The sequence below is a fragment of the Onychomys torridus genome, chromosome 4, assembly GCF_903995425.1.
Source record: "Onychomys torridus chromosome 4, mOncTor1.1, whole genome shotgun sequence".
In the NCBI taxonomy this organism is placed as follows: domain Eukaryota; kingdom Metazoa; phylum Chordata; class Mammalia; order Rodentia; family Cricetidae; genus Onychomys; species Onychomys torridus.
In genome coordinates, this window is record NC_050446.1 from 29,364,394 (window position 1) to 29,415,857 (window position 51,464).

The 51,464-nt window shown below is 42.0% G+C and overlaps 1 protein-coding gene and 1 pseudogene across 1 annotated transcript; one reads left to right on the forward strand and one right to left on the reverse strand.

The window, feature by feature from the left end:
- Window positions 1-20,851: 20,851 nt before the first annotated feature.
- Window positions 20,852-30,478, reverse strand: Rbm43 (RNA binding motif protein 43). The gene is made up of 4 exons (XM_036185185.1): window positions 30,119-30,478; window positions 26,418-26,607; window positions 23,497-23,576; window positions 20,852-22,519 (listed from the first exon to the last, which is right to left on the reverse strand). The coding sequence occupies exons 1-4, from the start codon at window positions 30,401-30,403 to the stop codon at window positions 21,755-21,757; spliced, it is 1,320 nt and encodes a 439-aa protein (XP_036041078.1). The 5' UTR covers window positions 30,404-30,478; the 3' UTR covers window positions 20,852-21,754.
- A 2,629-nt stretch (window positions 30,479-33,107) lies between these two features.
- Window positions 33,108-36,031, forward strand: LOC118581742 (annotated as a pseudogene).
- Window positions 36,032-51,464: the final 15,433 nt, after the last annotated feature.

Here is a 51,464-nt window from a genome sequence, read left to right on the forward strand (position 1 = left end):
GACTTAAAGAGCCATCCAACCCAATGCTGTGAGGTTTTGTGCCAAGCCCCACACATACACACATGCCTGTGAAAGATTTTGATGCAACCCCTGATATGAGGTAGCCACATCAGGCTTCCCCTTGCAGAATGACAGGCTTCACCTGCAGCTTCATGCAGGTCAGACCTGAGTCCCTGACACTCCCTAGAGAACTGTACTTTCTTCTGGCTACCAACATGTACTTTTCCTAGTCCCACACTAGAAGATGATATGCTCTGCCCTGAATGTGTTAGAGGAAATAAAAGATAGTGAAAAGAGTAATTACCCTAGAAAAGATTTTAAAATGCACATTGTATGACACTAGACTATGTTCCAAAACGTGCTGCTTTAAAGTATGTCCAAGTATTATTTTGATCTGATATGATTGAGATAAAGCCAAGAAAAGCTTTCCTCCTTTCCTCTGGCAGTTTAAAAAAAAAAAAAAAGGAACAAATAGGGCATCCATTTGGGGTAGTCTCTCCTTCCATCTCTATCTACTTGCAAGAACAGTGGAGAGCCCACAACTAGATAAATTGTGTCCCAACCATCCTTAGTGTTTCCTGATGCCTCCAGTTGGACTTGCTATCTAGCAAAGTCACAATGATTATTTTTAAGGATTTATTATCTTAGAAGAATTTTTCAAGTTTATTTTATTGCAGGGGATGTATGTAGGCCTACTATGTGTGTGCAGTGTCGGGGGAAGGCATTGAACCCGTAGGTACTAGAGTTACAGATAGTTGTGGGCTACTGAATGGGTGCTGGACATAAAATCTGAGTCCCCACAAAAACATCAAGTGTTCTTCATCACTGAGCCATCTCTCCAGGCTGATTTAGGAGATTTTTAAGTGATTTCAGGTTTCAGAAAACCATGCAAAGAGTGCAATACTCACATATTGTCCTATCCTCAGGGTTCCTCTATTACTAAAATCTTACATTACTGTGGTACATTTTTAAACTAAATTTTTTAATTAATTGATTCTGCTAGTGGGGATTCAGAAGGAAATAGGAAATACAGTGGAAAAAATACATGTTCTCAAATAATACCTAAATTGTCACAAAGAGAACCTTGGTGGATAGACATTAAAGGCACCACCCATGTGGCTCACACAGAAGTTGGAAGTGTGTTATTGGGAGTTATAGGTGAAAAGATCCTTTTATGTAATCTCAGAAAGTTTTCAGTGACCTGTGTCCTTCAGTTGTATAGAGAAAAACCTTAAGCAATCAACGGGGATATGAACTTGAGATTCCAAAATGTTGAAGGTGTAACCTGTGTCTTACTTTTTATAGTAAAATGCAAGAGGAAAAAGGTGGACAGCCAGAAGAACTGCTGAATGGGAGAGAAGCCAGCCATTGATGACTTGGCCTGCCTTTGTTGACTTGGGGCCTCCACCCATTCTGATCTTTAAAAGAGACACAAAAATTAGGAGACTCATGCCACTGTGATCTGAAAAGAAAGCTGCGGACATGGGTGAAGGATTGTCTGCTCGTGTGCTTCAAGAAAAATACACAGGTCAGAACAAACGCTCAGCCACAGGAGGATTCTTTGAAGACATTACTCCTATGACTCCTGGGTCCACTCAACCTCTCAGTGGAAGTCAGGAAATACTTCGGAGGAGCCCTTCCATCTAATGAAGTAAATCCTCATAACAAACATGGGAGGCTCAAACAGTTCATGTGGAAGCTGCAGAGACAGCCAGCTTGGAATAATGGAAGTGTTACAGTTGGATCGAAAATGACCCCCAGAGCCTATCTACTGTAGACTGACCTCCTGTGACACTATTGGGACTCAGGGGAACTTTCAAGAAATGAGGATGGGAACTGGTGGGAAGTCTTTGGTCACAAGAAGCCTTCCCCTTGGAGAGGATTGTGGGACATTGGTCTCTCTCTTTTTTTTTTTTTTTCTTTCTTCCTGGCCTCTGTGAGCCGAGCAGCTTGTTCCCATGATGGATTCTCCACCACAATTGCTGCTTTACCACAGACCCAAAAGCATCAGAACCACCCTCAGAGTCAAACCTCCAACCCTCCAACCCTGCAGGCCAAAGTAAAACTCGTGGGGTTTGTTGTTGTTGTTGTTGTTGTTGTTGTTTGTCTGTTTCATTTTTATCAGCCCATCATCTCAGGCACTTGTTACAGGGAACCAACATGGGTCCTGAAAGCAAAAAGTGGAGGAGGGTTTTAAGACTTCAAAATTCCTCCATGCACAAAACAGACTTCCAAAAGTGCTCACCTGCAAATGCATGCTATTATTCACGAAGAATAAATCATTCTATAGAGAAAGCCTTAAGGGCAGAGCCGGAGCGACAAAACGTGGTGTGCTTTTCCCGGCTGAGAAATCTGATGTTGCTATCCCAGCTGGGTTTTGACCTTGCTCAGTGCAAAGCAGTAGCTTCATTCCTCCTGTGACTCGCCTCCTGACCTGGGATGCACTCTATCCGGTGCCAGCGCCAGCACTGTGGGGGAGGAGCAGACAAGTGCTTCTTGCATGTCATAGGTCCATTGATGGGGACGAGTCTCGCCTCAGAATGGCCTGTATTGGCCACAGCCATCAAGAGCTCTTGAGATCAAAATTGATGACATTTTAGATTTTTGGGTTGAGACTTTCAGAGATAAATAGGATGGAATGAATATATCCTGTACGAGGAAGGGAAATAAATCTTTGGTGGTCAGAAGTGAACTGTGGTAGGTTGAATAATAAATGGCTCTAAGAGAATCCACACCTTAGTCTAAGAAGGCTCCAAGAGAATCCACACCTTAGTCTAGGAAGGCTGTAAATAAACTACGTTATAAGGTAAAAGGACTTTACAGAGGTAAACGGGTCATGGGCCTTGTGATGAAGGAATTATCTGGATTATCTGAGGGTACCCAATGTAATCACAGGATTTATAGCTGTAATGGGAAACTTTTACAGGGACCCCAAAATGCACACTTTAAGACATCCTGGCTTGGGAGTTTTCTGTTAAGAAATGATGTAAGAACATGAGACATTTTCTTCACTGAACTTACTTTAACAGCAATAAAATGCGGTCAAGCACTCTGAGTGCCTATGATTAATTAAAAGATTGCATCTGGATATAGAGCGTGCACATGTGTGAGCCGGGGATTGCTCATGCTAGGCCAGGTCTTGGTACCTTTGCAACACCTTCCTGCTTCAAGAATAAAGCCAATTACAAAGCTTGACATCTCTGCCCAGGGACCTGGAACCTGACATCCACGAACAGAAAGGAACCAGCTGCAGTTTAGTCTGGAGTCACTGTCAAGGTACCCCAGAGAGAGAGAACAGCCATCCGCCATTATCTCTCTCCTGGCCATCAAGGCAGGAAGGGCTGAGGAAGGATGCATGGCTTTTTCTTACATTGCAGGAGTCGGACATGGCACAGTTTGGGTTTTCTTTCTATCCCGAGCAGAGGTCTTGACAATAAGCATCTGGAAGTTTATCCACTATAAACTGTTTGGGTTTCTTTCCCTGTTTCCTGAGGCCACGGTGACATGATACTGCAGGAATCCCTCCTTTCATCTGTTTCCTTTCCACTGACAGCTCATAAAGGATGGCCACACTGGGAACGAAGGCTCCACAGTTATTTCTTCAAATACCGGGGGAATTTCAGCTCCGCAGACCGCGGACTAGATGCCAGAGACCATTTCTCCTGAGTTGTGGCAGCTTTCGGTGCCTGGGGCTCCACCTGGATTCCCACACGGCCCCTTAAGGCCTGAGCTAATAGCTTAAGAAGTCTTAGGAGAAAGACTCAGTAACCAGGTGGAAAAAATAGATAAGAGGCTTTTCCTGCTTGTTGTCTTTTTGCTAATAATGATTTTTAAATGCTTGTCATGTATGGGTTTTATACAAAAGGCCAAATTTTCTTCGTGTATCTGTTATACATAATCTTGTTTAAGCAAAATGTGCATTGATCTGCTTTATAAATACTAACATGATGAAAAAAGAAAAAAGAAATGTGCCTGATACTCACTACAAAAGGTATAGAATCTGAATTAGAACAGAGGTCTGTCGAAGCCTCTCAGAGCCCACAACTTTCCTAGCTCCTTTTTGTGTGTATGGTACTGAGGATCAAACCCAGGCCCGTGTGCATGCTAGGCATGCACTGTACCAGTGGTCTATGCCCTAGACTTCTGCCCTTTCCTAATGCTTACCTAGTCTCTTTCTGTGCAGAAGGAAATGTTAAGTTTTTAATTACAATTATTCAATGTAATCATCCATTATTATTGTATTAACTGACAAACTGTTCTTCCTAATCCCTTTGAGCTCGTGACCTTCCTTGCAGCCAGAGCTCTAAAGGACACCAGATGTTTATGCTGTAAGTTGGTAGAGGGTTATGTGCTCTCTCTACCCATAGACGAGAAACCACACGCTTCATGGAGAGACAGTAGACTTCTCGACATTCCCTTAAGAAGAGGGCCTGTGTGGGCCCCTCTCTCTTGGGAACTGAACCCAAAAGCCCAGATGTGTCACAGGATTTGAAGGCCAGAAGTAATTATTCCCTTATTGGACCTGTGGAAGCGACAAGTATCCTAGAGTTCTCAAGGTTGTCCATGTCACACCTGTCATAGGAGAAGCCAATCAGAAATGGCCGAGCAATAGGGCTAAGAAAGTCCGAATATTGCTCCTACTTCAAAAGAGGTATGGGAATCCCGGGGAGAGGCAGACCAGGGAGCCCTGGCAGACTTTGGTCAGCCAATGTGGCTGTTGCTTGCAAGGACCCAAGAGAAGATCAAGAGGTCTTATGAGATTTTTGACCCAAGGTGGCAGACAAGGTCCATCAACAAACTCCCACCATCCCCTCCAAGCCCCGACTTCCACTCAGCAGTTCTGTTGTGGGAGAAAGTGAGATACGAAATCCAGACTCTCTTGGATTAAGTTTTTGATAGTCAAGTGAGTCTGACTTAAATGACTTTAATTTCTGACATCTAATAGAACAGAAGCTCAAACCAGAAATGAATAGGATTGAAGTATGGGGACAAAGTACTATTTTCTTGCATATCTGACTTTGTAACCTAAGAAATACAGATCACCTCTCTATGATAATAAATAAAAGCATAGATAAATATTGAAAGAACCAAGTACATTTTCATCTGTATTCTTTTTTGGCATGTGTGTGCACCTGTGTGTGCACATGTGTATGCCCACGTGTGCGTGTGTGTGTGTGTGTGTGTGTGTGTGTGTGCGTGTGTATACACCACACTGCATGTGTGGAGATCAGAGGACCACTTGTAGGAATTGATTCTTTCCTTCTACCCCATGAGTTCCAGGAATCAATCACATTGTGAGACTTGTCTGGAAACATCCCTGCTAGCTGACGCACCTCTCTGGGCTTTATCTTTACTTTTAGTAGAAATTGATAGAAACTCACCAAAGCATAACAAATGCTACAATGAACTCCTGTTCCAACAATTATCAAGATGTCATCCACCTACATCTTCTGTTGTCCACTACACACACACACACACACACACACACAGAGAGAGAGAGAGAGAGAGAGAGAGAGAGAGAGAGAGAGATGCACACACTTCGTCACTTTATTGTAGATGCTAGGCAACTCTCTACAACCGAGCTGCATCCCACCCTTATTGTGAAATATTTTATAATGAATTTTGGCATCAAGTAATTTCATGTAAACATTTTTGTCTTTAATAGTTAAGGAATTTTTAGCATTACCAAGATACCATTACCACACCTAATAAAACAAACAATAATGCTGTAATATAACTTTTATTCCTGATCAAATTTCCCTGGTTGTCTCACAAACATCATTTTAAAAATGATGTTTGCATTATGATTCAAGCAAGGTCCATAGATTGTCTTAAGTAATAGGTCTCTTAGGTCCATTTTAATGTGCAGTTGTAACTTTACCCTCTAAAATCTGTGGCTGTTAAATTTCTAATGCATGTGTAATCGTGCCTGCGGACTCAAGCTGATCCCTGAATTCATAGGTTGCCAGGCTGATGATATAAAAAGTGCTGTGTGCTGCAGGACAAAGAAAAATTCCTCACGAAGGAGTCTGGCGCCCTCTAGCGCTTTTTCAGATTGTAACTGCTTCTGAGTCTCGGCAATTTTGCAACAAAAAAAAATCAATCCTGGTGTAACTAGTTCCCACTCAGGGACATTTTAGCTGAGCTTTCCTTACAACAAACTACTCAGCAGTGAGTCTCTTTAATATTGAGAGATAACACAGAAATCCAAGTTCGGAGTCAAGAGCTAATTGCCCATTCCCTCACTTGGAGGATGTCACAGTCCATCACTCAGAATGACATCATCATTGTTTACGCGGGAGTGCCTGGGCCACTGTTTCCTAGACACCGCCACCACTGTGTTAATGTCTTTTACTTAAAAGTGCTGCTTCTTGGTGGTGATTACACTGGGGTTGGGTTGGGGAAGGTAAAAAAGGCCTACTCCAAAGTGAGGAAATCTTCCCAGCCTTTGTCGTGGCGCACCAAAAGAACAGAGGAGAGAGATGCTATGTGAAAGAAAAGCATATAAATGCTTATAAAAATTCTTAAGGCCAGACCACACCACCAGAAGACAGAATGAAAGAAGTGTAAACTTGTTTTAGAAATGATGTATTTTAAATGATGAGATGTTGAAGTTAACATGTCTTAGAGCACTAATTGATTGCATAGAATGTAAAACTGATATGAAAATAAAAAGAACATCAAACCCAGAAACATTTGTTTACCTTGGATAATTCTATATCTCTGAATATATAGAAATTTTGCATTTTTGCTACAGTTACATTAAAGCATACTTTTCTTTCTGTGTGTTTAAAAGTAATCATTTCTTTGAAAGGCCGAGGCAGGCTGATCTCTGTGAGTTCAAGGCCAGCCTGATCTACAATTTGAGTTCCAGGACAGCCAGTGCTACACAGAGAAACTCTGTCTCAAAAAACCAAAATCATCATCATCATCATCATCATCATCATCATCATCATCATCATGACTGTTTTAGTTTGCTTCTTGTTGGTGTAATAAACTTTGACCAAAACCACTTCAGGGAGGAAAGGGTTTATTTGGCTTGTACTTCTCTGTCACAGTCCATCATTGAGGGAAGTCGGGGCAGGAACTGAAACAGAGGCTAAGGAGGAATGACTTGCTGACTTGCTCCCCTTGGCTTACTTAGCCTGAATTTCTATATAGCCCAAGACCACCTGCCCAGGGATGACACCACCCACCCACTGTGGGCTGAAGCTTCCCACATCAGTATTAATCTGAAAAATGCCCCAGTAATGTGCCCACAAGCCAATCTGATGGAGGTAGTTTCTCAGTTGAGATTCTGTCTTCTAGATGACTCTAGTTTGTGTCATGTTAACATTAACCAACGAGCACAATTACTATGTCTTGAGCTATTTTTAAAAACCCATTTCTGGGTGTGGGGGAGGAGAAATTGAGGTAGGCATTTTAGTGAACACCTATAATCCCAACACTTGAAAGGCTAAGGCAAGAAGATCCTGAGTTTCAGGCCATCTTGGGCTACACATGGCAAAACTCTGTAAGAAGAAGAGAAAGCAGGGTGGTGGAAAAGGAGAGGAGGAGAAGGCAGAGGAGGAGGAGGCAAATAAGGAGAAGGAAGAGGGGGAGGAGGCAATGTAGTAAGAAGAACAGCAAAGGGTAAACATAGGGTAAGCATGGCTTCATCTCTAGACACCAGATGAACACACCCAAAGCCCCTTCCACAGGGGCTCAGCAATAACAACTTTTCAAGACTGGCCCCTTGAACCCATAAGACAAAGTCAAGTTGAGAACATTGTCACCTTTGAATCGTTCACCAAAAGTTAAGATTCAACACCCCCAATACAGTTTCAGTTCGGTGTGAATTCAGTCGCCAGCCCAGCACGGACGTGACTTGATGCTGTCCAGGCTGAATCACTTGGCACCTCCAGGAGCCCTGTGACTGTTTTCCATCTTCACGTTACTCTCCATCAGCTCAGATCTCCAGAAATGGCCTATCGTGGGACTGCTTTATTTTTCGATGGTGTGTTGAGGAGATGGGAGCAAAAACAGTAAATATTCTCACTACAGATCATTCCAAGGTCAGAATGAGAAATGTTCTGTGTCCGGATTGGGGATGGTAGATGTCTGCTGAGATGAGTGAGAACTGCAGATCACCCTCCTATCTTTTGTTACTCCTACTCAGAACATATCGGACACAGCACAGGGTTCCCTTGCCAAGGGAGTGCATAGCCAAATGAGAACAGCAATCGGGTCTAGAGGTCCCTGTGAGAACTAGTGGAGTCTGGCCCTTACACATGTCATTGCACAATGTCTTCTGACTCAGGCTCCCTGGCATTATGAACCCATCGTCTGTCTTTATGCCCTGTGCAGTCTCAGAAAACATTGAATTAGCAAATACTGAACCATCAGTCCTAGGAAAAAAGGACACAGGGTTAGATTCCTATTAGCCTCTAGTCACATTTTAAGAAACTAGGCAATACATAACCTTATTTTCTGGGGATTTTGTTTAAGGACATCTTATTACATAGCCTAATCCTGTCTCCTCCAGGTACCATAGTCTGGCCCACTTCCTGTGAGGATGGGAAAAAAAGGAGAGAGAGAGAGAGAGAGAGAGAGAGGAGAGGAGGGAGGGAGGGAGGGAGGGAGGGAGGGAGGGAGGGAAGGAAAGAAGGAGGAAGGAAGGAAAGAAGGAAGGAAGGAAGGAAGGAAGGAAGGAAGGAAGGAAGGAAGATATTTTTAAAGTCTCCTCTCTGAGGACAAGAAGATATGAAAAAAGCACCCAGGACAAGAGGATATGAAAAAAGCACCCAGGACAAGAAGATATGAAAAAAAAAAAAAGCACCCAGATCAAATCCTAGTGAGAATAGAAATGCTTCCCAAGCTACCCAGAATACCTGATAACAAGACCTATCTAGAACCCGTGATAACATGGCTGTTTACTTCTACTTCTTGAGTTGAGTCAGTCCAGTTGATGTGCCTTGTTCTGCTCTGTCAACAATGCTGTTCCATCCATCAGTGGCATGATGACTCAACTATACAGTGAGTATCATTAAAAAGACTTTTGGACCAGCAAGATGGCTCAGTGATAAAGGCATTTGTTGCACAAACCTGACTCCCAGAGTTCGATCCCCAGAATCCAGTGGAAGAAAAGAACTAACTCATTTGTGTGTGTGTGTGTGTGTGTGTGTGTGTGTGTGTGTGTGTGTGTGAGAGAGAGAGAGAGAGAGAGAGAGAGAGAGAATAATAAAAAGTAAAAGAGACTTCTTTCCATACCTTGCCTACAGCAATGAAAGGATGTACTGTGGCGCCCAGTGTTGGCAAGCGTTTCCACCTAAAATCTGAGAAAAAAGATTCTAAACAGAGCTAAAAACAGCTTCCTACTTGTCTTTCTCAAGTTAACGGCAGCCTGCCAGTTTGAGCTACTATGGCAGGTTCCTGGCATGTTCGTCTGACCTGCAGTATGGCGGGAATGAGGCATCTACAAGCAGCACTTTACTCTGCTGCATGGTGGATTTAGCCTTTGCTAGTTTAAAAAAAAAAAAAAAAAAAAAAAAAAAGTTTCTGGGCTATGCACTGCTTTGATAGAACTGCTTCTGATAGTTGATGGTACACATGGCTCCAGACTCAGAGCTGGCGGTAAACTGTACCACCACCATGTTGGGAAGCTGAGGTGGGCCGAGCCAGTAGCCACAGCGGCTTTTCTGTCTTACAAAGATGGATATTACACAGAGAATCTGGTTTATGCTTTGAGATTTTTAACTACAGAAAAAGATTTGATCGTAAAAGCTGTTGAGTTAAATAAATATGTAAATTTAAAGGTAACTTGACTTCAAAATTTGGATATAAGGATATGTTGCTTTGGAAAGGAGGCTCTACTTTTGTTTCCACAGAAAGCCAGAGGCTATGGATTTGTTCCACATTAAGATACATCAGGTTTGATCAGCCAAGACCACCTGAAAGGTCTCCAATGACACCATGGCCCACATCCAGAATGGTTTCAAGGCAACTGGCTCAGAGGTTTACCTTCACAGACTGCTCCATAATCCTAAAAATTTTCTTTCTGTCCCCATAAGATACAGCGCCCCCCTCCAGCAGGAAGTAGTTAAAAGAAACTATGCCCAAATTCCCAGCTGGCTTTGGAGATGGAATTGACTCACTCCTTCTCTAAACCCAGGCATATTGTTTAAAAAAAAAAAAAAAAAAAAGATTAAGAGATTCTTGTGTCCCAAATCAGAAGAGCCCTCTGGTGTGGGACAGAGAAAAACCAATATTTTTATTTAAAGCAGGTTGATTATAAATGTGATCTCTTTCTAAAGAAGAAAAGGGGGATATGATATAGATATAATAGGATGAAAGGGTAGATTAAGGAACTTACTTCTAAAGAGCAACAACTTGTTTAAAATGTTTTACATTGGTATAGATTTTAGTCTATTGATACAAACTTAAAGTTAATTTTGTTATACTGTGTGTATATCTCTACTCTTGTTTAAGGTATTATGTTTGTATAGCTCATTTCAAATTGTAATGGGTAATTAAAAATAGATTAATAATTAATCGTCTATGATAATCATACTCAAAGCCATGTTAGTTAAGACTTCTAGGTATACATAGTGATATTTCAGATATATAGGTAATCTTCAAATACTTCAAAGACCTACAGAATATGGCATTTAAAATATTTTTAAAATTTAGACTTTCTGGACAGTGAGACATGTCTGCTCCTGGCAACACTGATTTACTTCAGAGAGGAGGATGGGCATTAAAGACACTTCATATCTTATCTTCACCTTGGCAAAAATAGCCATTTGGACAAGAAACTGTTCTTGCCTGGACTGCTTGATTGACTAGACATGCAGGACCCATAGAAAAGTGACCGACCACTAAACTTTGCTTGACAAAATGGTCCTTCAGGTTCCTGCTTCGCAGAGGAAACTACCAGACATTCTACAGGACACTGAGAGAAGTGACTGAGAGTCTCTAGCCCTGTGGACTAAAGACAAATGCCCCAACTTTACAAAGGAACATTAGGTGACTGTCTAGGCTGCCAGCTGTCTCTGTCTACCCTGCAAGACTCCCGAAAGTTACTTGCATCTTTCTCCCATTTCTCAGGTAATAATATATCCTTCTGAGGTCTTTGATGTGGTTGAAGACTAGATAGTTATAATTTCCTCAGTTATGATAAAAGATAAGTTAAATATAAAAACCTTAGACTCACAAGTATAGGATAGGTAGAATATTTTGTTTAATTTTGCCAAAACAAATAGACTAGATATTATAACTATAATTCTTGCTTGATAATTGTTTTGTTACATGTAATCTTACTATGTAAAAGTTAAAACATTCCTTTAAAAAAAAAAAAAGAAAAGAAAAGGGGAAGTGCTGTGGATATCGCTCTGTATAAATAAAATGCTGTTTGGCCAGTGGCCAGGCAGGAAGTATAGGCGAGACAAGAGAAAAGAGAATTGTGGGAAGTGGAAGGCTGAGGAGAGACTGCCAGCCACCACCATGACAAGCAACATGTAAAGACACTGGTAAGCCACAAGCCACGTGGCAAAGTATAGATTAATAGAAATGGGTTAATTTAAGATGGAAGAAGTAGATAACAAGAAGCCTGCCACGGCCATACAGTTTGTAAGCAATATAAGTTTCTGTGTTTTTACTTGGTTGGGTCTGAGCGTCTATGGGCCTGGCGGGTGAGAGAGATTTGTCCTGACTGTGGGCCAGGCAAGAAAACTCTAACTACAGTACTGTATAATGATGCTGCCCCAGGTATGGGTGTTCCTTTACAAGGAAGTGATGGCTTGACCCTTGATCCATTCTTGATCATTGAGGATCAAGCACCAGCTCTTTCTACTACCTGACCTCCTTCATGTTTTAGTTTGACGCTTGTCAGGAACAGTAGTAGTGGAGATGGCCTCTCATAGCTCCCTGTATTAGTCAGCTTTCATTACTATAACAAAACACCTGAGAGAAACCAAGTTAGAGGAAGAAAGGTTTATTTTGGTTCATGGCTTCAGATGTTTCCATGCACAGTTGCTTGGCCCCATCACCTTCAGCTCATAGCAAAGCAAAGCAAAGCATCATGGCAGAGGGCATTGCAGAACAAAACTGTGGTTCTAAACTCCTAGTGACATCTGCTGAGTAGAAGAGGGTCACCCTGGGGTTGCTCCCATGTTCACCTGCTTGTCTCCAGTAGCCTGTCATTCTCATCGGGGCAGCTATGTCTGGTGACTGTCACTGCTCTGGTAGGTTCTATAAGTGAAGAAAGCAGACTCACACTAACTATATTCAATTGTATTCATTGTAATACCTAGGGAGCTGGCTCCCAGGGGCAGGCATCTTTATGACCAGAGAGTTCTCCTCTTGGGTACAGCTGTCTTCATTTATCACTAACGCCATGTTTCAGAGTGACCCGGTGTGCTAATGCTTCTCTGTAGGCCTGTTTGCAGGTGGTCACAAAGTGGCAAACAATTTGAGCCAATTGATGCTCTTGTTACAGTTGGACAAGACTGAAGGGAACTGTTTGTGTTTGCATGCCTAAAACTACATCAATAGGAAGGCTGAGGGAAGAGGATTGTGAGTTTGGGGCCAGTCTGGTCTACCTATAGCAAGAACTTGTCTCAAAGTAATAATTAATTTGTTAATTAATTGAAGAAAGGCTTTCTTGTTTTTGGAGCATTGAATGTTTTGCTGTTCTTTGGTTTATTATTTGTTTTAGTTTTGTTGCTTTTTGTTTGTTTGTTTGGTGTAGGTTTTTTGGTTTTTTTGTTTGTTTGTTGTTTTGTTTTGTTTTTTTGTTTTTTTTGTTTTTTTTAAGCAGTATCTCACTACATAGCCCTGGACAACCTAGAACACATGTAGACCAGGCTGGCATCAAACTCACAGATATCTGCCTGCATTGGTGTCCCAAGTGCTGAGATTAAAGGGGTGCATCACCATGCCCAGCAGGAAAGGCTGTCTTACAATGGTAAGTGTCTTAGTCACTGTTCTACTGCTATGAAGAGACACCATGCCACGACCAAGGCAACTCTTATAAAAGAAAGCATTAAGGTGAGGACTCGCTTACAGTTTCAGAGGGTTAGTGCATTATTATCATGGCCCTGAAGCAGTAGCTGAAAGTAGCTACATCCTGATCTGCAGGCTTTGAGGTTTTGTAAAAGCTCAAGATGCTGCCCACTGTCTCAGACCACTTACTGTTACCTTTGAGTCAAGATGTAAGTACTCCCAGCTCCTTCTCTAGCACCATGTCTGCCTGCATGCTACCTTGCTTACCACCATGACAATGATGAACTAACCATCTAAACTATAAGTGAGATAAAAGGGTAGATTTTTGCATCTACTCTGATGCAAAAAAACTATTAATCTCAAAATATTTTACATTGGTATGGATTTGGGTTTATTAATACAAATTTAAAGTTATTTTTGTTACACTGTATGTATTTTTCTACTCTTTTTTTTTTTTTTAATGGAGCTGAGGACCAAACCCAGGGCCTTGCACTTGCTAGGCAAGTGCTCTACCACTGAGCTAAATCCCCAACCCCTTATATTTTTCTACTCTTCTTTGGAGTATTGTGTTTATACAGCTCATTTAAAAATATAACACATAATTAAGAAATACAGGTTAGGGGCTGGAGAGATGGCTCAGAGGTTAAGAGAACTGGCTGCTCTTCCAGAAGTCCTGAGTTCAATTCCCAGCAACCACAACATGGCTCACAACCATCTATAATGAGATCTGGTGCCCTCTTCTGACCTGTAGGCATATATGCAGGCAAAACTCTGTATACATAACAAAGAAATACAGGTTAGTAGTTAGTCACCCATAACTATCAAACTTATAGTCATGTTAGGTATGTTTTCAAGGTCATACAGAGATATATTTTAGATAAATGATCTTCAAACACTTCAAAGACCTAGACAATATGATATTTAAAATATTTAATAACATAAGGCTTTTCTGGACAATGAGACATGTCTGCTCCTGGCAGCACCAATTTACTTCAAAGAAGTTGATGGGCATTGGAGAAACTTCATATGGAGTTTTGCTTTTTTTGTTGTTGTTTTTTTTGTTTGTTTGTTTTGTTTTTGAGACAGGGTTTCTCTGTGTAGCTTTGTGCCTTTCCTGGAACTCGCTTTGGAGATCAGGCTGGCCTCAAACTCACAGAGATCCACGTGACTCTGCCTCCCAAGTGCTGGGATTACAGGTGTGCGCCACCACCGCCCGGCTTGGAGTTTGCTTTCTTTGTGGCAAAAGCTAGCCATTTGGGCAGAGAAACTGCCCTTGCCTTAATTGCTGATAATATATTTGTCCAAACTGGACCAGCAGAAAGTGACTGCCAAACTTTGCCAAGACAAGGTTGGACAGTCCTTCAAAATTCCCTGCTTCTCAGAAATGTCTGTCATATATACTAGGCCTGTAGGCCAAAGATGGATGCCCCAATGTTACCAAAGAACTTTGGATGACTTTTCAGGCAGCCAGATGTCCCTATCATTAGGTAACATTATACCCTTCTGGGGTCCTTTGACAGAGTTAAAGACTAAATAACTAAACTTAAAGTCTCCCTTAGTTATGATGTAAGGTAAATTAGGTATAAAACTTTAGACTCAGAAAGATAAGATAGATAATAGAGTATTTTCTCTAAAGTTGCCAAATACAAATGGATCAGATATTGTAACTGTAATTCTTACTTGATAACTGTTTCTGTTGTGTATAATTTTACTATGTTAAAGTTAAAACCTTCCTTTTTAATTAGACAAAAAAAAAAAAAAGAGGAAGAACACTGTATACAACTCTAACAGTAACTTCTTTAAGGTAACCATCAGTTTTGTTTTAAGGACAAAGCCAAAGCTCAGCTCTTTCCAGGGATTAGAAGGTAGACTCATCTATTAACTTCAGACTAGAGAGAAGACTCTCCCTCCTCCTCTAGACATGGAGAAATTCAGGAAAGAATTTTGATATCTATCATCAAAATTATGTTATAATACAATGATTCCTGCTTCAGTTATGGCTCATGGGAAGGTGCAATATGCCATGGCAGTACAGTTGCTCAGAACTGGCAATGTTGTTTGGAACCTTTATGAAGTGGAACTTTGTTGTAGGAAGTACACCACTGGGGGAGGCCTTTGAGAGTTCATAGTCCCACCTCCCTTCCAGTTCACTCTCTGCTTCATGTTTGAGGTTGAAGATTTATCCCTCAGCTTCCTGCTCTGACCTCCTGCTGCCATGCCCTGGCCATTATGGACTCTTCCTCTGGAACCATATGCCAAAACAAATTCTTTCTTCCTTAAGTCACTTGTGGTCATGGTATTCTATCACAGCAACAGAAAATAAACTAATACACAAAACAGAACCATCCATGCTGTGCTCCTTAGTAACCAAACTCCTCCTTCATCTAAACACCATGAAACAATAACAAGACCCTAAGTATCATCATGCATGTGGCCCCCTGCAAATAGATAGAGGGACTGGATAGATGATAGATAGGGAGGGAGGTAGATAGATAGATCATTGTAATTTATTCTTTGAGGATTTCACACAATGTATTTTAATCATATTCAGCTCCCCTGCTTTCCCCCTTCAGCTCCTCCCAGATCTTACCCACGGCCCCTCCCAACTTCATGTCCCTTTTTAAAAACTAGCACACTGAATCCAAGTAGTGCTGCCTACATGTGCACGGGCATGGGGCCATACAGGGAAGCATGTCCAACCTGCCAGGAACCACACCCTGAAATAAACTGATTCTCCCTCCCCTAGAAACCATCAACTATTAACCACCTCGGTCAGGAGTAGGAACTCATGTGCCCCCTGCCCATCAGGGCTGGAATGTGGGCTGCCTTGATTTTGAGCAGGCAACCGCAGCTGCCATGAGCTCATAAGTGCAGAGGTCCTGTTGTGTCCAGAACACAGTTTTGCCCCAGTGTTCCCTACCTCTGGATCTTACTATCTTTCCACTGCCACTTCTACAGTATTAACTTAGCCTTGGCAGCAAGAGAGAAGGCCAAAAGAGCAACCGGTGAGTAATCTTCCTCTTACTGTGCGAGTGCACACGCACACCTTGGCTGATGCAGAAGGTGCTGCCATATTTGGGGTAGTCTTCCCACATCAGGTGAGTAATCTAGGCAATTCTTCATGTTACGATAGGGATTGTAATCCAGGTGATGTTTAATTTGTGAAAATTTGACACTAAAACCAACATCGCATCTTATGCGAGGAGCTTATGAATAAAGGTGCATGCAAACTGCAAAGATGAAAGGAAGCTTTACTCAAAAGTAAAGGATAATGCATAGAGCATGGGGCAAGGGGTGATCCAGGGACTGAATCCAAATGCTTGGCAATTTACAGAACACGGGAAGGAATATGTGAGATTTTCACTCTAAAAAGCAGTTCTCAGGGGAAGGGAGAAATGTATGTTCAATAATTACCCATCAGACGCAAGCTGTTCTCCACTGTCATACACAGGCCTGAAAATACTTAGCCATCATTTGAAACAGGTTTGTAGGAATGCCTCAGAAGATGCTTGTAGTAAATTATGTCCTGGACAGCTTTGCTTTAAGTTAGCATCTCAGCACTGACTAGATCTGTACTACAATGACTAGGCTCCTTTCTTCTTGTGCTGTATTTCATTTAAAATAACAAGGGGAAGCATATCCTGCCCTCTGCCTTTGCCAGAGTGATGGGAAATAAGGTAACTGTGGGACACTCTTGCCAACTAAATGGAACTTTAAGCCCAAATTAATCCTTTCTTCCATAAGTTGATTTTGGTCATGATGTTCTAGAGGAGTAACAGAAATGGTGGTTTTAGTGGGATACTTCTACATGCTGTAGAGGATTTTCTACAAATGCAAACATTTTAACATCTCAGGCACTAATGGGTAAACTATTCACAGACGTCATGGGTTCCTGACCAGCTCTTACAGATGACAACAACCAAATGCCAGAGACAGATTCAGCAAGTCTTCACAACTTTTGTCTCCTGTGAACCTGAGTCTAGAGACAGGTAAGTCCAGAGAACATGCCTGGTGCCTGACCACAGCAGTAGGCACTGACCAACCAGCTTGACAAGAACAGAAAGACAAGGATACCCTTTTACTCTCAATTGTCTTGCCAGGGAGAATTTTCTGCATTGGAGAAAATAATGCAAATAGGAAATACAGAGCTGTTCTAATAAGAAAGTAAAAAAAAAAATCAATATTAATATTGTATTGACAAGAGAGAACACACTACATGATTTAAAAAAAATACCCAGCAAATTCCTGGCCACTGAGCACAGGTTTATCAGACACTAAGGGCAGAGTCCTTTTCTCAGTTACTTTTTTGTTGCCAGAACAAAACAACATATCCAAGGCAACTTATAAAGAAACATCTAATTTAGTGCACGCAATTGCAGAGGTTAGAGACTATGACCAGAATGATGGGGAGCATGGCAGCAGGCAGACAGGCATGGCCCTGGGTTGGTAGTTAGCTCACATCCTTATCCAAAAGTAGAAGACAGAGAGCTGTCAGTCTTCAGTCTACCTTGGAATCCCTAAGAAAAAGGTTCTAACACAATTAAAGGAATGCATCAGAAACAGGAGAGATGAAATTGCCAGTGAGGAGAAGCAGGCAAAAAGCGAAAGCTTTCTTCTCCATGTCTTTTTCTGTGGGCTGCCACCAGGTGTGGCCAGATTTAGGGTGGGGTCTTCTGACCTCAAACAATACAATCAAATCCTCCACGGGTGTGCACAGCTGTTTTGGTTTTAGGTGATTCTAGATGTAGTTGAGTTGACAACCATAATCAGACATCACAGCCCTATGTAAATGCACATGGATTATAAAACTTGTTCAAGTGCTTCCTAAGTGTTTGCAGAATACTGAGTCTGTACCATGTGCTCTGATATACCCTGGGGAGAACAGAGTAAGAAAACTTGTAAGTAAAAACAAGGGCCCACACCCAAAACCATCTGCAAAGATGGGGGCTCTCACCAACTTTTTTTTTTTTTTTTAAAGAAAGTTGAGTCTACTCATTTCCTGTGTTGGTTGTGGCAAACTACCACAAACGATGACTTAAAACCAAGAGTCCTTCTCTCGTTGTCTGGAAGCTACAAGTCTAGAATCAGTATGTTCTCGGGGCCAGGGTATAGGCGGAAATTTCTGTCCCACAAGCCATTCCCAAGTAACCACACAGAGGCTTGATATTAATTATAAATGCTCAGCCAATAGCTCAGGTTAGTTACTAGCTAACCCTTACACTTAAATTAACCCATATTTCTTATCTATGCTTTGCCACATGACTTGGTACCTTTTCTCAATACAGCATGCCCATCTTGCTTCTCCTTGCCTCTACTAGAGACTCCCCACTCCCCGCTTTTTCTTCCCAGCATTCTCAATTTGGCTCTTACGCCTAACCTTATCCTGTCCAGCTACTGGCCAGTCAGCTTCTTTATTAAACCAATCACAGTGACATATAGTCACACAGTGTAAAGGAATATTCCACACCAGACAAATTCATCTTGCCATTCACAGCTCCAGGCGGCTCCTGGAAACCCTCGACTGGTGGGTAAACCACCCCTCTCTCTGCCTCTCTCAGCTTGCTCAGACTACTATAACAAATGTCAGCGACTAGGTCACTTACTAACAAAGACATCTGTGCACACTTCTGGAGGCTGGGGATCCGAAGTCAAAGGACTGGCCAATTCACTGTCTGGTGAGATTTGTAGCTGCTGGTCCCATGGGCCAGGAAGGCAGAGCAGTGAACGGGAGACTGTATTCAAGCAGCTTCCCTTACATCTCTTAGAACCTCGTGCCTCTTCCTCATCTCCTATTTTTCCCTTTTGGAATGAGGATGCTTTTCTTATTCCTTGCCCACCCTCTGATTTTGGAAGCACAAAACATCTTTGGTTTCCCAAATTCATAGCTAGAAAGGAATTTTGACACAACCCAATCACACAAATCTCACTGCTGTCAGATTTCGATGAGGTTGGAAGCATCTTAGATATTGGAGTTCAAAATCTCTGAAGCTGTTGAGATGGAATAAATGTGGCTTTGGGGGCATTTAGTTATCTTTCTGTTACTCTTCTAGAACATCATGACCGAAGTCACCTTATGGAAGAAAGGACTGATTTGGGCTTAAAGTTCCAGAGGGGAGTCTGTGCTGTCCAGAAGGCATGGCAGTGATAGAGCAAGCATGGGTCATGTGCTGGGAGTTGAGAGATACCTTCAACAAAAATCAGGTAGAAGGGAGAGAAAACTGGAAGCAGGGGAGGCTGTAAACTCTCAGTGTCCACCCCCAGTGACATACTTCCTCCAGCAGGCTCCAAGGCTCCACCACCTTCTCTAACAGTGCCATCAACTGAGGACATCATTTCTCATTTAAACCACATGGGTTTTGTTTTTTAATTGTGTGTGTATTTGGGAGGGGGGGTGTATGTGGTGTGTGGGGGGGGGGTGTGGGTGTGGGTGTATGTGTGTGGGTGTGGGTGTATGTGGTGTGTGTGTATGGTGTGGTGTGTGTGTGTGTGTGTGTGTGTGTGTGTGTGTGTGTGTGTGTTCATGTGTAATCATGTACCATGTGTCCCAGGGATCAAACTCTGGTCATCAGGCTGAACATCAGGTGCCTTTACCCTGAGAACCACCTCTCCCATCCTAGAATAAACATTTGGCTCTTGACAAGGACATAAATCCCTGGGGTCCAGGGTTGACTACTGGAGGCTGAATATTTGTACTTTTACGAACTCGCATGTTCAAATTCTAGTCCCAATGTGATATCATGGTTTGGTTGTAAAATACTCCCAGAAACCCCTATGTGGAAGGCATGGTCCCCAGCTGAGAGTGTGATAGACAGCTCCTAAGTGTGCTTTTGTCAACACAGCTCAGGTGATGAGCTCACAACTGAGTGAACTGCCAGGAGGTAGGAACTAGGTGGAGTCCATGGTGATGTTCTTTGAAGAGTGAAGAGTAGTGCTGTTCCTAGACCTCTCCTGTCTCCTCTGGCTTCCCAGCTGCCATGAGGCCAACATTCTAGTTCTGCCATCCCCTCCTCACAATGAGGGTGCCTTGGCACAAGCCCAGCTATGGGGTCAAGTAGCCATGGACTGAAATTGTGAGCCACAACCTATCTTCCCTTCCTGCGAATTTACTCAGGCATTTTGTCACAGCCACAGGAACCTAACACAGACGGTATTGAAGGCGGGGCCTTGAGGGGAGTGACTGAGGGTATTTGGAGAGGGGGCCTTGAGGGGAGTGACTGATGGTATTTGGAGGCGGGGCCTTAGGGCAGTGACTGAGGGTATTTGGAGGCGGGGCCTTAGGGCAGTGACTGAGTCATGAAGAAGAGCCCTCCTGACGGAATTAATGTTCTAAGAGACAGAGGATCTTTCTTGCTTTCTCCCAGGAATAGCGCCCTTATCATGGCCCAACCATGGCTGCACCCCGATCTTGACTCCAGTCTTGAGAACTGTGAAAAATGCCTATTGTTTAAATCATCCTGCAAAACCTTTTACAGCAGTCCGAACAAATGAAAGCATTCTTTCACTTGAATGATCGCATCCTCTGAGGCCCAAACCTTGTTCAGACTAACATAGTCTCATTTGTCAAGTTTAGGAATTGTTGCCTGTGTTTTGGTGTCAGAAATATCGTAAGGAAACAGAAATTATTTAAACATTCGGGATTTAGGTGGCAAAGGAAAATAAGGACAAAATAGATTTTTTTTGTATGCTCTACTGATAGTTAAAATAATCATTATCGTGTTTGTTCATTTAAGAGGAACAGATACAGTTCTATTATTTATTACACCAGGATGAGCTCTGCAGAGCTCCATTATGCAAAATTGCCTTACTCTGGGGCTAACTTCAAGGGAATCAGAGACCTGGAAACAAATCGCTACAGCTTTCCTTTCTTTGTCTTTATTACTGTGCTGTTCAAATAACAGTGTTTGAGGAGTAAGATCACAGATGCTCAGAATGCAGATGATCCTTGCTTGGCTTGATGATGGGTCAACTCACAATTTAATATTACTGTAAGCTTTACTTTATTATGGTGCAAAAGGAGTATATAGTCAGTACTTGAGACACTGAATCTTCCCCAGGCTAGTGATACACAATGCAATGCTCTCTAGCAATGCTGAGCAGCAACAGTGAGCTCCCACTGACAATCAGCCACAATTGTGCAGCAACCAGGGTCAGGAGTCATTTCTCTACCATAGACAGTGTAGCAAAGTTAGGATGTTGTGTGAGTTACATGGGTTAAAGGCACTTTTTTGACTCACCATGTTTTGAAATTACAATGGGTATCTGGATGGCACACTGTTGTAAAACAAGAATTGTCTACAATAGCAAGCATACAAATTTCTCCCAAGACTCCTTACAATTCTAACAGAACCACTACTTTCCCAAGTGATCCTAGGCAACATTCTAATGCTATGTGGAGTAAATACAAACCCTGAGGACTTAGCAACAGCATGGTATTCATACAAACCTCTGTCAGAGGAAAAACTTCTTTTCCTAATAATTTGGAGTTGCAGGAAAAGTGAGATTTCTTCCAAGTTTAGTGAGGTTTTGTTGTTATTACTGTCATTGTTGTTTTGTTTTTCAATTTGATTTAGGTACCATTTTTGTATTTAATGCCAGGCCCATTCCTTGTCAGCTGGATAACTCTGGATAAGTATTTTAATTTCCCTAAATCCTACCTTCTTCTCCTATAACATGAAGACAATGATTCACACAGTGAAATCTGGATGAAATGAGAGGCAAGCACAGTCACTTCTCAGTCTTGGGGAAAGCCACCATGACAACTGTGGCTGAGACCTCAAGTGACCTTTTGCCCTGCAGATTTCATGAGCTCTGTCTTAAACAGGAACGTGTCGGACGAAGGTCCTATAATGTTGATATGTGTGTGGTGAGGATTAATCAAAACTCTACGATATCTGTAACACAGCTGTTCACAAGCCTGCTTAATATTTCTTTTCTCACTCTCTCCCTTTCCTTCCAAAACCAGTGTCTCTTTTCTGAGCTCAAGGTGGAGCCCCTGGGCCCACTCCTCAATGAGCTCTTTCATATATCTGACACTGCTGGGGTGAGACCCATCATGAGCATCTTGTAGACAAATGGTGGTGACATCACCATCCACGCTCTCCTGACACAGGATATGGTATCTGTTCAGTGTTAGTTCATACAACTCACACTTGTGTTTCAGGTAAAGGAAAACATCTGTATCAAGCACAAGCATCCCTTGGCTTCTGGCAGACCCAGGGACAGAGGTCCCAAGTGCCACCGCAGAGGTCTCCCTTCCCGGTAGGACGCCTCCAGGGTTCTTCTGTCTGTTGCGATTTCTCCTCTCGCTGGCATCCTCCTTCCTGTTGCTTTCTGAAGCGGAGATGGCTTTTGCTATCAAAGCCTGTTTGAGCTTCAAGATAGCCAGAAATGAACCTCGCACGGAGATTTTCCCACTGGGGCTCAATGGGCTGAAGTTTAAAGTTGGGATTTTCTTTTTCAGGTCCATTACCAGGCTTTCTAGTACAGTTTGAGACCGAAAAACAGACAGATCAAGAATAGCCATCACATAGTTGAAGACCTAAAATGAGAAAGGGAAAAGTCAAAACAGCATGGCCTAGTGAGCAAGCAGCGGAGCACACAGGTTTCTGCCATCCTTCTCATCTGGGCAGCACTTGCTCTGAGTCAGGTCTTGGTGGGGGGGGGGGGAGGGACTTCCCAGCTTCCCACTCTAGGTCACTCCTTCAGAGAGCCTGGATTCACAGGCCACACCACACACCCCAAAAATGAAAGGCAAAAAAAAAAAAGCTGTTTGGAAACACAGTGCTTCTCAGAATCCATATATATATATATATATATATAGACACACACACACACACACACACACACACACACACAAACTATTGGCATATGCTCCACAGACAGACATCCCCAGAGTCAGGCCTGCCCTACCTCTCTCTCCCAGCTGAAATTTCAATAGCTGGCTATACCAGAAGCCCAGGTTCTCTAAAGAATATACATGGAAACTAATACTTTGGATTTTAACTTTCATTCTTATGCCCACCTTCCCTGCTCCTTCAAAGTTCCTTTTTAATATTAATCCTAATTGTCCCCCCGCATAAAACCTTTAACCCACCTATCATCCGCGACAACACAGAAGCTCACCGTCGCTGTAAAAGCATCATGGAGCCAGGCGTTGGTGGCGGACCGCCTTTAATCCCAGCACTCGGGAGGCAGAGCCAGGCGGATCTCTGTGAGTTTGAGGCCAGCCTGGTCTACAAAGTGAGTTCCAGGAAAGGCACAAAGCTACACAGAGAAACCCTATCTCGAAAAACCAAAAAAATAAAATACAATAAAGGCATCACGGGATGCACACATATGCTGAAATATAAAAACAACATTTCTAGAGGCAGCTTTTGCCTTTGAGAACTGAGAAGTTTCTACTTTTATTCCTAAGAAGTCGTGGGGCAAGAGCAATTTGTGTGTCTTTATACACCAAAGACTTCCCAGAAGAAATGGACCCAGGCCTCAAAACACACCCTAGGTCCCCACACTTACCTTTTCACTGAATGGAGAGACGGTGAGCTGCGGCTTTGAGGCCAGGGGCTGTTTCTTTTGTCTGATGACATTCTGTGCAACTATGGAAACATTAGCATCAAAAGTGTGTTTGTGGCCTAGCACACCAACAATTACCTTAATTTGCAAAAATGGAGACATTCCACTGTTGAGATGGTGAGGGTTTTGCTACATTTTTCTAGTAAACCTTCAAATAACTTTTCCCTTGTGCTTGAACACACTAAAGCTCACCATAAATGTGTTAATAGTTTCCTAGTCTTATTTTTTTTTTAAAGTACACGATTTTTTTTCTTTACTTTTTTTTTTTTTTTTAGGTTTACTGATGTATTATGTATACAGTGTTCTGCCTGCATGTATCCTTGCAGGCCAGAAGAGGGCACCAGATCTAATTGCAAGTGGTTGTGAGCCACCATGTGGTTGGTGGGAATCGAACTCAGGACCTCTGGAAGAGCAGTCTGGAAGAGTAGTCAGTGCTCTTAACCACTGAGCCATTTCTCCAGCCCTCCTAGTCTTATTTTTAACATACACTGCATATACATGAATAAAAAACAATAGCCCGAGTCAATGTTCCATGCTATCCACTCCAGTCAGAGGAGAACTGGAATTCCACAATGCTGAAGTCTTTCCCCTAACCCAATGCTAACCACCTCCCCCTTCTCTCAACATCAGCAAACCCAGACCTCAGTATCAGGCCTCTTTGCTGACTATAACCACCCTATAGGTAATCTCAACCTCTATGGCTTTAGACATCTCTACCTGTATCACTTCCAAACTTGTGCCCCCACTTTATCATCCTAATACATGTCCTTACAAGGAAAGCTCACTTCTTGTTTGTAATTTCCTGAACATACTAGAACATTGTCTTTTACATCTCCAAAAACAACATCCTTACCACTCATCTGCTCTGCTACAACCTCTCAATGGCAGCAGTGACTTGTAGATTCTACTCTCCACACTGTGCCACTGTTTCAGAACAGACAACTTTAATCCTCAGCCCTCTACTCAGAATATAATGGCTCCCACACCTAACCAGAATACAAGCCAGAACCCTCTCCTGGACTGCAGGCTACTCAGCACAAATGGTCCCAGCTCCCACTCCACCCACATCTCTTACTCTGTGCTGTGGGATAATCCTTTTTCTACTCTATGAATATGTATTACTTTCATTTGCTAATAAAAAGCTAATTGGCCAATAGCTATGCAGGAAGAGATTGAGCTCTAGAGCCAGACCAGGAGAATTCTGGGAGAGGATGGGCAGAGTCAGAGAGTCACGGCAAACACAGAGAAGCAAGAAGAGAATGTTGTACTGAGAAAAGGTACCAAGCCACATGGCTAAACATAGATAAGCATTATGGGTTAATTTAAGTGTAAGAGTTAGCTAGCAACAAGCCTGAGCTATCAGCCATGCATTTACAATTAATATAAGCCTCTGCATGGTACTTTAGGAAGCAACTACCAGGTATTTGGAAACAAGTGGTAGGGACAGGAAACATCCATTTATAACTCTGCCCATGCACATTCCATTCCTGCCACAATGGGCTCCTTCCTGTTGCTCCAAACATTCATCACGCTTCCCCTTCCCTCCTTACCACACTCCCCACCCCAACCTAGCCAGAATTTTTTTTTTTTTTTTTTTTTTTTGGTTTTTCAAGACAGAATTTCTCTGTGTAGCTTTGTGCCTTTCTGCCTTTCCTGGAACTCACTATCCTAGAATGTTCTTCCCCTTTATCCACATGAATCCATCCCCACCCTTTACTCCTTACCACTACCTCTTGCTTCATTCTGAGTTTTACTCAATTGTTACATAAACAGAGTATTTTAGATCTGGGAATATAGCTTGTGTATACATATACAGCACATATCTTGCAAGGATGAAACCTTGGGCACTATACCCAACATGCCTAATGGATGGCATGTGATGTGATATGATCCCCAACACACACACACACACACACACACACACACACACACACACACACACACACACACACATGCACACATGCATGCACATGTACACACAGTGTTTCCCCAACGAGATCTAGTAGTGCAAGCTTGTAATCCCAACTGTTAGGGAACTGAAGCCGGAGGACCTCAGTTCAAAGCAAGCCTGAGCAGCTTGGTAACATGATGAAATTCCACCTCCCCAAAAGGAAATAAAAAGGGGTCTAGAGAGATGGTGCAGCAGGAAAGAGTGTTTATTTCTCCAGAGGAATTGAGTTCAGTTCTCAGCATCCACATCCAGTAAGGTGGGAGGCAGAACGACTCAGTCCTACTTCAGGTCCAGGCCATAGTTCTCAGTTCAACTTTACCAGGAACAAAGCAGATTCCTTACTAGAATATCTGCTTGAGAGTGTGAGGGATGAGAAGCAGAGAGTAGAATTATATTCTTGTTGCCACCTGAATTTTACCAAAGAGATTATGTGTAGCCAATAATGGTGGTGCATGCCTTTAATCCCAGCACTCGGGAGGCAAAGGCAGGTGGATATCTGTGAGTTCCAGGACAGCCTGCTCTACAGAGTGAGTTCCAGGACAGCCAGAGCTACACAGAGAAATCCTGTCTCGGAAAAGAGAGAGAGAGAGATTATATGTAATTTAAGGGTTTTTTGTTTTTTGTTTTTTGGTTGTTTTTTTTTTTTTTGCATTTGTTCTATATCTGTTTCCGAAGGTATGTATACAGAAGCAAAATACTTTTTAAAGCCTCACAATTTTCCAGAAACTCACACTTTATCATGAGCCATTTTCATATATTTTTGTAAATAGGAGACTGGCCACTTTTCAGAGTAGAATAATTTTTTCAATGCTACTTCAAACTTGGCCAATTCCATGAATCATTTTAACAGTACGAAATTTTAATTTCACCAGCAAATGATTTCAAAGAATATAAAATTTTGGTTAAGAAATACCTTTCTTTTCTTTGAATATGACATATGCAACTCCTTTGGTTCTTGATGGATATATCACTTCTTCCACGTGTCCGCCCTCATCTCGGAAGTAACGCTTCACTAGCTGGTCTTTGGAAAGGCCAACTGGAAGACCAGAGACTACAATCGTTCTCTCAGAAACTGTGGGGTCCCTGATCTTCAATGCTGAAGCCTGCAGAAAAACAGTTAAATGCTGTTTCAGTGTGAGTCTGCTGAAAGGAACCATCACATCAGTGAGACACAATGGCCTTTCCACAAGGATGACTAGCAGGAGCATGTCTGCCTCATTTCACCCACCAATATAGACCTTAGGCAAATTTGAGAGTTATGTAGACCACTAATAATTAAAAAATAATAGTTAATTAGGCCCAAAATAATATAAAGTGTCACCAAAAGAAAAAGAGGGAGGGTTTTGCTTTTTTGAGATGAGGTCTTATTATGTAGTCTCAGTATAATGAGTCTTTTTTAATTATGAAAGCGTGGCCTATATCTTAGGCCTGTCCCACTAGCTCTTATAACTTAAACTAACCTGCTTTTATCAATCTAGGTTTTACCATGTGGCCTTCCACCTTCTTTCATTCTCTATGTACCTTCATGTCTCATTTGTTAATCCTCAGTCCATCTCAGGAGACCTTGTCTTCCCTCAGCTAATTACAACAGATTGTCTGAATTTTGCTGCTGTTAGCCTGGGCTAACCATGCACATCTTGGGAGAGGCTGATAGACTCACTTTCCTAACTCGGGGTAGGAGATAAATGAAGGAAATAAAAAAGGAAAAGAAATCTTGACCGTCACTAAAAACATTTCCCTTTATGTGGAAAAGGAAAATTACACAGGACATGAGACCAAAAGAGAGCAAAGGAAATTTTAGCACACAATTAAGGCCCTGCTGGCATAGTGTTTGTTCTTTAGAATGCACTACTGTTGAGTTTTAACTTTTAGACTAAATGTGATAAGTCTTCAAAATACCAAAAATTTTTAAATGACTCATAAACAAGGAAAATATCAAATGCTGTCAATGTAAGAATAAAGCCAGTACTAACAGAAACTAAGTGGGGAAAGACGACAGGATTACATTGCAAAGAATCGCGTGATGTTATATGCAGTTTAAGTGCCTTACGGAAGTTACAAAAACAGCCCCGAGAAAAATTTTAAGTGAAGTTCCAGTACAGCGTTCACAGTTGAAAAGTGGAGAAAGCAATCAGACCTTCCCCTTCACTTATTACAGCAGAATTCAGAACTTGACTAAGGTGATGGTGACGGCCCAGAGGACTCATATTCTCAGAATCCCTGGTTCATCCAGTTGCAGATACCAAACAGGATGGCACACGAGCCCTATCTAACGACATTGTGGTTTTAAGTTTTCGATGTATGCAAGAAGTTCTCAGCACATATACCTGATCACTTAAGCCACTAATAAAAACAGTATTAATTAAACATATATTCCACATCTGGCAATGTGTTGAGTACTTGAAGTGGCAAGCAGAAAAAAGAAAACTGTTGCCCTGAAATGCTGTTATCTCCAAAACATGCACTGTAGGGGGCTGGAAAAAAATGGCTCAGCATTTAAGAGTACTGTGAGCTGCTTTTCCAGAAGGCGTGGGTTCAATTTCCAGCACCAACATGGTGGTGTTCAATTTCCAACACCAATATGGTGGTTCACTATTGCCTGTAAACCCAGTTCAAAGGGATCTGACACCCTCTTCTGGCCTTTGAGGACATCAGGCATGCTTGTGGTGCACATACATACATGCAGGCAAACACACACACACAAAAATAAGTAAATAAATTAATTAATTAAATTTAAAAAATAAAAATGTACTGGGTACTCTTTCTGTCGTAGAGAAATTCTGACCATCACTTGAAATATTTCCCTTTATGTAGAAAAGGAACTTTATACATGACAGGAGACCAACAGGTCTTTACAATTGTGCCGAAGGTACTTCTAACACCTGCTTGAGGAGGCAGACACGTAAGTCATCCCAAAGGAGTTCAGTTTGCATGAAAGAGGGCTCTTTACTGTTCTACAGAAGGAAACAGAACACCTCATTTGAGAATACAGATCACCCCTAGTAAAATCCTAAAACTATAATAAATGCCACTCAGGATTAAGAAGCAAGACTAATTCTGGCTAACGTCCAAAAGAGGCTCCATGAGTGAAAGGCCTTGAAGGCTGGGGTAGAATTGGAATTGATGAGACAAAATATCAAGTAAAAGAAGACCACAAAGTGGTGTGTGTGTGTGTGTGGCGGGGGAGTGATCATTGCTCCGGCTTACAGCATACAAGACAAAGGAACACACACACACACACACACACACACACACACCACGGCACACACACACACACACCCGCGAAGATAAAGTTCTCAAAAATACAAAAAGTAAAAACTTACTGGCTGTTTGACAGGGAAGACACTTTAATGGGAATAAACAACTTGTCTAGAAGGTACAGTGAAAAGATGAAATACATCAGACTGAAGTGTTCCTCCCCTCTAGTCCCCAGAGGCTTAATGCAATTTTCCCAAGATTCCCTTAGGGGGCGGGGAGGAATGACCAAAGGGACTTTCAGATTTCCAGGGAAGCTGACTGACTTCCTGGCTTCCGTCTCTATGGCATTCTGTTCTGACAGCCCACACCAGCCTCTGTCGTAAATGGCTGGAGAACCATCATCTTTCCTGTGTTTATCAATATCAAAGAAAAACATCCGTGTAAGCTCGGGGAACATCCACACCTCATCAGCACGAATGCGTATCTTAATTCAAGTGTCTACGCAACCTTCATCTTTAGAATCAAAGGAGCTCCCTGCTCCAGGACTTCTGTAGACCTGGTTTTGCAAGACCTCACTGCATTCTGTTATCTTGTGAAGCACTTCGACAACGCCCTGTGTCCTCCCTAACTCACTTATGTCTGAGGACGTGTGGCTGCACGTCTTCTCCTGGGACCAGCTGTCAACAGAGAGTTATCAGTCTCCTCTGCGCACAGTAAAGAAGAAAAACGAGTATCCCAAAGAAAGATAATCCAGTTAAAGACTTTGAAACAAGGCAACGTCAGCAGAGACACGAAGCTGAAGGCGTTTTACCATTTCCATGCTCTATGTCAGCAGACTCTGGACCCTTATGTCAGGAAGAAAAACATAAAACTTACTTTTTAAGTGGGACACTAAGAAGAAATATTTCACTTACTGTTTCAATTTGCTTTTTCAATCACCTGTCACCAGGTCTCACACACACACACACACACACACACACACACACACACACACACACGCATCAGGTGAAACGTACACACTCACGCATGCATAGCAACTGCTCCAAAACATACTGGGTCTCTAGACAAAAACCCTGGGCAAAAGCCTGGCATGGAGAGAGAGGCCGCCGTCCAGTGCCCTCGGTTTGGACCCTTCTTGCTAGCTCCTTCCAGTAGTTGGCTATGGCCTCCGTTTCTGGGTCACTGTCCTTTTCCTCATCCACACATCACCTTTAGCAGTCCCGCCCTAACCACCTTCCGGAAAAAACCCGGGTGCCCCTTGCCATTCTGCCGGGAGTGAGAAAGGCGCCCAACGCGTGGGAGGCAGGCCTGCCGCACCCTCGACGGCCACTTCGGGGCGCGCGATCGCGCGGGACACGTGCTCCGGGGACCCTGGGCCCGCCTCCCCGCACCGCGACCCCGAGGAAAGCGACTTGCCATGGCGCGGAGAAGCTCGGGCAGCGGGAGACCTAAAGCCGGTGGCCCGCAGGTTCCGCTTTCACTTTCCAGTTCCCGTCGCCCGGGAGACGGAGCGCGGAAGGGCGGGGTCCTGCGCCGGCCGCCCAGCTGGGGAGAGCTCCCCGGCCTGTGCTGCTCCTGCGCGGGATGCCCCGCGGGAATCTGGATGATTCGTGGATCGTGGTCCGTGCACTCTGCTCTCTCCAGCGCTATGTCAAGCCGGGTCTCCCCCCAGCGCTTTCCCGCCTGTGGGGTCCCCTGCATCCCCGCTCAGCACCTGCGGAGCGCGGAACACAGCCACGAGGCAGGATACCGCCCACCCAACTCACCACCCAGCCTCGGCGCTGAGGCCTGAGACAAGGGAAACCTAGCGCGGGCCTCAAAGTGAAACTGAAGAAATACGAAGAAAGGCAAATGGATGGCAGAGCATCATCTCCTTTGTAAAGAAATAGAAACTGAAATTGCGAGATACCGGTTTTCAACCAATCTGCCCGAATTAGCAGGTAACCCGATGTCAGCACAAGCTGGTTTAGGAGCAAACATTTCTAAGGATTTGGCCCTCTGTCGGAAACTCAGAATACAGGTCCCCACAGTGCAGCATTTTAGCATGCCCTGGACATGAAGCCTTCTGATCCCTTCCCAGGCTCTCCTCTCTCTTGAATCTTTGTTTTCCCGAAGCCAGTAATAAAAATTAGAATTTCTTTTCCCCCAGGTGGAGCACGTAAAATAGACACCTGTCGTTCCAAACAAACTATGAAACCTAGAAATGTCATTCCCCCCTCTCTCGGAGGGAACACTCATTCCAGCAGGAGGGAATGCTTGTTGTACAGAGCAAAGGAGAATCCAGACAGGTTGGGATCCTGGGAAGAGGACCCTCTGCTGAGGAACTACATCCATCATGTATGCGTGTCTGTCTGTGGCTTTTCTTGGTCGCTAATTTGTTGGTCTGTGAGCATGTATTTTCTTTTTTTTTTCTCGTCCCATCCCCCATCCCTACTCCCCACAGAGTTTCTCTGTGTAACAGCCCTGGAACTAGCTCTGTAGACCAGACTGGCCTGGAGCTCACAGAGATCCACCTGCCTCTACCTCCCAAGTGCTGAGATTAAAGGCGTGAATCACCATCCCCAACTGTGGGCATTTCCTTGATTGCTCATTTATGCAGGGGAGCTGGGCCTACTGCGGGCAGTACCATCCCTTAGACAGGTGGGCTTGGGCTGCATGAGAAAGCACGAACCTGACAGGAAGTGGGTCAGCAGCTTGCTCACCATATTTCCGCTTCAAGTTCCTGCCTTGGCTACCAGACTTAATTAGCTGTAACCAGCACACTAAAATGACGCTTTCCTTCCCAAGTTGCTTTTGGTCACCAGAAAACATGGACCTTACCGGGTACCCACCTCCACCAGCCTGTTGTCATGAGAAGGGAACTTCCGCCCAGTCAGGTTTCCCACAGCTGCCCACTCTTTATCTATCCTGAGCATAAAACTGTTTTCCCGGAGCCTCTGGGTGTTACCTTCTGATGGCCTCATTCAATGCTGCTGAGCTGTTTAACGAATCTCTTATGCTGTTCTGTTGCTCATTTTTTCAGTGGAGGTGGAAGCTGTGACCTTTATCATAAGTAAGGAAATGATAATGCTCTAATATTATCAAAATGTAACATACAAAAATGTAAATGTGCAGTTATCCTCAGACTCAGCAGTTCCACTCTGAGAAGTTCACTTCAAACGGTAGTGTAAGGATGATCCTGAGAGGCTGTATAGAAGTTAATATATGATGCTTATAGAATCCTCTCAGTTTATCAGGACCTACTTATGCACTTCAAGGCTGTAAAGGCTGTAGGACAGAATAAGATAGATCTACATGTAATTATATTGTTGTTCAACTTATGCTTTATTTCCAGATTTTCCTGCCTCAGTCTCCAAAGTGCTAGGATTTCAAGCTTATGCCACCATGCTGACACAGCACACTATGCCAATCTGAATGTCTAATAAAGATCGAAATTGAATGAGATCAAACAGAAAGAATTTTTCTGGAGCTTTGGGTTGAAGCCAGTGACTGTGTGTAATAGGCAAGAGCACCTGACCCCCTTCTTCAAACTCTACCACCAATTTACACTCTATTCATATTCTTGATGTAGCACGATGTCTTCGTCTCCTGGAAAGGGAGATTAAATACCTGGACAGGAGCAATGTGATGGAGAAAGGGTTTATTTGGCTCATGATTCCAGGTTGCTGTCCACCTGCAGGGAAGTAAAGGGGGCTGAAACATGAAAAGAGATCACATCACATGCACAGTCAAGCACAGAAAGCAATGAGCTAATGAGTACACAATGAATTAACACATGCACAATGAATTAATGAATGCATACGAGGGCTTAGTCCGATTTCTCCTCTCTTACACAAGATCCCTTGCTCAGAGAATGGTACCACCTACAATATTACCACAGGGACCCACCTAATATGACAATCCTTCCTTTAAACTTCTCCAGGGGATCCCAGCTACAGCGTGTCAAATTGACAAAACGGAACTTAATACATGATCATAAAGACCCTTTCTAAAGTTTTAAAATATTGTTACAATGTTTGATATTTTCATAAACTGCATTTATGTTGGCAAAAAAAGTCACAAGATTATACTCTAAGGAGGTTTTTTTTTTTTTTTTCCAACTTACTTGGTAATAGCCGAAGAGAAATTTTCTTTCTTTTTTTTTTCCAAGTCTGATCATTTATTTATTACCCTTAAAGAGTTATTTTTTACTGGATTCAGACATTTAAATAGAAGCTCTCATCTTCCTTCATTCTTTCAGCCAAAGTTTAGTACATTCTGCAGCCTTCCTCCCTTTCCTTGGTACATTGATTCTTCAGAGCAATACCTGAGGTTCTGTGTGAAAGGTCACGTGGGGTTACAGGATGCTGAATATGCAGGGCTTTCATCTTGGCTTCTTTCCTTTGTTAAAGGACATCCTGCCAACATGCTGCTGAACATCATCTTCTTTAGAGAGACTGAAAAGGTTTTCAGATTCTGTGAGCTCTTTGGGGTCCCAACCGCCAAGGCACCGTAGTATCTATCTGTCAGCCTAGTAATATCCATTCTTCCCTTTTTTACAATAACCAAGTCAAGAAGACTCATCCGGTGCATCCCTGAGCAGACTTGTGCTTCCTCTCCTTGGTCTATAACAAAAACGCCCCTTTCTCAACAACAAAAGCAGAGTCTGGTGTGGGTCAAAACTCCTTGCCTCATGGGAAGACCTTGTCTGTCATTCCCACTGACTCAGACCCCCACAACCCTTCCATTCTTCATGAGAACATCATCAGGAATTTCAGTGGCTATTGACTTCTCATAGGAAGTACAAAGTTTGCTTCCTTGTCCTCAATGGTGCACCTCTGACAGCTGACGACTGGAAAAGAGTTAGATACTCAGCTCCATCTTGACAAGTGGAGCAACAGGAGTTAGAGTTTAGTCCCTGGGCCTCACATGGTGAAAGAAGATGACAGACTCCACAAGTTGTCCTCTGATTTCCACCAGTGCTATGTGGTGTTCTTGGACACATGGACACACACACACACACACACACACACACACACACACACACAGTCTCTGTCTCAGTCTCTGTCTCTATCTCTCTTTAGCCATAAGTTTTCTCAGGTCCCACCCAGCCACATGGTTCCAAATTCCTCCAGTCCCACCCAGCCCTGCAGTCCCTCAGCCCTTATAAAATAATCATTCAGAGACTTAATATCAATTATCAACTGTATGGCCTATGGCAAGCCTCTTGCTAGCTAGCTCTTATAGTTTAACTCTATCCATAACTATTAATCTGTGCATCACCACGTGTTCCATGGCTTTACTTGCATCCCATTACATGTTGCTCCTAGAATGGCAGTCTGGTGTTTTCCCCCACTCTGCCTTTCTCTTTCCTGTCTCTCTCCTTGGATTTCCCTCCTGCCAAAGGCAGCTTATTTATTAACCAATTGGAACAATATATTCCAGCATACAGAAAGACATCCCCCAGCATCTCTCTCTCTGTCTGTCTCTCTCTCTCTGCCTCTGTCTGTCTCTGTCTCTCCGACTCTCTCTCTCTCTCTCTCTCTCTCTCTCTCTCTCTCTCTCTCTCTCTCTCTCTCTCTCCAGATTCAGTGTTGTTCCTCTCACAATCTCCAAACCACTGTATGCAGAAATAGAAAAACAAGTACAACAGGTATGGTAGCATGTGCCTGTGATCCCAGCATTCACAAGGCTGGGGCTCAATGATGAGTTTAAGGTCAGCCTGGGCTACATAGAAAGACCCAGTCTCCAAGGAACAGGAGGAGAAGCAGCAGCTGTGCTTGCCTGCTCCTCAGTTCCACCAGATTTCCAAAGGAGCACATAAACAGCTTCTTGCAAGCTAGCCATGTCACTTCACGTCCCTAAGCTTCCTGGCTTCTTCCAGATGCTCAAGGATACAACAAAACACTTTTAGTATTAGAAGAGGCTTTATATAAAAACACAAGCTTGCAAGAAACTTTCCCAGACTTTTAGTACAGCATAGGGACCAAATGGAAAGAATTAAATGGCTCTCGGTCTCCCAGAGAGTGGTTCGTGACAAAAGAGGTAACGCCCATTTTGGAAGATCTGGAAGCCCAGCATCCTGTTGCAAAAAACGATGTCATGGCCTCTCATACTTGAGAGTAAGAGGTTGGGGATGGCACAAACTTTGTTCTGATATTTGCTGGAGTTCTTCTGGAGCTAGCCAAAGAACTTAGGAATGGTTTATCAGTTTCAGAAACGATAGAAGGTTATGAAATAGCACACAAAAAGCCTACAAGCATTCTCCTGACTAGATGATGGGGCTCTGTAAACCACTCAGGATGTTGATGAGGTATCAACTCTACTTCTTAACCCCAGAATGAACACACACTATGAAAACAGCACAATTTAGATCATGCTTCCTATTCAGCCACATGTATCTATTTCTCTTGATTCTAGTCATTTCAATGCTGATAACATCAGAGCTTGTAAACTTGTGGGCTCTGGTATTGCATGGATTATTTCTTTGCTTCTTTGTTTTTAAGAAGGAAACTGAAGATACTCTTGTCCTTTGGAGGGCATGATAACAGAGATGAGGGAACCATGCTGATAAAGACTGCTAGAGAGCTGCTGGATTTCATTAAAGAAGAAAATCTCAGGGGTGCACAAATCAAAAGTTCTTGTGGGTGCTGGTGAAAATTTCATTACAACATTTATATAAGGTGACAATGTGGCGGGCATGGCTCTTCATTATGCAAGCAAATAAAATGTTGATGAGACTCAACTCAAAATGGGATCCCAGGAGAAAATAAAAGAGTTGGAGCTACTGCTCTTCCTGAATTGACTCCTCTTGGCCTAGAAGAAATAGGACATTGTAATAGCCCTTTCCCTCAGAAGTTAAAGATACACATGTTTTCAATCATGAGAAAGAAGGTGGTGCCATTTCTACTGTACTGCATTGATGTTCTATAGACAGTCTGATATAGAAAGGGCAGGAGATGATGGTGTGCTAATGAATTCAAGTTCTTACAGGGGATAAACATCATGTCCTGGGGCTGGAACATCCGAAACTGAACTGGCCAAACAGATCACACCATATGAAGAGCCAAGTCCTGGACTTGAACACTGTGCTAGTAAACAGATTGCTGTAGCATCTGAAGCTATTACACAGACACTGTCAGAAAATGCTAGAGTTAAAGCCAATGTTGTAATCTCTAACGTCTGTACAGCAAAGCAGAAAGGAAACAAAAATTCTGGAGTATATTTGAAGACTGAAGTTCTGCTGTAAAAGCAATGTTGGAAGCTCTAGATGCTTACTTGGAAAAATATTGGGTGATTAAATTGGCTGCTAATACTGCAGTTTCTGTACTTACAGGGCATTGTGGCTAAACTATCTTGTGGGTAAAAGCCTTTAAAAATAAGATAGATTGAGAGGAAGGTCAACATGGCTGAATGGCTTTCTTCTGTAGCTGAAGATTCTATAGTATTCTTACATTAAGAAGTGCTTTGTTTTTGCATCCTCTGCTGGATGATTTTTTTTAAATTACCATTTTGGTTCCTTTTTTAATCTGAAAATTTTATGGAGCCTCAGAGCATTTCAAAATAATCAAAACAACCTTTAAAAATAAAAAAATAAAAATAAAAAATCACACATCTCAACTTTAAGTATTACCTTAAACTTACAGTAACTGAAACAATATGGAAATGACATAAAGAGAAACCTAGGTGGTGGGGCCACAGAGTCAGGTGGGCAGAGCGGAGCAGAGCTGAGCGCCAAAGAGGTAGGCAGGTCCAGCAGCCTAGACGCAATTATAATAAAAACCAGGAGCTGAGCTGCTATCCGATGAGGAGTTGATGAAAACAAGCTCCTGATCAAGAGCTTGGAACAAGGACGCCTTTAATACCAACACCTGGGGAAGGAGCCATCTCCATGGGAGGAGAACAGAATGGATCTGAACACTGTCTGAGGCCAACCTAGGGACCAGCTGCCAATCCTGCAAAACCCAACAACTTGGAGGTGTTACTGAGACTACCCTACTCAGCTGAAATCCATCTGGGAGAGGAATCAGCAACCTACAGTCTGCAGTCTGAGGGAACAAGGACAGCTGAAGGGCTGAAAGAGCAAAAATGTGACCTGAGAACACAAAAGAAGACAACACCCAACCACCAAACCAGATCACCAGAATCAGACCAACAGCACCAATTTAACAAAGAAATCCTAGTGAACCAAGACTAACAATTAGAACAAGAGAGGCACCATCAGACACAGACACTGCCTGCACCGAACAGAGGAAGAGATGAGTAGACACCAGTGCAAAAGCACAGGCAACAGCATAAAGACCTATATGACAACACCACAACCTAGTGATTCTACACCTGCAAGACCTGAACATACCAACACAGAAGCAGAAGAAATCAACCCTAAAAATGATTTTAAGAAGATGATAGAGGGACTGGAGAGATGGCTCAACAGGCTGGAGAGATGGCTCAGCCATTAAAGGCTAGGCTCACAACCAAAAATATAAGAAGATGATAGAAGCCCTTAAAGAGGAAATGAAAAACTCCCTTAAGGAGGAAATAAAAAATTCCCTTAAAGAGGAAATGAAAAACTCCATCAAAGAGGAAGTGAAAAACTCCCTTTGAGAGGAAATTTAAAAATTCCCTTAAAGAGGAAATAAATAATTCCTTTAAAGGGGAAATAAATAATTCCCTTAAAGAGGAAATAAAAAACTCCATTAAAGAGTAAGTGAAAAACTCCCTTAGAGAGTAAATAAAAAATTCCCTTAAACAAATGGAAGAAAAAATGATCAAAAAAATTGGAAGAAATCAAAGAAAGCCAAGAAAAAGTAATTAAACAAAGGAAGGAAACAATCCAAAATCTGAAAAATGAAATTGAGGCAATAAAGAAAACACAAACTGAGGGAATGCTGGAAATAGAAATCCTGAGTAAATGAACAGGAACTACAAAAACAAGCATAGCCAACCGAATGCAAGAGATGGAACAGAGAATCTCTGACAATGAAGACACAATAGAGAAAATAGATGTATCACTCAAAGAAAACACTAAAGACAAAAAAGTCGAAACACAAAACATCCAAGAAATATGGGACACCATGAAAAGACCAAACCTAAAAATAACATGGATAGAAGAAGGAGAAGAATACCAACTCAAAGGCACAGAATACATATTCAACAAAATCATAGAAGAAAACTTTCCTAGCCTAAAGAAAGAAATACCTATGAAGATACAAGGAGCTTACAGAACACCAAATAGGCTGGATCAAAAAAAAAAAAAAGTCCCCTCGCCACATAATAATAAAAAAACACTAAACATACAGAACAAAGAAAAAATATTAAGAGCCACAAAGGAAAAAGACCAAGTAACATATAAAGGCAAACCCATCAGACTAACACCAAACTTCTCAATAGAGACCATGAAAGCTAGAAGATCCTGGACAAATGTTATGCAGACACTAAGAGACCATGGATGCCAACCCAGAATAGTATACCCAGCAGAACTCTTAATCACCATAGACGGAGTAAACAAAATATTCCATGATAAAACCAGATTTAAACAATACCTGTCCACAAACCCAGCCCTACAGAAATCACTAGAAGGAAAAATCCAACCTAAAGACGCTAAACACAACCATGAAAACTCAGGCAATAGATAATCCCACACCAACAAACCCAAAAGAAGGACAACACAACATGACCACAAAAATAACAGGAACTAACAATTACTGGTCATTAATATCCATCAATATCAATGGTCTCAACTCACCTATAAAAAGACACAGACTAACAGAATGGATAAGAAAACAGGATCCATCCTTCTGCTGCATACAAGAAACACATCTCAACTTTAAAGACAGACACTTCCTCAGAGTAAAGGGCTGGGAAAAGGCTTTCCAAGCAAATGGACCTAAGAAACAAGCTGGTGTAGCTATCCTTATATCTAATAAGAAAGACTTCAAACTAAAATCAATCAAAAGAGATCAAGATGGACATTACATATTAATCACAGGAAAAATACACCAAGATGAAGTCTCGATCCTGAACATTTATGCCCCAATTACAAAGGCACCCACATTCATAAAAGAAACACTACTAAAGCTTAAAACACACATCAAACCCCACACATTAGTGGGAGATTTCAACACACCACTCTCACCAAAAGATAGATCTACCAGACTGAAACTCAACAAAGAAATAAAGGACCTAACAGATGTTATGACTCAAATGGACTTAATAGATATCTACAGAATATTCCATCCTAACACAAAAGGATATACCTTCTTCTCAGCACCGCATGGAACCTTCTCAAAAATTGACCATATGCTTGGTCACAAAACAAATCTCAACAGATACAAAAACATAGGAATAACCCCCTGTATCTTATCAGACCACCATGCCTTATAGTTAGACTTCACCAACAATAAAAATTATAGAAAGCCTACAATCTCATGGAAACAGAATAATGCTCACCTGAAACAGCAATGGGTCAAGGAAGAAATAAAGAAAGAAATTAAAGATTTCCTAGAATCCAATGAAAATGAAAGTACAACATACCCAAACTTATGGGACACTATGAAAGCAGTACTAAGAGGAAAATTCATGGCCCTGAATGTACACATAAAGATGGAGAAATCTCATACCAAGGAATTAACAGCACAACTGAAAGTGCTAGAACAAAAAGAAACAAACTCACCCAGGAGAAAAAGATGCCAGGAAATAATCAAATTGAGGGCCGAAATCAATGAAATAGAAACCAAGACTACAATATAAAAAATCAATGAAACAAAGACTTGGTTCTTTGAAAAAATCAACAAGATAGACAAACCCCTAGCCAAATTAACCAAAATCAGAAATGAAAAAGGAGACATAACAACAGACAGCAAGGAAATCCAGAGAGTCATCAGGTCATACTTCAAAAACCTATACTCCACAAAATGGGAAAATCTGGAAGAAATGGACAATTTTCTGGATAGATACCACATACCAAAGTTAAATCAAGACCAGAGAAACCATTTAAATAGGCCAATAACCCCTAAAGAAACAGAAACCATCATCAAAAGTCTTCCAACCAAAAAAGCCCAGGATCAGATGGTTTCATTGCAGAATTCTACCAGACTTTCAAAGAAGAACTAATACCAATACTCTTGAAATTGTTCCACACAATAGAAACAAAAGGAACACTACCAAACTCTTTCTATGAAGCTACAATTACCCTGATATCCAAACCAAACAAAGATGCAACAAAGAAAGAGAGTTACAAACCAATCTCCCTCATGAACATTGATGCAAAAATACTCAACAAAACATTGGCAAACCGAATTCAAGAATACATCAAAAAAAAATTATCCATCATGACCAAGTAGGTTTCATCCTAGGGATGCAAGGATGGTTCAACATATGAAAATCTGCCAATGTAATACACCATATAAACAAACTGAAAGGAAAAAAAAAACACATGATCATCTCATTAGATGCTGAAAAAGCATTTGACAAAAACCTAATACCCCTTCATGATAAAGGTCTTACAGAGATCAGGAATTCAAGGAACATTCCTAAACATAATAAAGGCAATTTACATCAAGCCAGCAGCCACTATCAAATTAAACAGAAAGAAACTCAAACCGATACCACTAAAATCTGGGATAAGACAAGGCTGTCCACTCTCCCTATATTTATTCAATATAGTACTAGAAGTTCTAGCTAGAGCAATCAGACAACAAAAAGAGATCAAAGGGATACAAATTGGAAAGAAGAACACTATTTGCAGATGATATGATAGTATAAATAAGTGACCCCAAAAATTCTACCAGGGAACTCCTACAGCTGATAAACTGCTTCAGTAAAGTGGCAGGATACAAGATCAACTCAAAAAAATCAGTAGCCCTCCTATATACAAATGATAAAAGGGCTGAGAAAGAAGTCAGAGAAACATCACCCTTTACAATAGCCACAAATAATATAAAATACCTTGGGATAACACTAGCTAAACAAGTGAAGAAACTTTTTGATAAAAACTTTAAATCTCTAAAGAAAGAAATTGAAGAAGATATCAGAAAATGGAAGGATATCCCATGCTCATGGATAGGTAGGATTAACATAGCAAAAATGGCAATCTTACCAAAAGCAATCTACAGATTCAACGCAATCCCCATCAAAATACTAACACAATTCTTCACAGACTTGGAAAGAACAATACTCAACTCATATGGAAAAACAAAAGACCCAGGATAGCTAAAAGAACCCTGTATGATAAAGCAACCTCTGGAGACATCACTATCCCTGACCTCAAGCTCTACTATAGAGCTATAGTAATAAAAACAGCCTGGTACTGGTATAAAAATTGACATATGGACCAAGGGAATTGAATTGAAGACCCTGACATTAATGCACACACATATGAACACCTGATTTTTGACAAAGAAGCCAAAAACATACAATGGAAAAAAGAAAGTATCTTCAACAAATGGTGCTGGCATAACTGGATGTCAATATGTAAAAGATTACAAATAGATCCATATCTGTCACCATGCACAAAACTCAAGTCCAAGTGGATCAAAGACCTCAATACAAATCCTGTTACACTAAACTTAATAGAAGAGAAAGTAGGAAGTACTCTTGAACGCATTGGCACCAGAGAGCACTTCCTAAATATAACACCAGCAGCACAGACACAGAGTACAACAATTAATAAATGTGACCTCTTGAAATGGAGAAGCTTTTGCAGGGCAAAAGATACGGTCAATAAGACAAAAAGACAGCCTACAGAGTGGGAAAAGATCTTCACCAACCCCACATCTGACAGAGGCTTGATCTCCACAGTATATAAAGAACTCAAGAAATTAGACATCAAAATACCAAACAATCCAATTACAAAATGGGCTAAAGAACTAAACAGAAAATTCACAAAATAAGAAACACAAATGGCTGAAAGACATTTAAAGAAATGCTCAACATCCTTAATCATCAGAGAAATGCAAATCAAAATGATTCTGAGATACTACCTTACACCTGTCAGAATGGCTATGATCAAAAACACTAACGACAGTCAATGTTGGAGAGGATGCAGAGCAATGGGAACACTACTTCACTGTTGGTGGGAATGCAAACTTGTATAAATACTGTGGAAGTCAGTATGGCGGTTTCTCAGAAAATTGGGAATTGAACTACCCCAAGACCCAGCCATACCACTCTTGGGCATATACCCAAGGAATGCTCAACCATACCACAAAGATACATGCTCAACTATGTTCATAGCAGCATTATTTGTAATAGCCAGAACCTGGAAACAACCTAGATGCCCATCAACTGAAGAATGGATTAAGAAAAGGTGGTACATATACACAATGGAGTACTATGCAGCAGAGAAAAACAATAGCAGCATGAAACTCACAGGCAAATGGATGGAACTAGAAAAAATCATCCTGAGTGAGGTAACCCAAACCCAGAAGGACAAACATGGTATGTACTCACTCATAAGTGGATTCTAGATAGAAAGCAAAGAACAATCAGACTGCAACCCACAGAACCATAAGGCTATATATATGTATGACATGGAAGACCTTAGGATGACTGTTGCTTATAATAAGATCTAGTTTTACTCAATTACTGAGCAACCCTCAATGAAACATCACAATATTAAGAGCTGCCAGCTTGGGTCGTGCTGGGATCAAGAATAATGGGCCTTAGCGGTTTGTGTTCCTGGAGTTGCATCCATGCCAATGGATACCCACATGCTCCAGAAGAGAATTTGACATCACTGCTGCCATTGTTGCTGGTATAACAGTGGCAACCACTGCTATTACTGTTTTGGGGGATTGCCATTTCATAATTGGTTACTATACCTAGCACAGTGGGGACCCTGGCAGCAAAAGTAGCTACCACAGTTAATTAATCTTTCATTCTATTGGACATGACAAATTGAAATCAATAGTTATATAATTGCAATTGACCTTGAAAGCTATAAATTTACAAACTCAAGTTCCACTTGCTCTCAGGATACCATCTTACAAGGTCTCCAATTTGCAGTAAGGCTCATTAAGGAAGGGAATGGCTCAGATGCCTTTAACCTACCAGCTATGGGTGGATTAAGACTTCTGTTGGTCTTTTCTGTGTCGAACACACAGATTGCAAGCCCACACCACTTAGAGATCTTTGGCAACAGTTAACTCTGCAGCTCTCACACAATTGAGCCTGTATGATAATGAGTATTCAGAGATGGGTAATTCCTGGGGGGCACTCACCAACCTAAGACAGAACACCTGTGTGTCCTGGACAGGTGTCTCCATGACAGGTAAGGTGACCTGCTGACATCCCATGCAACCTAAGTCAGAAGCTCATTTTTTAGTAGGGAGCGGGGGGATCCGTAGGTCCCTGGGCCTGTTTTGGGTAACTGTTGCCTTGCTTGCCAACCTTGACCTTGATATCCTCCCTAGGCTAATTCCCTGTGAGATTCCACTTTCTTGAATGCTTAAGGGAAACTCCTCGTCTGTGAATCCAGAATATTGGGTGTTAACTGCTTAGATGCAAGATTGTAAAACATCAGGAGCAGGGGTGCGGATTTAGCTCAATGGTAGAGTGCTTCCCTAGCAAGCGCAAGGCCCGGGGTTCGATCCTCAGCTCAAAAAAAAAAAAAATCAGAAGTGAACTTCTGCCAACCAGGGTTCCCCCATTGTGCTGTAAGTCTGTATTTAAGACCTCCTCCCTCCTTCAATAAATGATGTTCAACATTCAAAAAAAAAAAAGAAGAAGAAGAAGAAGAGAGGGTCAACCTACAGAGACAGCTAACAGGGGCTAGTTGGAGCTCACTGACTCTAGACTGACTCTAGCTCAGGAACCTACATGGGACTGAACTAGGCCCGCTGACTGTGGATGACAGCTATGTTACTCAATCCTTTTGTGGGGTCCCTGGCAGCAGGACCAGGACTTATCCCAGGTGCATGAACTGGCTTTTTGGAGCCGATTCCCTGTGGTGGGATACCTTGCTCAGTCTTGATACAATGGAGAGGGGCTAGGCTCTCCTTCAACTTGGTATGCCAGACTTTGTTGACTACCATGGGAGGCCTTACCCACTCTGAGGAGTGGATGGGGGCAGAATGGGAGGGAGGTGAGGAAGCGGGAAAAAGGGAAGGAGTCAGAACTGGGGTTGGTATGTAAAATGGAAAAAATTTTAATAAATAAACATATTTAATAATAAAAAAGAAAAGAAAATACCACAATTTATCCATTAAAAAAAAAAACCAAGAAACCTGGCCTGAAATAAACTCTCACTTACATGGCACTGCTGGTTTGGATCTGAAATGTCCCCAAAAGGCCACATTACAAAGGTTTGATCACTAATCTGTGATGCTGTTGGGATGTGAGACCTCATCAGAAGAAGTTAGATTGAGGCTCTTTAAGGGACCCTGGACTCTGGCATCTTCCCTGTTGTTGGTGGTATTTTTTACTCTTTTGGGTTGCCCACCACCCAGCTCCCAAATAAATCACACACAGAGGCTTATTCTTCATTGTAAATGTCTGGCCTTAGCTTGGCTTGTTACTAGCCAGCTTTACATAACTTAAATTATCCAGTCTGGCCTTTGCCTTTGGGCTTTTATCTTTCTCTATTTTTGTATACCTTTCTTTCTTACTCTGTTGCTGGTTGTGTAGCTGGTTGGCTGGACCCTGATATCCTCCTCCTTCTCTGTCTACTTCCTTCTTTCTCCCAGATTTCTCCTTCTATATATTCCCTCTGCCTGCCAGTCCTGCCTATCTTTTCTCCTGCCTTGCTATTGGCCATTCAGTTCTTTATTAGACCATCAGGTGTTTTAGATGGTTATAGTAACACTGTTTCACAGAGTTAAATATAAACAAAAGTAACACACCTTAATATTCTATAACACTTTCCTTCTCCTGTCTTTGCTTCCTGGCCACCAGAAGTACAACAGCTTTACTTCACCTCACTCTCAGCCACTGATACACTTCCATGCCACAAGCCCAAAGCAACAGAGCAAAGGGAACATGGACTGAAGTCTTTGAAACTGTGAACTAAAATCAGTCTTTCCCCCTTTAAAGTTGATTATCTCAGATTTTTTTCCCTGACAGAAAGCTGACTATTAAGGTGACGGAATAGTGATGTGCTACCTTGGACTAAGGGGTGATCAATTAGCTGGTAAAAACATCCTTTCTGGATATGTTTATAGAAGTGTTTCCAGAAGAGGAAACTGGAGAGATGCTTCAAAGGTTAAGTGCACTGGCTGCTCTTTCAGAGGTCCTGAGTTCAATTCCTAGCAACCACATGGTGGCTCACAACCATCTGTATGAGATCTGGTGCCCTCTTCTGGCATGCAGATATACATGCAGACAGAGTACTGTATACTTAATAAATAAATAAATCTTTTAAAAGAAGGAGGAGGTTGGGCAGTAGTGGCACACACCTGTAATCCCAGCACTTAGGAAGCAGAGGCAGGTGGATCTCTGTGAGTTCGAGGCCAGCCTGGTCTACAGATGTAGTCCAGGACAGACTCCAAAGCTACAGAGAAACCCTGTCTTGGAAGAAAAAAAAAAAGGAGGAGGAGGAGGAGAAGGAAGGAGGGAGAAGAAGAAGAAGAGGAGGAAGAGGAGGAGGAGGAGTGGGGGAAGGAGGAGGAGGGAGGAGGAGGAGGGAGGAGGAGGAAGAGAAAGAAGAGTTTCCAGGAAAGAGAATCATTTAATTGGTAGAACAGATAAAAATAAGAAAGATCTCCCCCTCACCAATGTATAGCATTATCTAGTTTATTATTATTCCAGTAGAATAAAACAGAAGGAAAACAAAACCACCAAGAACACCTCTTTTTTAGGACAGGGGATCTTACTACACAGAGCAATCTGACTTTGAGTTCAGGATACAGCTGTTTCTGCCTCAGGTTCCCAAGGGCTGGAATTACAGTATATAGCACCACACTTGGCCAAACTCAACTTATTTTATTAATTATCCTTTCATGGTTTTTTGTTTTGTTTGGTCAGAAAAAGAACATCTGTCTCCTGCCATTACTGACTTAGACTGGAGCCATATCATCAGCTTCCCTGTGCCTCTGGCTTGCAAACAGCAGATCATTATATGTAGATCACATACAAAATGTCTCAAAACCATTCATTGAGAAGACTGTCCTTTTTTCCATTGAATGGTCTTGGTACTCATCTTAATAATTATTTGACAACAAAGTTTATCAGAAGAAACAGAAGCCTACAATGTACATAGATAGGGTTATGAGGGGCTGACTCATAAAGAGAAGCCCCATGAAAATGTAAATTAAAATCACAGTGAGGCCATACACTATAACCTTTATGACAGGAGTTATTTAAGGATGAAAAATAACTGCTGGGTGGTGGTGACACATGCCTTTAATCCCAGCACTCAGGAGGCAGAGGCAAGTGGATCTCTGTGAGTTTAAGAACAGCCTGGACTACAAAGCAAGTTCCAGAACAGCCAGGGCTGTTACACAGAGCAATCCTGTCTCAAGAAACCACCCACACACACAACAAAAGACAATAGCAGTAATGATAAAGATGTGGAAAAGTTGTAACACTTGCTTAATGCTGGCAGTGATGTGACAGTATAGCTTCATGGAAACAGTGTGGTTATATTCAAAGTCTTTTAATTATGGAACCCAGCAATTCCATTTCTTTCTCAATATACACCTAAAACTGAAGGCAGGGCCTCAAAGACCCATTTTTGCACCCATGTTTCATAACGTTTTCATCACAGTCAAAAGATAGAAGCAGCTCAAATGTCTACGAACAGACAATTTGGGCCAACAGAATAAAGTGTGTGTGTGTGTGTGTGTGTGTGTGTGTGTGTGTGTGTGTGTGTGTGCATGTGCGTGTTGTACACAGGAACGCTGTACGTAGACATGTGATTCATCTGACCAATGAAATACTAAGGAAGAGGATGTTTCTCATATCTGGACTGTGTATTGCTAGTTGACACCTTTTGAAACACACCTTGAAAAGAGTGTTGGTCCCTGAAGTGACATGTGGATGACAGCTCCACTAGAGAGGCACCTGAACCTGCAGTCAAACCTATGTGAACGAGAAAACACACTTGGAGGTTTTAAGACATCAAGTATTTCTTAACAGCTTTGCCTACTTTACTTTATCCTACTGTATCCCACTGTAATTAAATAAATAAATAACACTTAAATATCTACAAATAACATTTCTGATTCCACATGCAGAGGAAGAACTTGCCTTGTGCAAGACCCTGGATCCAATCCCCAGTGCCCATATAAATAAACAAATAAACAAGCAAACAAATAACAAATGAACAGACCAAAGTGTTTTGTCTACTCATACCCTCAAGACCACCTTACCTCTGGTCACTGAAATATGTGGGGTTTTTATACATAGCAAAATGATTTGGCACGATATCCCAAAAGACACTGAGGCCTTTTAATTCATTTAAATTCTGATGCAATAGATTTGGAAATGGCATTAGATGGCACAGGTCAAGGGCTGAGTTCCACTACTCCAGTGTCAATGGCAAGCTCCAGCTGAGGCCTGAACTTCTGCCTGATGGGTTATAAATATGGTTTCCATGACCCCATTGATCTCTCAGATTCAAGGGGTTTCTGATGTCAGATATCTGAAAGGACACAGATGAACAGCAAAGCAGACATTCAATCTGGGAAGGAGCATGGAGCTTCCATGGCCCCTGCAGACAAGCCACTCATCAGTAACTACCCAAAGGAAGTGAAAATTGATCCAAAGAGAAGTGCATATGTAAATGTTTAGCATAATCATCACACACATCAGGATGTTTAGGAGAAATTCTAGCCTTTGACCTTCTGGACCCGAAAGAACCACTATGAAGGAAGATCAGAACTATAAAAATGGATTTATGAGCCTGAAGGAATAAGAATTTGTACACAGCACAGATGTCACATGTGGGGAAAAAATCAGAACCACCTTAACGTTGAACAGTAAGGAAGTGATAACCTAGCACAGAATTTATTTGCAACCTAGAAAAATGAGGTGCTGGGAATGTTTTTGTAGAAAAAAGACATACATATATTTACCATTATTGTGGAGTATTATTTTCATTATATATAATTATATATTATTTTCATTATATGCAATTTTATAAATATATAAATATAGATTAATTTCATTATATAATGAGCATCTTTTTCTTTTTAATACTATGTTAGTCACTTTTTGTTGCTGTGCCACAGTAGCTATAAAACTCAATTTAAAGGAGAAAGGTTTGTTTTGGCTTATAGCCAAACAGTCATGGTAGGCTGGTACTACTCTGGGGCTGAGGTGAGCTAGAACATCACAGTAGAGAGAACATACTAGAAGACAAACTGGCACAAGTGTAGGGCAACTAAGAGGAGAAGATGGAAGGAAAGAAGAAAGAAGACAAGGAGGAGGAAGAGGAGAAAAGTGCGGAGAGAAGACACAACCTTCCAGGTTACAGCCCTGGTGATCTGCTACCACCAAGGCACACCTCCGAGTTTCCACAACCCCAGTGCTGTTATCAACTGGGAAACATGCAGAGTAACACAGGCCCAGAAAAACGAATGTCACATGTTCTCTCATACGCAGACCCTAGCTTCTCATTTTTTTTTTTTTTTATTGAGGTGTTTGTGTGTAGAGACCAAGAAAGGAGAAAGGGGCACATGAGAGGGCATAAAAGGGGGTAGTTTTTATTTAGTATGTATGTGTGTATGTATGTATGTATTTAGTATGTATGTATATTGTGTATGTACATGTGTGTGCCTGTGTATGCGCATGCCATGGCACATGTCTGGAAATCAGAAGGCGACTTTCAGGAGTCTGTTCTTAGCTTGCACCTTGGCAAAGAGACCAGATCATTCTTGTTTCTGATCATTCAATACTCCAGGCTAGCTGGCTCACAAGCTCCTGAGTAATCCTCCTGTCTCTGTCTCTCATTTCACCTTAAGACATGCATACATCTGACTTTTGAAACTACATGTTCCAGGGATCAAACTCAGGCTGTCAGGCTTGAGTAGCAAGAGCTTTGTTTGCTGAGCCATCTCCCCACGCCCCTAAAAAAGATTGAAAGGCCTTCTGGGGCAAATAATAGAGCTCATGTAATACAGAAGTAGAGGAGCAATACTGGGGTAGGCGGTAGACTGAGGGATTGAAGGCAGTGAGACAGAACAGAGGGGACAATATGGAAATGCATTAAAGAAATCAGTTAGTGTGTATAAAATGAGGGCTGCAGAAGCTTGCTGTTCATGCAGAGGACCTGAGTTCGGTTCCTAGCACCCACATCAGCTGGCTCACAGCTTATCTGCAACTCTAGCTCCACGGGATCTGACTCCCTATTCTGGTCTCCATGGGTACCCTCACATATGTGGTACACGCACGCACAAATACACACACACACACACACACACACACACACACACACACACACACCATCAATTGATTAATTCAAAGTCCTTGGTTGTCCAATCCAATCACCTTTCAAGAGCAGCACTGCCTAAGGACCACACCCTAACATGGAGACAGCCCCGTAGGTGTGATTAGTGCTGTTTGAGACACAGCTATGACTCATGGCCCTCCCCTTGAATTCAACAACTCCTCTCTTCTGCTGCCATTAAACCCAGAAATGTTAAGGCAGTACATGCTGCCATAAACCCAATCCCTGACTGTCGTGGACACACAGCGTAAGCAAGGGATACATCTTAGTCATTTGAAGTCTCTGAATATAGAGTAATTTGTCACGTCAGCACCACATAGCTTATTCTGGTTGATACAGACATTGGTATTCCAAAGTTGAGAGGCTATACCTGTCAGAAAAGAAAAAAAAAAAAAAAAAAGACAACCCACAACAGTACCCAAAATGCACTGACAGCTTTGACTTTTGACTTAGAGGCCATCTCCACCCATTTTTCTTCACTGTAATCAAGTAAGTAGGGCTGGATACTTTCTAAAGAAAGCATGACCCTTTTTCAGTTTGAGACTCCAAAGAGTATAATAGCGACATCTGTTTGACTCTGATGAAGGCCTCATGGTGCATGGCATCACAATCATGGAGCAGCATAGGGAAGGGGTGAGCAAGGCAGGCAGACAGGATTCTGGGAATGTACATCCCTTGCAACAACCTAGTGTCTGCCCTGCATATGTGTGTGTGTGTGTGTGTGTGTGTGTGTGTGTGTGTGTGTTCCCAATCCAGCACGCTAGACAAGTGCTCTGACACTGATTCAGTTGCAGGAGACCTGCCCTAATTCGTCCATCCTTAGAGTATCAGCCCTGCCATGCCCTAACCCCCCTCTACAATCCCAATCCTAAAATTTCTACCCCTCAAAACTACTGTCCTGGAAATAAAGCTTCCAACTCAAACTCCTGTAATGGGAGCAACCTTACCAATCATGTGACAGACACTAAGTTTACTTATCAGAAATTAGAAGGCTGGGACCCACATTATGTGGTTGAAAAACAATTGGCCAGACCGTCACATGGGACAGCTTGGAAGGCAGATAATGAACTTGGTTGGTTTCTAGACTTAAAAATAGTGCTTGGAAAAAAGAAAGTTAGTAGCATATGTCGTTATTATTGAGCACACTTCATAAAGTATTATTTAAAAATCAGCATACCTTGAAAGCAGAAAAGAAAAATTGTAGAAATACAGAATTCTGGCACTTCTAACTTGGAAAGTCAGGAGAAGCAACTTTCTCATCCCCAAGACTGTAAAACAAAAAAAAAAAAAAAAAAAACAAAATAAAATCCTAGAGGCCCTTTGAGTAGCAAACACTGGGTAGAACTCTAGTTGATGGCAAAGATCAAGTAATCAACAGTACCAGTGGCTAGGGAACTCACCTTCAACACAGGAGCAGTCAGTGACACTCCATACCAAACTACAGAAGTGAGTCTCCTGACAGGGAAGAGTGACATCCAGACCTAGATACTTCTGCATACCACATAGAGCCATTGTTAGGTAAAATTATCAAACTTGAAGAAGGCCCCACAAAGAAACAGAGAATTTACTGTTTCAAACTCTGTTCTAAATACTATATATATAACTTTATGTTATATAAATATAAAGTATTTATATTCATATATATATATATATATATATATATATATATATATATATATATATTTCATCCTGATACACAATCTGATACACATTAGAACCAATCTTCCATCCTAATCAGCATCTGTGGAACTTAAGCACCAGTGGAAGGTATTTATAGCCAGACATCGTGGCTGATTATAATCTATAATCCCAGCACTCAGAAACAGAGCCAGGAGGACATTGTGAGTTTGATACCAGCCTGGGCTACATGAGGTTCTAGGCCAGCTTAGCTACAGAATATTTGCTGTAGTTTCAATGCCTCCTTTTAATTTTTATATTAGAAACTTAGTTCTCAAATTTATATTTTAGTGGCATTTTGAGGTGGGGCCTTAGGGAGATGATTGACTGCTGGGGGCTGGGATGTCACCAATTACTTAAATACATTCTTGGATTCACAGAGCCATAGATTAGTGAGTTAGCATGGGATTAGCTTTGCTGTAAAAGCTGGCTTTCTCTGGCCTACGTGCTCTGTTTCACCATGTGATACCATCTGTCATGTTCTGATACAGAATGGGGCCCTCATCCAATGCCCAGAAGATGCTGGCAGCCCACAACACCTTCTGTGAACTAAACAACACTGTACTTTAAAAAGATAATATTTGATATGAACATAGCTGAGCAAATGCCCTTGTGGTATGATTGAGCATTCCTTGGGTATATGCCCAAGAGTGCTACAGCTGGGTCTTGGGGGAGATGGATTCCCAATTTTCTAAGGAAGCACAATATTGATTTCCAAAGTGG

Coding starts and splice junctions, on each gene's coding strand:
- Rbm43 (XM_036185185.1), bottom strand. CDS start 30,403: ATGCAGGGGACCCCACAGGCGGGAAAGCGCTGGGGGGAGACCCGGCTT. Junction 23,577..26,417: donor CATATTCAAAGAAAAGAAAG/GTATTTCTTAAC, acceptor ATGTTTCCATAG/TTGCACAGAATGTCATCAGA. Junction 22,520..23,496: donor TCTCTCCATTCAGTGAAAAG/GTAAGTGTGGGG, acceptor TTCTCATTTTAG/GTCTTCAACTATGTGATGGC.